Source organism: Urocitellus parryii, chromosome 4, assembly GCF_045843805.1.
Source record: "Urocitellus parryii isolate mUroPar1 chromosome 4, mUroPar1.hap1, whole genome shotgun sequence".
NCBI lineage: Eukaryota > Metazoa > Chordata > Mammalia > Rodentia > Sciuridae > Urocitellus > Urocitellus parryii.
The window spans coordinates 27504486-27576574 of NC_135534.1; positions in this window are offsets into that span (position 1 = coordinate 27504486).

Genomic DNA, 72089 nt, shown 5'->3' on the forward strand with positions numbered 1-72089 from the left:
AGGATCATTAGCACCACCATATTCCCAGACACCCAATATATATATTTTTTTGTATTGGGGAATTTCAGATTCTTCCTTTCTAGTTATTTTGCAATGTACAATAAATCACTGTTCATTACAGTCATGTTATTCTGTGATAAAAGACAAGAACTAATTTCTAGTTTTAGTTATACATGAGAGTAAAATGTATTGTGACATACCATACATACATGGAGTGTAAGTTCCCATTTTTGAAGTTGCACATGATGTGGAATACACTGGTCATGTATTCATACATGAACATAGGAAAGTCATGTCCAATTCATTCTACTGTCTTTCCTATTTCCATCCCCACTTCCTTGTCTTCATTCCTCTTTGTCTAACCCAATGAAATTATATTCTCCCCCATCCCTTTGTTGTGTTTTAAGCTTCTGCATATCAGAGAGAACATTCAGTTTTTTCAAGATTGGCTTATGTCACTTAGCATAATAGTCTCCAGATCCATTCATTACCAGTAAACACCATAATTTCTTTCTTCCTATGACTGAGTAATTTTCCACTGAGTTTATATACCACATTTCCTTTATCTAGTCATCTGTTGAAGGGAACCCAGTTTGGTTTCATAGCTTGGATATTGTGAATTGTGAAATGTACTGTCATAGACACTGATGTGACCAAGACACTATAGTAGACCGATATTAAGTCACTTTGGTATATGCTGAGGGGATAGATAACTGGGTCAAATGGGGATTCCATTCCAAGTTTTCTAAGGAATCTCCATGCTGCTTACCAGAGTGGATGCAACAATTTGTAGCCCCACCAGAAATATATGAGTGCACACTTTTCCCCATATCCTCAACAAAATTTATTGTTACTTATATTCTTTATAATTGCCATTCTGACTGGAGTGAGGTGGAATTTCTATAGCTTTGATTTACATTTCTCTAAGTGTTAGAGATCTTGAACATTTTTTTTTCATAGATTTGTTGACCAGTCATATTTCTTCTTCTCTGAAGTGTCTGATCATTTTGTTTGTCTATCTCTTGATTGGGTTATTTGTTTTTTTTTTTTTTTTTTGAGTGCTCAGCTTTTTGAGTTCTTCATATATCCTGGAGATTAATGCACTATCTGAGGTGCAGGAAGCAAAGAAGTTCTTTCGTTCTAGGCTCTGTCATCATGTTCTTGATTGTTTCCTTTGATGAGAAGAAGCTTTTTAGTTTTATACAATCTTTTTTATTGGTTATTGATTTTACTTCTTTCACTTTATGAGTCTTATTGAGGAAGTCAACTCTTTTGCTTTCCACAAATGATATAGCCTTACAAGTTTTTCTTAACATAGTATCCTCCAATTTCATCCATGTGGCCACAAATGACTGGATTTTATTAATCTTTATGACTGCATGACATTCCATTGTGTTTTATATCACCTATTTTAATCCCTTCATCTTTCACAGAACGACTTAATCAATTCTGTATCTTGACTATTGGAATAGAGCTGCAATAGTCATGGGAAATTAGGTAAGTCTTTGATTTTATCTCTTTTCATTTGTATATACTCCTAGTAGGGGGATTTCTGGATTATATTCTAGTTCTTTACTTATTTGTTTGCTTAGATAGAATCATACTATTTTCCACAAAGGTTCTATTGATTATTATTGCCACCAATATATAAGAGGTCTTCTTTCTTTTCATTCCCACCAGTACTTTTTGTTTTTTGGATAATATCCACTTTAACAGGAGTGAGATACTATCTCAATGTGGTCTCACTTTTCATTTTTCAGATTATTAAGGATATTGACTAATTTTACACATAATTGTTGTACATTTATATGCCTTCTTTTCATGAATATCTTGAAATTATTTGCCTATTTTTAATATAATTTTTGTTGTTGTTGGGTTGTTGGAATTCCTTTTATATTCTCAATATTAATCCCTGTTTCTTGGATACTTTGAAAAATTTTTCTTTAGTTCTGCAGTTTGTACCTCCACTGTGTGAACTGTTTCCTTCTGTGTACAGAACCTTTTCAGAATGATGTAATTGGTTTGTTGCTGGTGCTGTTGTGGTCTTATCCAAAAGTCCTTGCCCACTCTAATATCTTGAAGTGCGTCCAGTATGTTTTCTTCTAATAGTTTTATAGTTTCAGATCTTAGATTCAGATCTTTGATCCATTGTGAATAGATTTATGTGTAAGAGTAGAAATCTGCTTTAATTATTGTGAACATGGATATCCAGGGTGCCCAGTATTGCCCATTGCACAGATTTTTCTTTTTTTAAAGTATGACTTTGGTGCCTTTGTCACAAGTTCACTGCCTCAACCTTAGGTTGCAATCCAGTGGAAGAGCTTTTACCTAGCATGTTCAAGCCTTTGGTTCAATCTCAGCACAGGAAAATTTAAAAAATGTTGTTGAATATATTTATATTATTTTCTGGATTTTATCTACTCAGTACCATGTGTGGGTTTGTGTATGGATTTTTGTCCCAGTTCTTTATTGGTTTGCTTATTATGGCTTTGAAATGTATCTTAAACTCAGATATTATGATACCTTCATTTTTGTCCTTTCTTCTCAATATTTCTTTGACTCTTCCGGGTCTTCTTTGGTTTAAACTGAATAATGTAATTAATTTTCAGATTTCAGTGAAGAATGTCTTTGGTATTTTAAGAGGAATTACATTGAATCATACACCACTTTATGTAGTGTGAACATTTTTTTTTCATAGAAGCACTTTTTATTATGGCCAAATGGAGGAGTAACCCAAATGCTATCAACATATAAATGCATAAACTAATCTGGTACATCCATACAATGATATAGTATCCCATCATAAAAATGAATGGTGCATACTGACCCAAGTTAATGCACATATAAACTTTGAAAAGAGTATGCTAATTGAAAAAAATTCTTTTGTTCTGCATTTACAAAGCATTACATATTGTTTGAATTTCATGTTTAGAATAGGCAAATGCATAAAGATAGAAAACAGATTGACATTAAAATGGGGATGAAGGGAGTAGAAACTGTTAACAGATGTGTTGTTGTTTTTTGATGGAGTGACAGGGGGTTGTGGGCTTTTCGGTGATGGTTGCACGTTATAGGTGTACCAAATTCTTTCTAATTGTACACTAGAAAATATTAAATGTTGAATTTTATGTTTGTTCATTTTATCTCACAAAATTCAAAGATATAATTTATGGAACAATTGACTTTGGGGAAATTTTTTGTTGGTGTATTTTAATTGTTTAGAATGGTAAATTTCATTGGGACATTCACACATGCTTAAAACAATTTTATTAAATTCTTTATCTGTTATATTAGCTATTCACCTCTTTCCTTCCCCCTTCCTCTACCCCAATAATCTACCTTTTACATACAATGGTCTTCCAGTTTTTTTTTCTTTTGTCTATCTTCCACATATGAGAGAAATATAATATTTGTATTTCTGAATCCGGGTTATTTCATTTAATATGAAATAACCTCCAGTTTCATTTGTTTTCCTAAAAATGGCATAACTTTATTCTTACTTTTAGCTTTAAAAAAGTCCATCATGTGTATGTCCACATTATTCTATTTATTCATTCACCTGCTAATGGACCCCTAAGCTATTTTCATAACTTGGACACTGTAAATTGTGCTGCGATAAACATGTATTTGCATGTATTGGTAAAGAAAACTGACTCTGATTCTTCTGGGTTAATGCCAAGGTGTGGTATAGCAGGTCATGTGGTAGTTACATTTTTAGTTTAATTCTTCTGGGTTAATACCAAGGTGTGGTATAGCAGGTCATGTGGTAGTTGCATTTTTAGTTTTGTGAGAAACATTCATACTGACTCCCAAAGTAGCTTCATTCTTTTTCATTCAATAGTGTGCAAAAGTTCCTTTTCCCCCTGCATCCTTGGCAACATTTATTGTTATTAGTGTCCTTCATTATTGTTATTTTTATTGGGCTGAAATAGAATCTCACTGTAGTTTTTTGATTCACATTTTTTTCTGATATTTAAAGATGCTGAACACTATTTCATGAAATTTTTGGCAACTTGTGTTTCTTTTGAGAAGTTTCTATTCTTTTTTTGGTTCATAATTGAATTTTTTTGTTCTTTTCTTGTTGAGTTTTTGTAGTTATTTACATATTCTGGATAGTAATCCTCTCAGAAGAGTACAGATAAATATTTCTGCCATTTCAAAGGCTATATCCTTAGGCTATTGTTCCCTTTGCTGTGCAAAACTATTTTTTTATTTGATGCCTCCTCATTTATTGATTTTTGGCATTGTTTCATGAGCTGATGGAGTTCTGTTCAGAAATGTGTATATGTTGAAAGGTTTTCTTCTGGCTGTAGCAAATTTTCTAATCTTATACCTAGGTCTCTGATAAATTTTGACTTAGCTTTTGTACAGAATAAGAGCGAGGTATCTAGTTTCTTCCTTCCTAGAGAACCATATGTAGAAGTACCATTTATTAAAGAGGATCTCTTTTCTCCAATTTATATTTTTAGCAACTTATCAAGAATCAGGTGACTGTAGCTGTGTGATTTTGTCTCTGTTCTTTCCATTGATCTATGTGTTTTATGCCAAAACCTTGCTATATTTTTATCTGCAGGATAACTTGAAATTGGGTGTTATAATACTTTATTTCTTCAGAATTGCTTTGGATATTCTGATTCTTCAGTTCCTTAATATAAATGTTACAATTTTTTTTCCTAGTTCTGAGACGAGTATTATTGGTAGCTTCATGGGGAGTCCATTTAATCATTTTGGTAATATGACAATTTTAGCAACATTAATTAGGCCTATTCATGAATATGGGAAATCTTTACTTTGTTTAGTATCTTCTACAATGTATTTTTAGTGTTCTGTAATTTTCCATGTACAGGTCCTTTATTTTCTTGTCTAGATTTATTGCCAGGTAATTTTTAAAGATCACGTGAATGGAATTGCTTTTCTGATTACTTTCTCAGTAAGTTTATTATGGTGTATAGACATGCTTGATATTTGTATGATGATTTTATATCCTATTACTTTCCTGAATTTGATGTTTTGTTGCATTCAATATGAAAATATTTTAGAAATATTTAACATCTATATTCATCAAGGATATTGGGCTGTAGTTTTACTGTCATCGATGTGTTCCTATTATTTTCTTTTTGTTCATAAAGAATTTTATTTTTATTGCTTCTTTTTAGTTTTATATGATAATAGAATACACTTTGATAAATTTTACATGCATAGTTTAATTTATTCCAATTAGGAACCCATTCTTGTGTGTGTCGACCATAGTGGGATTCACTTAGGTTTTTTTCATTTGTGTGTAAAGAAAAATTATATCAGATTCATTCTTCTACTGTCTTTCCAATTTCTACACACCCTCAATTCTTTTCATTCCCCTTTGTCCGACCTAATGAACTTCTCTTCTCTCCTCCATTTAGTATGGTGTAGCTTTTGCATATCAATGATATCTTCTAATTTTTTATTTTTTTGAGATTGACTTATTTTACTTAACATGATAGTTTCCAGATCCATACATTGAGTAGTAAACGTTCTGATGCCATTCTTATTTATGGCTAAGTAATATGCCATTGTATATATATAACAAATTCTTTATCCATTTATCTTTTGAAAGACACCTAGTTGGTTCCACAGGTTATGTATTGTCAATTGTGCTGCTATAAACATTGATGTGGCTTTGTCACTATAGCTTGTTTATTTTAACTCTTTTGGATATATACCAAGGAGTAGGATAATTAGTTCAAAAAGTACTTCAATTCTTATTTTTTTTTTTGTATCTCCAAACTGCCTACCAGAATGGCTGCAACAATTTGCAGTCCCATCACCAATGTATGAGTGTACATTTTCCCCACAACCGCACTAAAATTTATTGCTATTTGTATTCTTGATAATTGCCATTCTGACCCTAGTGAGATATAATCTCAGTGTGATTTTAAGTTTAATTTCTGTAGTTGCTAGACAAGTTGAACATTTTTTCCTATATTTGTTAACCATCCATATTTCTACTTTTGAGAAGTGTCTGTTCAGTTCTTTTGCCCATTTATGGATCAGATTATTTGCTTTTATTTGGTGGGGTTTTTTTTTTAGTTCTTTATATATCCTCCACTATCTGAAGTGCAGATGCAAAGATTTTCTTCCATTCTGCAGACTCTTTCTTCATTTCTTGATTGTTTCCTTTGCCATGAAAAAAGCTTTTCAGTTTGAAGACATCCCATTTATTGATTATTGATTTTTCTTCCTGCACTTTAGGACTTTTGTTGAGAAAATCAATTCCTGAGCCAATATGTGAAGTGTGGGGTCTGCATTTTGTTTTACTTTATGTAAGGTTTCTCATTTAATTCCTAGGTCTTTGATCCACTTTTAGTTGATTTTTTTTGTACATGGTGAGATATAGTGGTTGATTTTTATTTTATTACATATGGATTTTCAGTTTTCCCAGCACAATTTTTTAAAGAGTCAATATTTTTTCCAGTATATGTTTTTTGGTGCCTTTGTCTAGGATGCAATAACTGTATTTATGTGGGTTTGTTTCTGTGGCATTTATTTTGCTCCATTGGTTCACATGTCATGTCTGTTTTGGTGCCAAATACCATGCTGTTTTTGTTACTAAAGCTCTGTAGTGTAATTTAAGGTCTGGCATTGTGATTTCTCCTGCTTTATTATTTATTTATCCATTGTTTGTTTATTACTTTTTTGCTAATAATTGCTTTGGCTATTCTGTTTCTCTTATTTTTTAATATAAATTTTATAAAATCTTTTCTTTTTCTGTAAAGAACGCTATTGGAAATTTGGTGGAAACTGCATTGAATCTTCAAGATTCTTTTAGTAGTGTGGTCATATTAACAATATTAATTCTGCCTATCCAAGAATATGGAATGTCTTTCCATCCTTTAATGCTGCTTCAATTTCTTTCTTTAGTGTTCTGTAGTTTTCAATATATAGATCTTTCACTTCTTTTGTTGCATTCAGACCTAAGTACTGTATTGTATTATATTGATTGTATTTTTGAGGCTATTGTGAATGGGATGCTTTTCCTAATTTCTCATTCAGTTGATTCATCATTGAAGTATGGGAATAAAATTGTTTTATGGGTATTAATTTTGTATCCTGCTACTTTGCTGAATTCTTTTATGTGTTCTAGAAGTTTATTGGTAGAGATTAATGGGTCTTCTAAATATAGAATCATGTCATTGACAAACAAATAGCTGGAGCTCTCCTTTTTCTATTTTTATCCCTTTAATTTATTTCTTTTGTCTCATTGCTTTGGTTAGGATTTTAAGGACTATGTTGAATAGAAATGGTGAAAGTAAACATTCTTGTCTTGTTTCTGTTTTTAGAGGAAATGGTTTCACTTTTACTCCATTTAGAATGATATTAGCCTTTAGTTTGTCATATGTAGCATTTCCAATTTTGAGGTATGTTCATTTTCCATACTTAGTTTTTCTAGTGTTCTAACATGAATAGATTCTATATTTGTCAAATGTTTTCTCTGCATTTATTGAGGTGATCATGTGGTTCTTGTCATTTTAGACCACAATGCAACTCTTAACAAATAAAAAAATAATAATAGAGATAATATCCTGCATTCTATCAGATCATAGGGGAATGAAATTAGAATTCAATAGGACAAAAAGCAGAAACTACTCTTAACACTTGGATACTAAATTATTTACTATTTAATGATGAATGGATAGCAGAAGAAATCGGAGGTAAAACTTTAAAGACCTACAAGAAAATAAGAATGGTGTTATAGCCTATCAAAATCTCTGATACACTATGAAGGCAGTTCTAAGAAGAAAGTTTATAGCATTGAGCTCATTCATTAAAAGAATAGGAAATCTCTCTCTCTCTCTCTCTCTCTCTCTCTCTCTCTCACACACACACACACACACACACACACACACACAAATCTAACATTACATCTTAAGGCCCTACAAAATGAAGAAAAAATCAACAACAAAATCAATAGAAGGCAGGAAAAAATAAAATCAAAGCTGAACTCAATGAAATTGAGACTAAAAAAGCATTTCAAAAAAATCAATGAAATGAAAAGTTGGTTCTTTAAAAAAATAAACAAAAAATTGAAAAACCTTAGCCAAGCTTACTAAAATAAAGAGAAAAATTTCCAATTGTTAAAACTATGGTGAAAATGGAAATATCACTAGAGACGCTACTGAAATATAGATGATAACCAGAATCTATTTTGAAAAAGTATACTCGAAAAAGCTAAACAAAATCTTAAGGATATCAACAGATTTATAGAGACATATTACCTACCCCATTTAAACTAGGAGGATATAGAAAATTTAAATGGATAAATTTCAATTAATAAAATTGAAGAAGCCATCAAAAGCCTACCAACAAATAAGGTCCAGGAGTGGATGAATTCACAGCTGAATTCTACCAGGCTTTTACAGAAAAACTAAAACCAATCCTCCTAAAATTATTTCATGAAATAGAAAGAAGGGAACTATCTGTAATACATTATACAAAGCTAGTTATCACTCTGATACCAAAACCAAACAAAGACACATCAAGGAACAAAAACTTCAGACCAAGATCTCTGTTGAATACTGATGCAAAGATTTTCAATAAAATACTAGCAAATTGCATACAAAAACACATTAAAAGTGCTACACCATGATCAAGTGGGTTTTATCCCATGCATGCAAGATTGGTTCAAAATACAGAAATTAGTAAATGTAACTCATCAGATAAATAGACTTAAAGACAAAAACCTGTGATTATCTTAATAAAAGAAGAGAAAGCATTTGACAAAATACAGCATGCATTAATGTTTAGAACCCTATTTGGTTTTGAAATCATATTCATACTTGCTTCTTATAATGAATTTGGAAACGATCCCTCTTTTTGTCTGGTTTCATAGAATAATTTGAGGGGCATTGGTCTTAATTCTTCTTTAAAGATAAACAGAATATATCAAATTAACATATTTAAATAAATAAAATTGGGTCAAAGTATGCAATATCAAATACCATAAGAAGCGTATTCCCTTCAACACAGAAGACAATGCCAGTGAAAAAAATTTAAAACACTAATATTGGAAATACTTAAATTCCTCTACACAGACCTTACCTGTCTACTTATGGCACAAATATAGGAAGCTCTGATAGTCCTGTGGCATGCCCAGGTAGCAGTGTATTCTTCTGTGTCTTAGAGGGAAAATCCTGGAGTTTGACAGTCTACTGCCTAAATTCCCAACAGAGGTGAGCTCTGGTATTACCAATGTCTCTGGGGCCTCTGGATGTGGCAGCTGTGATGCTAGGCCCACATTATGTTCAAGAGCCTGCACTCAGGTTCCATAGTGTTATGCACAGCGGTGCTAAGGTCTGTGATGGTAACAGCCTCATGTTGAGGCTATGTACTACAGTGGGATCTGTCCTCATGCTCTGCAGAGGCAAACACCAATGATACTACAGCTAGTGATTGCATCAGAGATTCCAGGTTTCCGTGCTGGCCACTAGGATAATATAGACTCTAATAGATTCTAATCATATAGATTCTCTCTTCTGAAGATGGCACCATAATATAGCACCTTGGGCTCTGGAGGTTGTTGAGGAGGTATGAACTTCTCTAGAGAAAAACATTTGAATGGAAACCAGGCAGATTCCCTAACTGGGTTCAAAGTCTTTTTCAACTCACTTTCAAACTACAGAACTCATTTTCATTTATGTTGCTTGGCGCAGCAGTAATAAAGGCCTCGGAGGCTTTCCCACTTAACTTTCCTCAGCAACACGAACTCTGCCATGTTAAGGCACTAGGGACACAAGTTGTAGTAAATTTTGATCTTCTCTCTAGGCTGCCATCTGGAGTCTCCACTTTACTTAGGGTTCATATCATTCCTTCCTAAGGTCTAGTATTTTCCCTGCCACTCTCCTAAAAAAAAAAAAAAAAAATGTTTTTCCCCTGGTTTTCCTCTTTGGAAAAGGGTATCTCTGTTAAGTCTATTTGGATCCTCTCACCATTCAGATTTTTATTTTGCTGGTCTGATATAGGCCTTGTCTTTTACATTTCTGAAAAGATTCTTAATAGAGGTTCTCTTGACCTTAGCGTCATTAACATTTTGAACCATGTACAGACAGTTCCTGATTTTGGGTGGTATTTTAAGATATTTTGACTTTGTGATGATTTAAAACTGGCATCATTCAGAAGACAGTGCAGATTGAATTTTTAGTTTTTGGTATTTCCTTTGGTTAGTTTTATGAGGTATGATACTCTTTTGGGATACTGAACAGTAGCAGTAAGCAACAGTTCTCAGGAGTTCTCTACCATGTGCTGCAATGCTAAACTATGATGTTTATTAGGTTAGGTGTATTAAATGAGTTAGTTAATTGAAATATTTCCAATTTATGAAGGGCTTATTGAAACATTGTCTCGTTATACATGAAGTAGAAGCTATCATTATTTGTTCTTGTTGTTTAGGATGACTGGCTTGTGCCTAGTAGGTTGTTTTAGAAGCATCCTTGGCTTCTACCCACTGAATATGAGTAGCATTCCCCTAATCAATCGTGGCAATCTAAAATGCCTCTAGAAATTTGAAAACATAATTTAGAGGATTGTGTCACCCCAGTTGGAACCACTTGTGTAGGGAATATTAATGCTTTTAGTCTTGAGAAGAGATTCTAGAAGGTTTGGCCTGGGCTTTCCATACTTAACTCATGTCTTCAACAGAGTGAGAATTCCATGGCATCAAGAGAAGGGATATATCTTGAGCCTAGGATCCTCTTCTTGACCAAATGCTAGGTAAGTAGGGCCTGAGTCTCATATAAGCCTCTGTCTGTCACCTCAAAAAAATTGCCACAAGTACTAGAGATTGAACAAGTTTTAGTGTTACTAGAGAATTCTACATATGGAATACTAAGAGAATGTTCTGATTCCTGGGAAAATACTTCCTTAGTAGAAGAGGAAGTTCCGTTGTTTAACATGGAAAATGTGGGAATTATCAAACTAGGCACGAAAACACATGGCACATTCTAGAGCATATAGCTCCTCGTGAACATGCCTGACCAAAGACTGTTAAAATTTGCTATGCTAGACATTGGCAACTTTTTCTCTAAAGGGTCAAATATTAACTATTTTATGCTCAGCACATTAAACAGCTCTAGTGCATCTACTCAACTTAAAAATGAGTGGCTTTGGGGGCTGGGGTAGAGCGCTTGCCTAGTACTTTATGAGGCACTGGGTCTGATCCCTGGCACCACATAAAAAAAATAAACAAAAAAAAAGTTATTATGTTCATCTACAATTAAAAAAATAATAATTTCAGCTTCAGCAATGGTGAGGCACTAAGCAATTCAGTGAGATACTGTCTCTAAATATCATACAAAATAGGGCTGGGGATGTTGCCTAGTAGTCAAGTGCCCCTTAATGCAATCCCCAGTATCAATAAAATAAAATAAAATAAAAATGGTGGAGGTGACTTCACCATTTAGACATATGTGAATATATGTCTAAATAAGACATTTATTCACGCACATCTTTACATACAAACAAATAATTAACTAAAGCAGACTTTAGGTTTATTTTGAAATTAAAATTATATAAAACTAATATTCGCATATTTCCAATATAGTAATCAATGATATATATTTAATTTTTCATCAGTTAGAATTGGCACAAATTTTGTTCTAAACATTCTTTTGTCTCTTTTTGTTCCTGAGTTATTTATTTGTGTTGGTTTTACAAGTTTTCCTGATATTGGTCTGTGCCTTGTACTCTACTTAACTTTTGTAAGTCTTTGGCAGGATGTCATTGTCTAATACTAGATTATTTTACTTCTTAAAAATAGTTTTAACCTTTGGTCAGATGACATTTTTAAGATACTGAGTACTGAGACTTTATCAGTAATGTTTTCAAAGATTTTAATTATCATAAAATTTTTCTAGTAAATTCTTATCAACTTAAGCACTTAAGGAATCTTACCTACCTATGTTTATATATTACACTTCCTCATACTGGAACTGATCTATACATTCTTTGTGGAGTTAATTTTCTGCTCTCAGTACTCATTGGATCTCTCAGTACTCAGTCATCTTTGGGTCTGTCAACAGGGCTGTTACAATAACATAAGTAAAATTATCCCTTTGTTCATTCCGTACTCAACTAGTTTCTTGATAATGCTTATTTGAGGTGCCTAAAATTTTTTCTCACAGTAAGACACCTGTCTTAAAGAAAATCCTTTTGTGTCAAAACATTCCTATTCAATCACACAACCATGACCTACCCCCAAAAGATTCCCCTCCCAAAGGAAATATAATTAAAAATTTAAAAATGAATGCTATATTCTCATTCTCCATTTCTCACTTGCAATCTGTATTGTATTCTGATGTGGAGAGGAAAGCAGGCTGATAAAACATTTCCAAGGCAGTGAAATGTTTTCAGGCTGATAAATTCAAAAATACATCTGCAAGGCCAAAAGGAAATATATTATACACAGTATACCAAGAAAAGTGTTCCCAAGATAGAAAACCAAGGTTCTCTGCTCATTTCAACCTAAAACAGGTTTAAGGTCTTCATTCTTCTTTTTTTTTGTATCTAATACATTTCCAAAACCCTGCAATTATCACACACGAGTAAAGCAGTGAAATGAACTGTGCTTTCTGCCGCACTTCTTGGGTTATCCTTGATAATAACAATGGTGATGGGCAGAAATTTTATTTCTGGAAGCATAGTCACCATGTAAAACCAAATTATCAGATTTCAGGGCCAAAAAGAACATTTTGCTGGATGTAAGAGTTATAAATCATCCCTCTCTAGAATACTGGAAGTTGTGGCTTTTAGCAAAGAAATATATCAAATGTAGTTTAATATTGATTTTTTTTTCCTTCAGAAATACATTTCAACCACAAAGACCCCAAAGATTAGTAAATCTACATGTAATTTTTATGCAGGCTACAGTTACACTTCTGTTCCTATTTTATTGAAAAAATATTTGTGATGGTTCATTCAACTTATTCTCCCAAACCTGACTTACAGTTGTGAGAAGTGCACCATGAGGGTACAGGGCCTCAGATTTATTGGGGACATCAGAGTGTGTGTGCTGAAAAGGAGCAAAGGATCCAGGAGTGAATGAGGCACTACAGGGTTGCCTTTTGGGGCAACCTTCCTTTGGAAGTGTCATATACTTTGGTTAGGACAACTTTGCAATGTGTGGCTTGTCACTCACGCCAGAATTGACTGGACAATATTTAAGTACTTAACACAAAAACACCACTGATAAGCAACGAAGCTATGTTGTTAGATTTTGTCTTTAGAGAGGAAGAGATCAATCAAGCGTAAAGGCATATAAATAAGGTGTTGTTAAGTTGCCCAGGCTGGCCTAAAACTGTGATCCTCCCACCTCAGCCTCCTGAATTACACAGTGCCTTGCCTGAATGGATCTTTCCCTAAATGATTATTAGGAATGATCAAAATAAAAATAAAAATTTTGAAACTCTATGGAGAGGATTTCTCAAAAATTTGACTGTAAATCTCAGGAGACTCCTTAAATGAGCCTCACGTTATAGAGCATGAGATTTGCATGAATGTATTTTAGAAAATACTGAAATATTAAGAAGAATGAGAAAGAGATAGAAAGAATGTTTTCTTTTAAAAATGCAGATTCACAAGTGAGGCATGGTGGTACACGCCTATAATCCTAGTATCTCAGGGGGCTGATGCAGGAGGATTCCAAGTTCAAAACCAACTTATGTAAGCCCTAAGCAACTTAGTGAGAACCTGCCTCAAAAAAAAAAAAAAAAAAAAAAAGAAAGAAAGAAAGAAAGAAAGAAAGAAAGAAAGAAAGAAAGAAAGAAAGAAAGAATTGAGAATGTGACTCAGTGCCCCTGGGTTCAATCCCTGGCAATAAGGAAAAAATAGAGAAGAAAATAAAAGAAAAGAAAAATCAGATTCACTGAATCACTTCCACGGGTGGAAAAGTAGCCTTGACTAAAAGTAGAAGCAGTGGACACAGGTTTGAGCAGAAGCACAGGATATTTTAGCACTATGCTATTCCCCTGCCTAAAAAGATTTTAAATGTTACTGAACTATGCTTCAGTTTTTATGAAGACTTTCTTTGAAATTTGGAATTCTCTTATTATTCTATTACCCTTGTAAAACATTCATCAGTTGCATGTTAGATCAACACAGAAAATTTTATTTAGTTCAAACTGAACTAAAATATGTTCAAGTAGACAGTTGAATGGAGACCTTCAAATGCAAGTGCAGGATAAAGCAAATAGAAACTTGATTGATGCCTCCTGTCTTGAAATCTTGGTGAAGACATAGGAGGTTTTTAGAAAATAATGCATTGGGGATTATAACTTTTCTTTTCTGATTAGAGGAAGAAAGTAGGAAAAAGACAGGCCTTGTTCCTATCCCACCTGTGGCCACTTTATCAGCGTCTTCCATTAGGCTTAGCTTCATGGTAGAGAAGCCTAATTTTCTAAAACATCATTTTCTCCCTTCAACTAGGAGATCTCCCATGACCACCACTGCCATTGTGGTACAAATGATTGGAGATGGTGACATGTCCAGTTAAAACATCCTATTTCCCTGGTCTCTTTGCAGAATGGTGTAGGTAATAAGATTAACACAAGTCGAAGGTTGGGGATGCTCAGGAAAACCTCTTGCCCATCCACTTTTTCTTCTGCCTGTTTTCTAGAATGTGGCCATAATAGGCTAAGTGGCATTATCCATTTTCATGACAGAAAGGCCAGGATTCTTGCACAGACCAGATCTGTCATGTTTATGAAGCTGTTGAAGCAAAGTCAGACTCCAGCCACTTATATATTTCTGATTTACAAAAAGAGTAAATGGTAAATGCTTACATGAAGATTATTCTTGACACATACTCAGTTTACACTTAACTGCCTCTTTTGAGAGTTCAGTTTACAGGTACATAACCCAGTTCCTAACTGTCCCAGAGTAAAATATTAGATGTCATTAATACAATAGAATGACAAAGATAGAGATATGATGTGATGTTCAGATAGCTTTAAAATTGACTTAAGGCACTCATGTTTCTGAGAAGAATTGAGTTTAATTTTGCCTCCTAATTAGGCATCCAGGCTTTTAGGAACTATGGGGCTATGTAGACACATGTGACGTTTTGAAATACACACGATGAAAGTCTATCATGCATTCAAGTCAGCACTGACTTTTACTTGGCCCCTAACTACTGCATTAACTTCCATCAGTTTGCTTCATGTATAAGTCTCACAGTATACCACTAATTGAAATAAAACTTTATAATGAAAAGAAATATGTTATATGAAGTATGATTATATTCAGTACTCAAAAACTAAACAAACAAACAAAAAAACCCACATTGTCCCAAAAGACCATGACAGTACTGGGAAGGTTCTGAATGGGTTGAGTTTCTTGCAACTTAAAGTGCATAACTGATACATGAACAGAAATTGTGAAATCTGATCATTCATCATGTTTTGTGAATTGCTGAAATTAACACAAACAATGTACTAATTTTATTTTTATTTTCTCTTATGAGATGACTGTATATATATTATGAATATTTTGGAGACAGTATTACCTTATTAAGACATATTATGCAATTGCAATTTTCTATCACCAGAGATGATGAGCCAGTAATGTCCTATTTAAAAATGAGTTCTTTATAATATATATGTTTGGCAAAGATGGAAAGAAAAATTACAGAGCATGCATTTATTTTTAAAGTTTATTTTATTCATAACATATTTGATTATACATTAACATATCATCATCAATTTATATATGCACATCCATTGATTCTTAGTTATAATGGTATATATATATATATATATGATTAATTATAAATATTCACATACAAAATAAATATATGTACTGTGTCATGTATGTAATATTCAGAGTGACTATATAGAAGAAAATCTGCATAAAGAATCAAGATATACATGCAGAAATATATAAACTAGATATATACACATATAAGCTATTTAAATTATATAAGGTAAAATAAGCTCAGTGATAAATCAGGAATAACTCTGAACGAATTACTTTCAGTATAAAGTATATGAGGAATATACATTATTCAATCACCTTTATTCAGAATGCTAATAGAATACAAGCCTCAATGAGAGACTATCCAGATGTATACAAAGTAGAAGGGTGGAATAGTAAGAGATTTCATCTGTGTTGTTCCAGGGTACACTCTGTAGGTGCGAAGGACCTGCACTGTCAAGCTCCTGAGTTGAACTGCTTCCCTCCATCTGTGCTTGACATTGTTCTGACCCATCCCCACTATGGAATAGTGAAAGGCCATCTGACACTGCTCATGAAACTCTTATCTCTGGTTTCTGAGGCAACCTGTTCTAACCAATTGAGGTTGCCATCAAGGACAATACATACCTTCAGGGAAGACATTTAATTTATAAGTAAACAGGAAACAAGAGTAGAAAGTCATAGCTGCATGAATATATCAGCTCTCTCATCTGTTGTTCCTGGCATAATACTGCTTTGAATTTTTTCTCTGTCAAGGTAGGTCCCTTTAAGTTGGTGCATATTTCTGAAAATCTATGCTGTCCATGGATTATGACTACATTCTGATAGTCCAAAAGTGTACCTACCTAAGAAACCCACCACCTCGTATTTTATTTATACATATTGTGAATAATGTAAGATTATTGGGAAATATGAGGACTCTCTTTTTCTTAATATCTTAATGAATGTCTCTTAAGTTTAGACATTCAAGTTAAGGGTTAATGGCAGCTCTGCATCTTCCAGACATGAAGATCTTTCTGTAGGAGATTTAAATAAATAGCTGGTGGTGGCTTCTTCTTTAAGCATCTGTATACATCATTTTCCTTGTTTTGAACCCTCTTTTGGACATGCTATTTGTACTTTCAAATGGTTTCAAATTGGTTTACTGACCAATGTCTGATGGTCTTCATAACTATCTGTCATATATACAGACTGATATAATCATCATGCAACATGTGTGGAAAGAAGAGCCATTTTAAGATGATTTTCTTCAGGGTCTAATGGAGTAAGAGTGATGATAAACTCGATATCCTTAACTCTAAGTCTCACTGTATAATAATAATGCTATTCCTCTTCATAAAAATAATTTATTTTACACAAAGTGATGCACAATAGAGCCTCATTCTCACTGTTAGGGTCTGTAAACAAGTCTGGATGGCGCCTGGCATTTTGCCAGAGGGAGTGGTTTGTGAAGTAACGCCAGCGAGCCATTAAGTGTAGAGATTCCTTATTGGTTGACTGCTGTATCTAGTTTATGTTAATTAAGATAAACTGTGTGGAATGTATAAATACCTCTGTTGTCCTACAAAAAACAGCTCACACTCCCGCTGTATCAATCTACACAAGTTGTTCGTCACCCCCGGTTATTTTGCTGCAGCTGGACTGCGGCACTCACCTTACTGGCAATTGTTAAATAATGAAATTTGTTAAAATTCAGGACTTTGTTGAAAACCATCTGGCACGTGTATCCCCCATATTGGCCAAATCATTTAGAATAAAGACATCTCTTTTCATGAAAGTACTGGAGAAAGGTTTAAAATTTAAAATATGATATAGTTAATTCCACAAACCTAAACCTTTTTAAGAGTTTGTTTGAAACTCATATCTAAATGCAGAAACACTCAGGGAACTTATTAAATAAATTATTCCTTAAAAATCACTCATTTTGAAAATATCTTCAACTTCACAAATTTTCATTCATTGAAACCTGGAACACTTTTTAATTTTTTTTTTTCATTATTTTTAACATCAGATTCCTCCAAGTTCCTTTCCTGAGTATGAGGTTTAATTGAGGTGCATAATAATAATGCTATACCTATTCATAAAAATAATTAATAGATCTGATCATGTCACACACTTTTACTTCATCCCTGATTCAAAGTATTCTCTCAGTTTCTAGTAGCAACACAGCTTATACAAACAGGAAAATTAATTCTCATTAATCTTAACATTTCAACAAAATGAATTCAAAAATAAAATGAAAATTGGTTTCCTTTGATAAACATTTTTTTTCAATTAAATCATTGCTGGCCTTTGTATGATACCTTTTTTTCTTTTTTACCTTTACTTAAAGTGTGTGTGTGTGTGTGTGTGTGTGTGTGTGTGTGTTTTCACTTATAGGTATTACAATACAGTTGGAGCAAGTATAGTGAGAGAGAACCCCAGTCCATGTGATCTTGGAGTGCCTGAGTTTTGTTGTCAATTGACTCAAACGAAAGTCTCATTTTAAAAGCACTAGTTGCTTTTTAATGAAACCCCACAGTGAATTACTTTGTGATATTAATCATTCCTTCCATAACGTAAAGGCTCATTCCATAACTTGCATATGCAATGTGTCGCCAGCTTTTATTAACTAAAACACAGTTACACAGATATGACCTGTTTTTTTGTCAACTTTATTGCTGCTGCAACCAACAGACCTGACAAGAACTATTTTAAAGGAGGAAACTTCTTTTGGATCTCACAGTTTCAGCAGTCTTAATGGATAGACAGCCAGCTCCATTTCTCTGGGCCCATTTTGTGGCAGCACATCTAGAGAAAAGAGTGTGTGTGTGTATGGGCGGGGGGAAGTGGCTCAGGACATTGTCAACCAGAAGCAGAACAAGAGGGCTCCATTCAACAGGGACAAAGTAAATACTCCAAAGATATGTCCCCAAGGACCCACCTCCTAGAGCCAGACCCTATCTGCCTACAGTTACCACCCCATTAATTCCTATCAGAGGATTAATTCACTTATTAATACTTTCATAACCCAGTTATTTCACTCAGAAATTTCCTGCATTTCCTCACATGTGAACTTTTGGAGACACCTAATATACAAACTATAACATGACCTTATTTTGTTAATAGTTGTCAAGTAAATAAATAAACAAATACTTATGTATATTAAGTGTAATTCTATTCATCCTCTTTCAATTGTAGAGGTACACGCCTGCCAGATGATAGCTTTATAACATTTGTCATACAGGCAGACTACAGAGAAATAACAGCTTTGGACAGAGGAGCCTGGCATGAAGCTAATAAGAAAGAAAGCCCTGTTTCAAAATTTAAAATTATGAAGCTACAAATACAAAAGTATTTAAATTATTGGCTGCATATTGAAGAAGAATTGTTCTGTTGTGAGTTTTTTCTCTTTCCATTTTTATATAGGAAGTGATCACTGTCAACGTCATCAACATGAAATATGACTAAAGGTGATTCGACAAGACAATCAGACATACCAAAGGAAGCATTATAGTAGGCATTATGAAGAAAGAGGAAAATTTTGGAGATAAGTTGAAGTGAAAAGTGACAGGTTTTGGAAAAAGATAGATGGAATTTTTTTAAGACCTTGAGTTTACAATTTAAGAGGTAACAATACCTTAAAGGAAGAATGAGTAGCTCAGTCTTCTTATTACAAAGCAATAAATTCAAATGTGGAATTTACCTGAGGTATTTATTAACCAAAACAAATACAATAATGATAGAAATAAAAACAAAAAACATATCTGGTATTAAAAAAAAAGCTTTAAAAACCAAAAGTGTATATTGTCTTCTGTGGTATTTTGAATGTTCTACAAAACTAGAACAGTTGATCCTTTAAAACAATTATTCTATGGAGCAAATAAGAAGCTGACAGGTCCTAGGAAAAGAATTGATTTTATTATTAAACTAAAATACTGGTTTCAAAAAGCATGAATATGGACAGGTAGAGACATGTAGAAAATCACGAGATGACTTCATTCTGGTTGAGAAAAGTTTATCATAGAGAAATTGAAGATCTTAATTTCTCTCTCTTGCCACACTTGCTTTTTTTCACTGGAGATGTGGCTGCATAGAGCAAATTGTTAGTCTTTTAGGACAAAAGGTAGACAAGAATTGGATGATTTGATGTATAGGACTAAGCACATTCCAGCGAAATGAAAAGATCATATTTTATAGCTGGAAGATGTATCAAAGATAATTTAATGCACTGCTGTAAATTAAAGATGAGGAAACATGTCCCAAGAAATGGAAGAGAGACACTTTTGTTTCATCAGTGGTAAATGATGAAAGCATATGTGTCTTAGACATTTGCCATTTAGGAAGGCTAAGCACATTTTGAAATTTATAGTCTTCAGATAAATACTTCTGACCTTGTTTGGTAGTCTACTTTTCTCTACTTTCTAGCCAAGCTGTCAAGCTGAACTACTGAAATGGGCCGGAATGCAAACTCTGAGCCAACAAACTCAAGTCTGGGTTCATTGACCTAAATTTTTCAAGGGGAAAATAATGCAATGATGTGTCCAGGCATTCAGGAAAACATTGGTGTCCAGCAATTCAAATAGTTACAGGCAACGAAAATGAAACTCATTCTCTGCTAAGCCAGCCAGCCAACCAACCAACCAACCAACCAACCAATCAAACAAAGAACAATAACAAAAGAGAAAAGGAAAAAGAAATAACTTGATTCTAAATAGCAATGCCAAATACCTAAGAAGTCACAAAGTTAAGTCTAAGTTAGTCAGAGTCTCATTATAACATTAGATTGCTTTTAAGATACCTGATGCTCATTTTTGTCTTTGAGTGAAAGAATCTCTGAATGTGCATTGGTAAACGTTAGTAACAGAATATTGTTCTTCAGGATATGATCACTCTTTGTAATTGGTAATGACCAGTAGAAGACAGATTAAAGAAGGTGTGTTAGTGCAAATATCAATACATTGTTAGACTCCATTTAGTCACTAATATGGAAATTAAACAAGTTTTGACAGAATAAAATTATTTTATATAAGGAAGTGATTAGGGACCAGACAGATTCTGGAAGAATAAGTAGGCTGTAGTAAAGGTGCATAGAGATGCAGCACAGAGGGTGACTGGGAAAAGGAGTGGAAGGTCCCTTGAAACATAAAAAAAAAAATAATATAAGGGGAGAGAAAGAAATGACAGGTTTATCTTTTGCAAAATTTTGATTGGCTCCTTTTCTGTGTGTTGCAATGTTACATTTGTCTGCCTAAGAGCCTAGCAGGGCTCTTAGGATTAGATTTACACTGTTTATTTGAATGTGAAGAGATCCAGTAGATTTTCAAGTGGGAAAAAAAGCATGCAGCCTTAATTACAAAGGTAGGGAGATAAAGATGGGCTATTATTATCAGTGGTGGAGACTCTAAGAGAAGGGAAATGGTGATTACAATTCCCAACAAAATATACCTTCAGGATTTACTCCAAATACTAATCAGGCAATTTCTTCGTTTTGGAATTCTAACTGACCTCACTTTCCTATGCACACATATGAATATACCACAGTGAATCTCACCATTATTTATATCCACAAGGCACTATTAAAACATATATAAGTAAATAGAATAAAGATCAGTAGACTAGAGGGAAAGGAACAGGGGGAGGGAGGAAGGAAGGGGAAGGGGAAGTACTGGGGACTGAACTGGAGCAAATTACATCCCATGCTTGCATAATAATATCAAAATGAATCCTAATGTTATGTATAACTACAAAAAGAAGAAAATAAATTTATGGAAATGTGCATTTGTATTTTGAAGATTTGAACATTTTTATATTTTATTGAGAGCCCAGCAGAGAAGAATATGATATACTATATCTCAGGAAAAATTAATTTAGAATACTTGTTGCTCTAGAAAGCAATCATAGAGCACAAATCAAATGCTCAACTAACAATATAGCAATGAGGACTTCCCACACATTTGAAATATGGAGTCCAAGTTTACTTATGAGACGTCGTGTAACCACAACATTGTAATGCCACATAAACTTCAGGAAGTAATCAAAATTAAATTAAATTAAATCATGCAATGTTTATATCAGGGGAAAAAAGAAAATTAAGAATGGATTTTTAAACTTAATTCCTAAAATACATGAAATAGTAACACAATAGAGACATTTAGGGGAAAAGTTAGGGGAAAAATACAGATGAATTATCTCATTATTGAAAATAAAACCCATAACATTTAAAGCCTCATATCAGTAGAAAAAACCCTGAAATATTTTGTTGCTAATGTTTCCAAATATCACTTTAAAAGAATTAAGCAGAAATTTTGAGTATTAAAAGTACCATTGGTAACTTGAATAAAGAAGTCAAAGTTTAAATTTAGTTTTCAAAATATAAAATTATTGCATTCTATATTTTAGATTTCAGTTTTGAATTTATAATGAATTTTTCATAAAATACTTTAGTCCATTCCCTTTTATGTAGATTTTATTACTAAATATTTCATTGAGGAATTGACATCATTTCATAATTGACAGAGATGACCATGAAAACTGATAATTGTTTGGAGAAAATAAGCCATAACTGGGGTGAAGAGGAGATGTATGATTTTGAATGTTAATGGTATTTCAGAAATATTAGATCGGTGATTCACATTTTACCAAAAAAAAAAAAAAAAGAAGTATGTGTCCTAAGGATGAAATATGCATTGAGTACCAAGAATTTACTTCCACGATTATATATCTTAAAAGGTTAAATAGAAAATTTGAGTTTTACAATTTTTACAATATAAAACAATTATATTGGAGGAAAAAAAAGGGGTTATTAAATAGTAAAATATTTGCTTTAAAAAAACTATAGTCATGAAAAAATAAAAACATCATTATTCCAAGCTGAAGTTGATTGATTTTAAAAATATATCAATATATAAAATCTTCCTATGATGGGAATACCAGGTAAGGAGAGAAACTTTGACTATTTCAATTACATAAATGCAGAATAATATTAACTAACAAAATATCTTAAACAAATGACAACTAAAAAGAGAAGTAGGCAAACTTGATAGCGTATTTGAAAATTTGAAAATACCTGCAAACTTGAAACTTGAAGTGCCAGATGAAAAAATTATGACATTAATAAATACCTTAAATATAGGCTAAATACCACAAAAACTAGTGATAAAATTCTCTTCGTTTTTTTAGTTGAAGAAATGCTAGGGACAAGGTTGTAGAACAAAATTTTGCAGAAAAAAAAATCAAATGTCAGTAGTCTTCCTGTAGGTACTTCACAAAAATTTTGCTTTATACTTTAACTGAGCATTCTCTTTTGAAGTTCATAAAGGACCACAATGAATTATTATAGTGGGTTTTTGTTAATATTATCATTACTTAATAATTTTTTGCTTTATTTCAAATAAATGGAAGTCAAAGGATGTTAGCAATGATGAATATAGCAATAATATATTTATTTTATGTGATAAATAGCAAAACTATTATCTATATTATTACTTCTATTCTCTTTCATTCCTATCCATATTCAAGTAGTTCTTAAAGGGATAGCAACAAAAATTGGTTTGATAACTTATATAATTAGTATCCCACATGAAATAATAAAGAAGAGTTGATAAATATTTCTCCTATCTAAAAAATCAGATCAATGAGGGTATTTATAATTAAGGAAACAGAGGTAAAATTTTGAGATATCTCACTGGTATAAGCCCTACACATTTCCTCTCAATACGTTCTTATGGTCAAGCGACTTTGTAACAGAAAAATTAGGATATTGTAATAATCTAACTTGCATTTGTCACACTGTTCTTTCTCTCAAGTGACTGAATTGACAAAATTAAAATGGTAAGAAGAGGTGATAAAGGAAAACACATCTAACAGTGTATGAAAAATGTATTGTATGGTAAATATTTATTATATGCTTCCTACTTTGTTTGACTCCTCAAGGACAAGTTTATTGATCCTACATTAAAGTTCTGTAATTATTCAGTTTCATAATCCTTTTAAAAATATTTTTTGGAGTCAGGGTAATCAATTATTAAAAACATTGACTAGACTATTTTAAGTAATCTGTGATATTCAAACTTTTGAATTCAATACAATATTGATTGCTCATTGACAGATTAATAAAAATTGAAATTAAATCCAAGGCATATATTATTTGCCCAAGCTTCTGTTTCAAACCCCAAATGAAATTGCAAAAATAAAACTAATAAAACAAAATCAGGAGTTATGGATGACAGAAAACAGATGGCATGGTATTGGTACACATGCATACAATATAGAAGTAAATTATAATAAAAGGCACCCAATGTAGTTCTTAGTCTTTCTAGGGAAACATGAAGGTAGACCATTTGGGGGTACAATGGACACGGTGGTCTTTCTTCTTCTGTTAAGAGCAGCCTTCCAACCCTATATGGTGATGTAATATTTTCCTTCTCCCTGTAGAAGATATCTGAGAAAGTGAATAATGTGGTATAAACTCTCAGGAAAGAAACAGGAAAGAACACCATAAGACATCAAAGCAAGATTAGGGCAGGGAAATTTAAAACAAATCCAAACAATAACTCTAAGGAGAAAGGAGTGAAGAAAAGAACGTCACACCTCAAAATTACTTTTTGTCTGGATTAATTCAAATACTTTAAAATAGAAATTGAATACTGTATAAAGTTGAGGAAACAAGGATAATGTATTAGTCTATGACTATTGTCACTATTGGGAGAAAACTTCAAAGAAAGCAAAACAGAACACTGTGTAGATCTCTGTGTACCTCAGTGGGAAAGGCTTGGGCAGTGGGGTGCAGTGCAGAAAGCTGATATTTTTTTCTTATTTTTTACTGATATTTCTATTTGTAAATATAACATTCTGTTTATTGCTTCTATTTTGATGACTTTCTCATAAATTCCTATTTTCCTCTTTATATGTATTTATGGTTGCCATCTAAAAAGCCACGTTAGCATCTGGCCACTAGGGGGTGCCCTCACTGCACATATTGCTGTACACTACCGCTACAGGGACGATCTTGACCAGGAATGCCACGCTCTGAATTTTCCTTTCAGCTCATTTAAATCTAAAACTGCTTTGCTCTTGTTATGTTTTTTTAACCTCTGGCCTAAGGACTTGGCATCACTATATTCTTCATTATGAGAAGCAAAGCCACTTTTTCTGTGTACTGTCAATTTCGACATCTTGAAAAGGATGAAAAAGTAGAAGCACTTGCTTAAACTCAAGATTTCTCAGGAGACATAAACCTTTGTACACTTGTAGCATCTTTTTGTTGTTGTTGTTCATTTACATAGTTGCTTATATTTATTTTTCATAAGTTCTGAAAACATACAAAATTATGACATCTCTTAGGATATTTAATATGTTCAAATTTCACTGTGAAAATAAAACTTGTTGACCCTCTAATTTAAAATTATTAAATAGTATCACCTGTGTAAAGAATTTATTCTTGTATTTGTTAATATGCTATGCCATCTTAAACATTCTTAATATTTTCCTTTTAATCATATTTTATATTGCATTTCCACTCCAAAGGAATAAGCAGCTTACTATAATGTTGTAGTATGGCATTTCTTTAAAAATTAATGACTTATTCAATTTTATAGGAAAAAACAGATTATTTTCCATGCGGACCAATGTAATTAAACCAACTGTTTCTTATATTTAAGCACTTATTGAAATAAACAAAAATTTAATACTTCACTAAATGATTAATATAAAACTCCAAGTAGAGTATTTAGTTTCAGATAATGTCAGAAAAAAATTTTGGAAGCCTTCAAAATGGAGAAAAACGTGATATCTTTCCTAGATTGCCCATTAGATTTATCTATGTATTTCATTGTCTTTGACATATTTTCAAACTATGTAAAATGTAGAAAAATGAAAATAATGCAAATGTTATCTAATTGTGTCTAGTGAAATACAATTACTTATTGGCTGCTTGATGGACCATTTTAGAAAAATGCATTTGTAAATTTCATTCAGAATTTCTTTTTTATTCAATTTTGTTACTTTTATTGATACATTATAGTTGTACATAATAGTTGGATTCACTTTGATATAACACATGCATGGAATTTAATTTACTTTTTTTCCCCAATGCCTCCCCCACTTTCCCTCTCCTCTTTCACCTCTCTGTTCCCCTTCTTCTACTCTATTGATCTCTATTGATATACTATATATATATATCTTTTTTTTTAATTGTTGCTATATAGATATACACAAATGTGGAACTCACTGTAGTATATGTATGCTCATAGTGTAACTTAGAATTTCTTATGTGCATGTGTACATCTTGGGATTGTTCTTTGATCTGGTTGTAATTGTTTCCTCATTAATTATTGACTTACATTTTTAATAGAGGTTCACTTTATATTTCTGAAAGAGTCATGATTCTGTCATTGTTTGACAATTAGCCATTAGTGCATTGATGATCTAGATTAATGCATAAAGATTCAGATTAGCAATCACAGGTCAGATTCCATTAAAAACTACATTCTAAAAAAATTAAATTCTAATTAGACCTACATCCTTTGACTATGTCAAAATACAACAATAGTTTCATCTAGATAAGCCTTTTAATGAACAGTATTCTTACTTAACCAAAGGTTTGAGAGTTCAACTTTGCAAAGGAGCACTAACAAATACCCACAATAATGTCAATGCCACATATATTATATTTTTAAATAATTAGAAATAATTATGGATTTCATATATATATGAAATACCATATAATAACAATGAAAATAATAATAATAATAATAATAAATCTCTTATAATTATTGCAAAGTCTTATTACCCTGTAGCTACAAGTCTAAATATGAAATCTTATATGACAGAGCAGGTTTAATGGACGTGTTTCCTGATATTTTAAAATAGTTTTTTTTTTTTAATGTCATAGTTATCATTACATGTATGACTGCATTAGAGGTAACTATATTTATAAAAATAAACCCACAATTTGAGGATGCTGCATGTAAGTGTGAAAGGGCTTTTCCTCCCTGTGGATGGCCCACATTTTAGAACCATTTAAAATTGCAACTTCAAAGAAATACTATTTTTTACAAACTAAAAAATACTTGGGTTTTAGTACATGACAGCTCCTGCTTCTGAAGTCAGATCTATGTGGCCAGTGGCTACTGGCTGAGCAGCAAGAAGGTGCAGGCCAAAGGGCAATTGCCCACAGCAACAGTCTTTAGAGCACAGAAATAAATATCATGGGGCAAATAAAACATCACTGTAAATAGAGCTTGATGAAGAAAACATAGTTATCATATATAGAAGGCTATAAGATGAAATTTTCACAGTTTTCCTCTATTGAAGCACAAAGTCAGAGAATAAAGCATTCATTGGTGCACAGTACAAATTCTAAATCAAGCACACAGCCTCCAACATGGAACTTGGAAAACAGGTGCTTCTCATATATTCTCTTGGCCTGGTGATTCTCAACCGACATCATTTTCCCCCCATTAGAGGGATATTGGGGATGACTGGGAATATATATGGTGGTCATGATTTGAATAGTGGAGAAAGGTTGCCCCTGGTATTTATTGGTCAGAGGCCAATGATATTTTACACATGCTATAATGCACAGGATGACCATCCATAACAAGAATTACTCAGCACAAAAGGTTGTATTGTTGTAAAACCCGGCTTAGTGTAACCATTATCTCATGATTACAGAAGGACTGCATTAGGAGAAGTCAGGAATGACAATTGGTTTGGAAAAAGATGTTGTATTTAAATGGAATTTTTATATCTACCATGAAGATAGGATTTCTTTCCCCAAACTTCAGGATTGGTTTACATTATTTTTAGATTTCTGTCCATGGAGATAAATAATATGTCTCTTAAATTTGAAGAGTCAAAGGGACCTGCAATTGGCTTATGCCTGAGAAGGACATACGTAAAAGAAATGCTTCAAACTAGCTGCTCAGACAGCCAAATGATACTGAGGACCCCAACAGGAAAACCCATGCTTTAAAGACTAAAGGAATGTGAGTTTCCCAGGAGTCATATTAGAATTCCTCCATATGATGTCTTTATTGGGTCTATTTGAAATGGAAATTTTGCAAATGAGTAATGTCAAGGAAGAAGAAATTATTTTCTCCCCACAAAACTCAAGAAAGCATGGATCAAAGAAAGAACACCTTCTCATCCAAACAGTAGTGATGTCAAATTGCAACCTTTCTATTCATGGGCTCCTTGGCCCTCTCATTTCCTCCTTTACTCCATGCCACCCTGTAGGAACAGAGGCAGCCTTTTGACAAAGGTGGAAAAGTACATGTCAGAAAAACAGAGGTCAGCTAGGACTTCCCACTCAATTGTAGTCCTCTCAGCCCAGGCAAAGGAAGCTGAGGGAGAAGAAAAGAGTCAGGTTTGGGTAATTAATTTTTAGCTGCTGGATTAAAACTGTTTTAAAGACTAAAGTTATTGTGGAAGCATTTTCATTATCCAAAAATATCCCCCAAATGAGAGATTTTACTCAAGACACAAGGAAGAAAGAGCCCATAATTTGGATTTGAGAAGACACTGGAGGAAAAGAATAAATTGCTTTTTGTTTGTATCCATGCTCCACTAACTTCGGATGATAATGGATGGTAGATAACTCAATGCCTAAAGAAGGAAGTGGCTAAGGAAGATGAGCCTAGTTGCAGAGGAATGTGGCTAAGTGAAGTTTGCAACTTCAAGACAGACTTGATGGATTTAAATAAGCTAAGTAGACATTCGGCACAGCTACCAATGTCTTTTTAAATATCTTGTTGTTGCATGCAATGAAGGAATTTAAGAATATCAGTAATAAGGGGAGTGGGACTTATTCACTGGCCACTTACTGATTTCATTCCTCCCTTTTTAGGGCACTTTACTTGTATTTCTTGTTATATAAGCTTATGGCAGATTTTTTTTTCTCTTTCTCTGAATCATCTTTGCTTATTACCTTCTGGCTCAATGCTGAAATTCTTCTTAAGCTTAAAAATTACTATACTCTGTGCAGCATACTTTTAAATGCATTAGTGGTAAAATTCATCCCTTAGCTTATTCATTTCTTCAATTTATTTACGAATCACACCTTTTATGAAAAGGCCATCCTTAAAGTTGTATCTGCAATGTTCGACTAAAAAGATCTAATCTTTTCCTAGGGGATGTATGCAAGTAAAATGGGTTCTAAAAGTGTACTCAGCACTGTACCAGGCATTAGGTATATCTACATATGTGAATGAACATCAGCCTATGCCACGTAGAATTTAATATCCAAAATTTCAGTGTAATAAGGAAGGATACTAGAAAATTAATGATCCCAACACCAGTTAAAATGTTTATATGTGTTGCAAGCATAACTTCTGGGTGTTTCTAGCTGATACTCTACATCATTCAAAAATAAAAACAAAGAAGAAAATATTCTGAAATTTTAAAATAAGACATAAGAGTGGCAGCATATTATTTTGGAAGGGTCAAATGCCACCCAATGTTTGTCTAGGAAAATGTAGTTAGTGTAGCTTCAGTTTACTATTTATTAAGGACTCAGATTTCGTGTTAATTTGCAGACTTTTGGGTCCAGTAAAGATGCAAATAATTTGCCTCTGGTAAAGCAGATAACCAAAAGAATTTATGGCTCTGTCATACATAAACCAGTTTTGTATCTATCAACACTTTTTCTAGCATTTCTTATATATGCTCAGTTCATAATTCTTCGTAACATAGCCATAATATCTCACTTGTTACCTACCTCATTATATAATGAAGTACATGAATCTTGATGGGTATTTGTTTTATGTTTCTGAGCATTGTTGCTTTTACTTTTTTGGAAAATTATATCTAATTTTATCAGATTAAAAAATACATATTATAGTACTTGGCTATGAGGTTTTTATTTTAATCAAGTTGTTATTAAAACTTTATCAATTTATCATCTATAGTACCTATCAAGATGATATAAATTATCTTATTTAACCTTTCAGTTTAGGGAAATTTTGCCAATTATTTTAATGTGCAGTTATCTATACATTTCTGATATAAAATATGTATTTTAAATTATGTGTTATTCTTTTAATAAACCTTTAGGATCAGGATGGAAATATTTTATTTAGATTTTTTAGTGTCTAAATTAGTATTTGAGTTTACTCTATTTTAATTTCAATTCTATGTGCAAAACCGTTTATTAATTCCATCCATTATTTGTGTTTTTGATTAGATTCTACTCTCATTTTACTTTATGGAGATATAATTGACAAAAAGCTGTACATATTTAATTTGTAGAATTTGATGAGTTTGGATATACATATATACCAATGAAAGCATCAGCACAAGCTATGCCATAAATAAATCACTTCCTAAAGTTTGTTATAGAAAGAGTTGGTTATTTTCTCTTTTTATTTAACTTCTATATTTTGTGATAGTTTAAGCAAAAAATCCAATCATTGTGTTTTTTTTTAAATGTTTGGTAGATTTTTCTCTGGAGAGATTTTAAATCTGCTTTTACATTTTCAAATTCTATGAATATTGGCCTACTGATTTTTCTACCTCATTTTAAGTCACTTTTTAAAATAGATTGTCTTAACAAGTTATCCATTTTATCCAGATGATCAAATTTATGGTTATAGAATCATATAGGTAATTTTTTATTAATTAAAACAACTTATAAAATAAATACTCTAAGAGTATAAATGATTTCATTCTGTTGAGAATTTTGTGTCTGTTATTTTCTTATTTCATAGGAAAAAATAAGAGTAAGCATCCTGGTCTATAACTTGCTACTTTACTATATACTACACTTAGCAATATGTCCCCCAAATCCTTCTGTCAGTTTATGTAGGTCACTTTCATTATAATACTATAATTTTTTTCAATACCCCATAATTTACATGGAACAGAAATTCAAGGGTTTCACCAAGAATAATGCTAATAAAAATGTTGGGTGATTCCAAAAGTTTGGGAACAAACAAAGCTGAAGTGAATTAATTTTTAAATATGTTTTACACATGAGATATTATTATTATTATTATTATTATTATATGGAACAAATGACCATCAATGTAACTTTTTGGTAAAAATGTTTTGTACCTTGAAAACTAAAAAAAAAAAAAAAAATTAAACTTCCCTCAAAAAAGCCTAGGTCCATTTGCCCTCTATTACCATGTTTTTGTCTTGACATTATCAAACTACTTATTTTTTATTTGCCAATGTGATGTGTACAGCATATGTATTTTGTTTAAAGTTACACTTTCTGATTACTGGTTTTAAACCTTTTATTAATTCCATCCATTGTCTGTGGTTTTTATTAGATTCGACTCTCATTTTACTTAATGGAGATAGAACTGACATACAAAAAGCTATACATATTTATGGAATTTGATGGGTTTGTATATAAGTATTTACCAATGAAACCATCACCACAAGCTATGCAATAAATAAATCACTTCCAAAAGTTATCTTTAACTCACTTCATTTTTTATTTTGATGATGATGATGATGATGATGATAAGAATACCAAGATCTATCTTGGTATTAAAAATTTTAAGTATGTAATATTGTTACCAATAAAAATTACATTGTGTAACAAATATCTAGGACTTCTTTATCTTGCTTAAGTGAGAATTTTTACTCTTTGGTGAATACCTCACTTTTTCCTGATCCCCCAGGCCCTGGCAATCTCCATTCTAATTCCTGCTTATAAGAGTTTGACTACTTTCGATTTTCACATACAAAGTGTTATGTAGTGCGTTCTCTGAGTGTCTGGCCTATTTCACTCGGCATAATGTCTCCTTGGTTCATCTACGTTGTCACAAATGAAAGAATTTCCTTTTTATAAGGTGAGATATTCTGTTATACATATATGCCACGTTTTTTATCCATTTAGTTTGCTTCCGTAACTTGGCTATTGTAGATAATACTGAAAAGAATGCAATGATATAGAAAACCTCTTTCACATTTTCACAGAAAAATCATTTCACAGTGAGATTCTACGTAAGTTCATACATCTCTTTTCATTTTTCTGAGGACTCGCCATACTGTTTTCAATAGTGATTCCAACAACTTACATTTCTACCAACAATGTTTATATAAGGTTTTCTCTTCTCCTATCCTCACCAACACTAGGGATCTTTGTCATCTGTCTTATTAAGAGCAATGCTAACAGACAAGAGATGATGTCTCATTGTTATCTGATTTTGAATTTTCTTGATAATTGGTGATTTTGAGCACATTTCATGTACCTTTTGGTCATTACTGTATGTTTTGGGAAGAATTTTATTAACTTTCTTTGCCCATTTATAAATGGATCTTTTTTTAAAAAAAAATTAATGTTGAGCTGTAGAGCCACACATAGCAATTTTGAGCCAAAAGAACTCAAAAGTTGCAGGCATTGTGCTACCTGATTTCAAAATATACTACAAAATTATAGTAATAAAATAGTAAGGTTCTGACATAAAACAGATATATAGGAAAATGGAACAGAATATAGGGGCTTGGAAAAAAATGCATGCATATAAGGTTAAGTGATTATCAACAAGGCTGCCAAGAATATACAGTGGAGAAATGATTGTCTATTTGATTAATGATATTGAAGAAGCTGCATATCCACATGCAAAAAAATGAAATAGTACCCTTATGTTATATCACATGAAAATAAAAAATTATAGTGGATTTCAGTCTTAAATACAAGTTTGAAAGCATCATACTCCTAGAAGAAAACAAAAATGTCTTTCAAGAGTTTGATCTTGGAAGCTTTCTCAGCTATGGCACCAAAGCATAGGCAACAAAAGCAACATATACCAATGGACTACAACCTAAACAGCTCTACATAACAGAAGAAACATTTTCCGTAGCAAAAAGAAAATACATAACACATCAAGGCAACACACAGAATAAGAGAAAATATCTGCAAGCCGTATATCTAATACATCTAATAACATATATTTAATAACAAGTTAATATTCAAAATGTCCACGGAAATTCTTTCATTTTCATCATTACTTTCACCAACTGCAATGTGCATTACTTTGACTTCATGAGAAGACGACTACGTGGTGGTCAAGTTTCAGCTTCTCTGACTTGTTTGAATATGTTTACTGGCTATTTTAATTTACCTTCCCCATCTCATTCTTAGTTCCAATCTCACCTTTTTCACAAGTCCTAATCCTTCCTGGAGAAAATATGTAAGGCTTGCAATTTTCAATGGGAAGATCAATGAATGAATGCACTGTTTTGCCACTGCTTTTAATTTTATATGGGCTTGTATTTTTTTTTTTTTACCCAATCCTTTAAAGAAAAAAAATCTTTGTTTTTAGTCAGTGTTGTTTGCTAGAAAAGCAAAGTGACACATACCCGCAGCACTGTGGACTCTGTAATCACATTATGCTTCTTATCACTTCCACATGATGGAAGTAGCAATTAGAGGTGATGACAAGATGTTCTTCAGAATTCACTTTTTCTCAAAATGAAAAAGGCATATTACAGAAAACCCTTGACAAAATGCCATCCATGTTCCCACAGTAACTCCATTCCTTGATTTTTTGCACATCAGCTGAAAAATGTTAACACGCAGTCAACACACCAAAGTGACATGTTTCCCTATTGAATAAACCACCTTTTAACTCAAGATTGTGTTAGTTATTAATAACAGAAAGCAATATGAAAATTATTTTTATAAACCCAGGAATACAGGAATGTTTTACCTATTCCAGCTGCAGGAACGTAACCTGAAGGTTGACAGGTATTAGGAAAGCTATCAGAGATTGAAGCAACTCTTCCTTCCTTCCTTCGTTTCTTTTTTATTTTTTTCTCTCTCTTTTTTTCTTTCTTTCTCTTCCTTTCATGCAATATATGCATTATCTTACATCTATTTTTTTTGTAAATGCTTCGTTTTCCTTACCTCCTCATCCCAAATCATCACCTTACATATGAAGGTGATCAGTCCACTTCCAAGCCTATGTTAAACAGACAAAGGATAATTTTTTAAGACCATTTTAATGAGAGAGAGAGAGAGAGAGAGAGAGAGAGAGAGAGAGAGAGAGAGAGAGAGATTGAAGTGAATTCTGTTGTAAGGTTTATAAGAGTTAGAATGCACTAGTAGAAAATCACTGGAAGATAGTAAAGAGAAGTAGATGAAAGCAGCATGTTGAACCCAATGCACTAATGCACTATTGCTGAGTTGATGCTTCCCCCCATTCTTCAGTAATTAGACGATATCTGCTAATTGGTGCTCACTGAAGTTAGGCTACTCTCTTCTGTGGAAATTGGAATATGGGATACTGTATTCCTTGATAATCACAACTCAAAGGAATGGCTCCCACATATATGATGGAAATGTTAGTGGATTGTAAAACTAGCAAAAGCCTGGGAAGGAATCTACACATATCTGAGAAAATGTACAATGACATGTTATTGCTTTAAGAAAAGTCCCATAGACTGTCTTATCAGGAGTCTATGGGAAGGAACCTACCTAAAATTTAGTCAAGCAGAGGGAATCTGAAGACCTCTTTAATAAAATCTAAACTTTCTAGCATCTTTCATCTGGATTCCAAACTCAAAGAAAATTAAATTGATTGGCTCAGGGGAGGTTAGATGTCTGATGCAGGTTCAAACACAATGACCTGTTTGTTCCTTCCTGGCTTCAGAGGATCGCATTTCACAGAGGCATGTGTTACAGCTGCCAAGGTCTGAAAAGGGAGCTGCTGAAAACACTTGCTGCACTACCTTCATGAAAAGAGTGTTTATTATGTTGCAAGCTTAAAGGATCAAAGTTATATCTCCCAGCCAACCCATTGAGTAAGAAAGTTTAAGAAGCAAAGATACTAATGGGCCTTAAAACTATGGAACCAATTAACAGAATATGCATCTTAACACCATGCAATAAAACTGGAAAAAGATGTAGTTTATGCACAATCTAATGAGCTACCTGGGGTTCTTTTTCATTACTTAATTTCTCTGAGATTTTTTTTTATATATCTCTGAAATTGAAAGTCTAATTCATTGGCTATAGAATGTTATATGGTGAACGTGTAAGCATATTGATCAGTCATTCCTTTTAAAAAATTTATATTTATTGAGTGCATTGAACCCTGTATACAGAGATCAGAAATAAGAAACAGACCCCAAAATAAAAATTGTCAAGCAATGTGGAATAACAAGAGCATTGAAATACCGAGTCCCTCAGATACAAAATAAAGTTTTACCTAATCCAGATGGGGAGAGAAAAGAAAAGGGCATTTTTATATATACGAAGGAAAAGACTCTTGATTGAATAAGTGCTAAGAGCCTGGAGATATATATTACAGGGTGAGTAGAGAGCACGTGGACATGGAGAAGTACAGAAGTCATAAGAAATTGAATTTTGCATCAGGAAATGGTGGGAAATGACACTGGAGAAGTAGCTAGGGCACAGAAAGCCTTAAAATATCATATTAAATATTTTAATTTATACATGCAATTCTTACCATGGATTTATGAAAACCTACATTGGGTCCTGCAGTTGTTCCAAAAATTGTTTCCAACATGACATCCTCCACATTGTTTGCTCACTTTCTGACAACCGCCCACAACCCAGGGCACTGTTCTTCAGTACCAAGGACTGAAGATATAATTTTCATAATAGTCAATTATTACAGTTGTACCTTGCAGGTTTTGGAATGCCACTGAGTAGAGGGAGGATTGAACAGCTAGTCTTAACAGAGAGAGAAAATTCAGGAGCAAGATAATCACTTTTAAGAGATCAACTTAGAAATTGGAAGCATGAAAAAGAGAAGTAGCTAACATCATAAAGATGTATGGATACTTTCGAGAAATATTTAGGAGATAAACTTGACAGGGCTTAATGACCGATGGAAATACAGAATGGAGGGCTGGAAGGAGACCCGGATAATTGTCTTATCATTTCATAGCAATGTTAGCATATTTTTAAACACTGCAGTTATAAACATAAGTTAATAGAATGGATAGTGGGAAAGGGGTATGTCAGCTGAAAAGGGGTAGTAAAAAATAAACTATGAGAGGAAAATTCACGTGTATTTAGTGGGCAACAGTTCAACCCAGAAAGTTCAAGGGGGTTGAAATGAAGCCCAACAAGGAGATTTAAGCCCTTAGTTGAAAGCTAGAAAGTTCTGACAAATCAATTGATCAAGGGTGTTGATGATGTTCTTTCATATACCTCAGGAAGAGGACATATGAATAACTTTGCCACTTTGCTGGGACGCTTAAATTCTTAGTCTCCAAGGCAATTTGAAAGAAGCAGGATATTGACTCCCTTTCTCCCTGCCTGCCACTCAGCCCCCACCTTCCTTCCCTGCCTTGTCTTCTTTCATCTGAGTGTCCAACTGTCTCTACGTAGCAGAGACATAAACCCTGTCTCCCAGCTCTGTCCTACCTGCCATTGTAGAAGGTATCTGCTGTCTCTAAAACCACCCAAACATGAACTTTCTGGATAATTAACAGACTTTCAATTTATCTATTTTTACTGTGCACGGACTGAAAACAAACAAGTCATAGATCACAGTGTGGTTCTGCAGACTTCGCTTTGTGTAACACCCTGTTCTAACAGCCGTCAAGCTGAAAATGAACTTCTCTGAATATAGTGGGCATAGGGTCTTAGTAGCTTTGCTTCTTATATATTTTGTCCAGCAGAGATGGAAGCAGGGCCTTGGTCTTACAGGATGGCTCTACAGGAAAGACTTAGATAATCGAGTTACATTACTGAAAGAGATAGGTGGTCAACAACATTAGCTTTTTTTTTTTTTTTTTTTTTTTTTTTTTTAATGAGCTTAGTGATACCAATGTACCACCCTAATGACTTTTCAAAAAGAAGGCTTTATTATGTAAAGTTCACACTATGTTATGATGGGATACTTATACATGGCAAAATGGTTATTATAATAAAGCATATTAACATACCTATCATATCACTTTGTTACTTATTTGGGTGACAATAGCAGCTAAAATAAACTTATTTAACAAATATGCTTAATATAAATAATTTTTGAGCTGCAGTTCTCAGGTTGTAAGGTGACTGTATCTTTAGACTCTTCCTACATACCTGCTACCATCTATCCTTTGACATATATCTCCCCATTCTCTCATCCCCCTACCACATTATGACCCAGAAATCCCTCTTCTGGATATTTAATTAAAGGAAATGACATTTCCACCTCATGAAGGTATCTACATTCTCATGTTCATTGAACCGTTCATTCATAACAACCAAGACGTGGTCACAAACTTAATGTCCATCCAGTGAACAGTAGTTAAAGAGCATACACATACACATACACAGAGAATATTATTCAGTCTTAAAAAGAAGGACATTTTGTCATTTGCCACAACATGGATGCTTGGAGACTATTTTGCTGAGTAAAGTAGGCCAGACAAAGAAAGAAAAGTATTGTGTTTTTAGTTATATGTGGGAAAAAAGAAAATCAAACATAATAAAATGGTGGTCACCCTAACAACTTTTAAAAGTTGTTCATCACTTAATACACTTTTTTGAATGTCTAAGTACCGGGTACCTAAAGATGAAGGAAATAACATATATGTTCTACCTGATGGAGTGAACTTTTCAGGATATGATCAGGAAACAGGTCGTATTTAGGTGTGAAAGTTCTTAGGCCAAGTTTGTGCTTTACATTCCTCACCACATTCTTTTCTTGTAGTTTCTAATGTCATATATAGACCACAGAAGGATGCTTACACCCAACGATGGATGGTAAGTTGAAGCCCAGATTTTATGTAACACCTTTGGGATTCTTTAATATTGAGCAAAAAAATGAATTAAGAAGTCTCACTTGCTGAGGTTAAACTCAGGTCTAGACAGTGTTACTCTAACACAGAGCAAGCACATGGATGACCCCTGGATAATTCAAATGTTTCCCTCTGCCTTACTAATCTTATGATAGAGGTGTCTTTCTCCTTTCCTAGAAGCAAGCCAGAGAAGTCTTTGAGGGGAGTACTGCTTTTCCTTTACACCATTGTGTCCCAAGAAGCTAGCACAGTACTTGGCACATATAACTTGCTCAGTAAATAGAGGCTGAAAAATATGAGAAACACTATAGTTTCCTCTCCATGTTGAATCAGTTAATATTTTTTTTTCCTTTTGAAAGGAACACAATACCAGAGAGAGTGATCCTCCTTCAGAAACAATGTTTGTTTACAAATATGTGTATATTTAATTTTCAAGTGGCCATACAACGGTTGAACTTTTTTTTTTTTTAAATTTGCTCGGATAAATGTGAACTTTATGAAGTCCAAGGGGGATAGGCAGTCACCAATCATAGTATAAATGCATAAAGCTTCTTTTATTGTTTTTCTGCTCCTGCCCTTTGCTGAAGGATATCTCCTGTGTTCCTCAGTGGCAGGAGCAGAGTAAAAACATTTCAGTTTATGGAAGCAATTAGACACACATCTGTTGTTCCAGAACTCCCATATTAAATGCTTGTCCACACTGACCCTACGAATTTAAAAATGTCTATATACAATAAGGAATATTTTAAGTCACACTGATGCACAAGGACACATTATGGAATTTGGCTATTTTTCACTTTGGATTATTAAAAATATAGTCTTTTTTTCTTTGAATAGTTAAAAAATCTGCATTTTTTAATGTTATGACCAAAGAGTAGTAATTATAATAATTTGTTTTGCTTTCTATATTTACTTAGCATCTATTTAAAGATATCTTAAACTTTAATATCCTGGTATTGGGGGTGGTGGCTATTCAATAAATAACAGTACACTGACTAAATGAATGTAAAAGTGGTAAGAAAAAACCTAAATCCCTGAGATTCTTAAACTAAGATGACCTTATACATTAATATAAAGACTTTGAGATTAAAGCCTGATTTTATTCCCTGTACTAAAAGCTAAAATCATAAAAATAAATAAAATATTTTAATTGAATATATATACACACACACACACACACACACACACACACACACACAAATAAGAAATCACACATATGAAAGTTGGTTAGTCATTACCCCCAAGTTGATTGGGTTTTTGGAAATAAGCCTACAGGAAAAATGGAAGGAGGTAAAGAAATAATCAATGAAATGAAATATTTTACATTAATTAATTTATATCTTTTATCTGGAAGCTTATTTCTAAGAAGAAAAACTTTAAAAACCTTAAAAATAGTATATGTACATATACCCAAATAATTTAAAACAAATTAGTAAATGCTATCATTGCATATTCCATTTTAAAAATGTTCAGTTCCTTTGCTACTGGATTCTTTTCCTCCTTGCTTTTTTATTCCCATATCACCCTAGTCAGGGAACTAATTTTTACAACTCGCTTATATTTTTTTTACTTCCATATTTAGAATATTTAAGTAAACTCTTTACTCTTCTTTCATTCCCTTCACACCTAGGTATGGCAGTTTCTCTCCGTTGACCGGCTGTCAGATGATGTATACCTGATGCTCTGTCTCGGTCTCTCTGTTTTTCTCTCTCTTCATTCTTATGACTCACATTTTATTCTCACCAGCCATCATTACTGCTGATGAGGTGACATGATGTTCTACTCATTCTCTCAGAGCCCCAATTCCACTTTGTTTGAAAATACCCATACTATGTTTTTTTTTTCCATTTTCGTTTTAGTTAAAACCTTTCATACATACTCTCTGAATAAAGACTCTTTTATTTGAATCTCTCCTAGTTTTATATTTTAATTTGTTCTTACTGAACAATTTTACTGTTGAACTGGAGACCTGTTGTATTGAGTTATTCATACATGAAAAGAACCTCAATAAACAATGGTCAAAAAGAATGAAACAATAAACAAATCAATGAAAAGTTCAGACTTACTATGGAACTTTAATATATATGGAGCTTATTTTAGACTTGACATAAGAATCTTTATGCACTCCCTCTTTTTATTTTTCTATATCTATAATTGTGCATAAAATGATTCAGATTGAAATAAATGTTAAGAAATTATAAATAATGAGCATGTGTAAAATGGAAAATCCAAAAATTCAATGACCATGGTCTCCTAGACACAATTCTATCCCTTCTTTAAGACAAGTTTTTTAAAATGGTGAAGTTCATGTAATTATAACATGTTTAATAATGATTTAAACTTTTTATAATATTATAAAAACTTGAAAAATAAGAAAACATATAAAATATAAAATGTTCTTTAAAAATGAAGTTATCTGTTGGATACTGAAGTCTTTTGACCTATAAAAAGTTAAACTTCTTGAATACTTGTGTATCTTGCCCACAACTCTCTCCTTTTATTCATTCATTATTAGTACCTTGTTTATCACTGAGACAAAATACATTACAAGAATGACTAAAAGGAGGAAAGGTTCATTGGGGGCTCATAGTTTTAGACATTGAGTCCATGACTATCCAGCTTCATGGATGGAAACTGAGATGAGGTAGAACATCGTGGAGGAAGGTTGTGGTGAAGGAAAGCATGGAACCCAGAAAGGAGAGAGAGGGAGAGAGAGAGAAAGGGCCCTAGACAAGATATAATTCCCAAGTACAAACCTTGCCTACTTCTTCCAGTCACATACCATGTGCATGCAGTTACCACCCAGTGGTACATTCTAATTATGAATCCATCCAGAGAATTAATCCACTGATGAGTTACAGATTTCATAAGCAAATCATTTTACCCTAACCACTCCTCCACTGCCCAATCCGTGAATCTAATACATGAGCCAAACAATAAAAACTCCATAGGCATCTCTTTTTATTTTTGCATCTTAGTTTTCCCTTATACATGTAGAGATTCAGTAAAATAATCGAAGAGTTCTTTCATCTTCCTTGTAAAGATATTGCATTCTTAGCCATTCACAAATTATATACTACAAAATTAATATATGCTGCATGCAGTCAAATAGTCATTTTTTAAGAATTGTAAGAAGTGAATTCATAAAACATTTTCTCTATTCTGAAATGAGTGTCAATAGTTTTGGTTTTACATTTAGTATTTAACAGTATGGAATGACCACTGGACTTTAAGGCTTTGCAACTTAGAATCATTTGAAGTCAGTAAATTCTCTTGTTCTGTGTGGTTATGGAATGCAGAATGCTCTTGTTTTTTTTTTCATATGTCCTTTAATTAATCTTGTTGTTAATTAATGACAGCTACATTAGAAATCATCGGAGGATGTGTTTGTTAACCTTAATAAAGTTTATAATAAATGAGAGTGAGCATTAGTAAAGATTTCAAGCCATAAAATTATAAGCATGGCACCAGAATCTCTTGACAGAAATGAGAACTAAAAATCTATTAGGTGATGAGATAGGAGAGGGTCTTCTAGTAATTGAAAGTGGCCCCTGGGTTCTTCAGATGTCAAGAAGCAGTCTGCTTGGGACTGCTTTCAAAGTCAGTTTTTTTCAGTCTCTGTAAAAATCTTGCTTGATTTGTTAACCTCTGAACATTACTGCCTGGAGTGGAGAACAATTAGATTCATTAATTTGTTTCCCTTCTCACTTGATTTAATACATCCTCAGTAATAGAGCTCACTAACAATTGTAGTCTTGACTTTAGTACTTATTAGTAAATTATACTTTAAACCGAATATTAAATTATCATTGAGGAATGTGAATAAAAAGAGCATTTCAAAGCTAAAAAAGACATAAAAATAAGTATATTTGGAACATCTTTTCAAAGGCATAGGGTTTTACAAACTCAGAATTTTTTAGAAGATAGAAAACCCTGTGGCATAACTATGTCTTGCATTATATTTTTGATCAGTTAAAAATAGGTTGCATAATGAAAAGAGATGTTCCTTGGGTATACATTATTAAATGATTCTGTTGTCCCCTAAGGGAGGCACACTTCATATGGTTGATGGGTATTGATGAGCATTGAGTCTTCTAACAAATTAACTTTGTTCCTAATGAGCCTTGGTTGAAAGAATTCCAGTTTACTTCAGTGGACAGATAGTTTTTAAACCAAACATCTCTGTTGAATATAATTAAAATGTTGGATTCACAAGTACGCAATGAAGATCCAAACAGAAGGGAAGAAACTTTCAGGTCATTTTTGGATCAAAGTCTAACTAGAAGTAGGTGAAATAGCAAAGAGTGAAATTACTTTCATTCTGAAAGCATCCATCAATAAATAAGCACTGGAGAGCTGGAAAACAAAGAAAAGAATCTTGTATCCAACCAACTAGGCGTTTTTCTGAGGGATTCTTACTTACTACCTTCAGGCATCAGATGTTGCACCATTTAATTTAAAGATAAAATCAGCTTTAGAGGGTTTTTTCCATATTCAAGCCACAACCAGAAGAAAATGAATGATTGGAATGGGAGATGGAAAAGGGAAGAACAATGGGGAAAAAAAAGGACAACATTTATGTGCATAGGTCACATGGTTATGCATGAAAGAGGCAGGCTGATTCCTCAAATCTGGAAATTAATTTGAGTTTATACCAATTGGTGATATACACATTATATATATATATTTGTAGTTAGACAGAAAACCTTCATTTTATTTATTTAATTTTATATGATGGTGAGGATGGAACAGCACCCCACACATGCTAGGCAAGCACTCTATTGCTGAGCCACAACCCCAGCCCCGACATATACATTTTTGAGCAAAGACTAACAATTATTTGAATACTAATAGATTTTAGTAAAAACTAGTTAAATACAAACTATAACCCATAGTAACAACGAATTCATATAAACTCAGAGCATTAGCTTTTTTTTTTTAATTGTTAAGCAAACTGTGGTTTCAACCTCTTTTAAATGTAGATAAGAAAACTGTATCAAACCAGAGGTGAACATGAAAATATATATTTAATATGATAGGACTGGCACATGCCCTAACAGAATTTCCAGTATTTCTGTTATAAATGCATGGGATTGTACACTACCAGGTGAGACCAGATAAATTCCCTACACAATCATTCCCTCCACTGATTTCAACAAAAATTTCAACATTATTTAAATTTTTTTATTAGTTGCTCAAAACATTACAATGATCTTGACATATCATACATTTGATTCGAATGGGGTATGAAAACAACAGCAACAACAACAAAAACAGTGGCATGAAGATGGTAAAAAGCAGACTGCTGATTGGGATTTAGAGGGAAAAGAAAACTTTGAAAAACAGATTGTACTATGAGAAGTTAATGATTTATTAGTTTTTTTTTTTCTTCTTTATATTTTATTTTCTGTTGTTGTCCAAAAGTTGGTTCAAGTAATGAAACTGTAAGTTAAATGCGTACACACACACACACACACACACACACACACACACACAACACACACACACACAATACTTGCTTCTGAAATAAGTCTCTGCTTGCTGATGAAAAGACTGGGAAAAGAGCTACAAAGTCTGAGGACATCCCTTTTTAAATTCATTTTTTTCCTCCAAGATGTTCAATACAAATGTGTACATGTATGTATACGGATGCATACATAAATATTATCAACAACAGAATTATATTAAATTTATCAATTCATCAACAATAGAAATATTTCTCTTGCACTTGGAGAATGTGGAGGAATGTTTTATTCACAAAAGCCTTTCTTTCTAGCATGGTGGATGATCTGACATAAGTGCCAAGTTCCCAAAATAATTGTGCATACATGCAAGTGACCCAAAGATGTTTCCAAAATTCTATGAGAAGAGGACTAGAAATTTTTGCCTTAGAGATACTGCAAATTGTGTTTTCTTTCTTTTTCCTGTTTTTTTTTTTTTGATAGAACTTTAAAAATTCTATTCATCTTTCCAAATAACCTGCTTCATGTGTTTTTCTTTGAGTACATTATCTTTGGGATTTGCTGAATCTATAATGCATGTTTTCACCAACTGGGAAGGCATCCAAACATTATTTCCTCCTTATGTTTTTGCACCAATCTCTCTTCTGATTCTGAGATGCAAGTGACAAAAATTTTAGAAGTTTTAGTATTTTTGCACAAACCTGTTAGGCTCTCTTTAATGATCTTCCTTTTTTTTTTTTTGTTCCCTTCCTAATTTCCTTAAATCGGATAATTTCTCATGATCCCTCTTTCTCTGCCAAGTTCATTGCACTGTTGAGAACTTCAGTTACATTTCATTTCTTATTTTGAATTTTTCAGTTCTTTTTCACTCTGTTCTCTAGTGTGAAACCTATTCAGTGCAGACTATCCACATCTCTTTTATTGTAGGTGTTTTCACCTTTTCCATTTATTTTAAGGTGTTCTCCACATGAAACATGGCTATGATGGGTATTTCAAAGTTTCTATGTGATCATTCAAGCAACTTGGTCATTGGCAGTTGAATTTTCTTTTAGAAAAGCTAGATTTAATTAATTGATTAAATTTTATTAATTAACTAGGTTTTCCTGTTTCTTTATGTCTATAGAATAGCGGAGTGCAAAAGTACAAAGAGATGATACTAAAAACAACAAAAAATGGGCACATTAATTTAAAAATTTTAATGAAATGAAACAATTTCATGGCAGTAAACGTAAGACCAAATCTCACTTAAGAAAACAAAATAAAGAATGTAAAAAAGGTAAAGAAACTAAATATAGTTTAAAAAAAACCTTCCAAGGAAGTTTAACAGCCCATGATTATTAGTGGCAATTTTTACAAAGTATTTAAGGAAAAAAAAACAACACAAATTTGGCAGAATCTTTTCTTGAGTATAGAAGAGATAATTCTTACTGCTTTTTTTTCTGAGCCCAGTATTATGCTAATGCCAAAATCGGATGCAGTCATTATAATAAAATTAAAGTACATATTCCTCATGAATACTGATTCAAACATCCTAATAAAATGTTAGGAAAAAGAACACACCAATATGAAAAATGCATAATAACACAATCAATTCAGTTTTATTCCTGGAATGAATGAGTGACTCAACATTGGAAAATCATTTAATGTAATTGCTGTATTATCAGACCAAAGAAGAAAAAGACATCACATTAATAGTTGCAGGAAAGCATTTGACAAACCTGCACACACTCATGATAAAACCCTCACCCAACCAGGAATTGAACAGAGCTTCAGAAACTTAATGCAAGGTTAAAATGCTAGCCAAAAAATAGTATAAATGAAAATATAAGGAAATAAGTTTTTGAAGTACAGTTCAGCAAAGAATTCCTCAATATGACACCAAGGACAAGGCTCACAGAAGAGAAACATGCTAGCAGTTGGAAATCCTGAAGATGAAAAACTTTTAGTTCTGTGAAAGACCATACTGAGAGATAAAAATAAAAGCCACAGGAAGCATTTGAAATCACCTGTCTGAAAAAAATAACTTGCATCCAGAATATAACAATAAATTGCACTCAACACTGAAAATAATCAAACAACCTGATTTTTAAAACATGGCAAAAGTTTTGATAGAACAGTTCATTAAATATGTACTTTAGCTCTGGATGTAGCTCAGTGGTAGAGCATTTGCTTGGTATGTGTGAGATCCTGAGTTCAATCCCTAGCACAAAAAGAAAAAAAAAATACTTTTAGAAAATAAACATGAATCGTGAATTAATTAGAAGTGAATTAATTAGAAGTAGGTGGCTTTCCACATTTCAAGTACTGATGAGGGGATGTTTACATCCTTTCTTTTTATTGGATTTCAGTTTAGTTATGTTTTGATTACTGAAATCTTCGATGTATGTTTTATCACTCCACCAATGATCTACTTTTACTCACTGTTTTTGGTGCCTATATAAAATACAAGTCTCCATTGTTGGGAGTAATGTTTTATATATTTGGCTAAGATGTGTGTGTCTGTTAATATTTGTTGATAGACAGTATAAGTTCCTTTCAAAGAGGTTCATATCCAAATACCCAGAACTTGCAAATACGTGATGTACTTGGGAAAGTGAGGTTAAAATTTTAGATGTAATTAAGGTTGCTGTTCACTTGAAAAAATTATCCTGATTGACCCAATGTAAGCCAAAGGATCTACAAAAGTGAAAGAGGTGGTCAGATAAGGAATCAAACTGTTCAATGTGATGTGAAAGAGACTCAGTCCACCATTGTTTCCCTGGAAGATGGGGCTATGAGACAAAGGGTGTGTAGAGCTTCTAGCAGTTGGAAAGAGTTAAGAGCATGAACTAAAAGTTAAAAGTAAGAGCATGACTTTCCCTTCAAATCTTTCAGGAAAGAATGCAGGACTGCTGAACAAATTTGAGTTTTTCACAGGAAGACCCATTTACATACATATTTATGATTTCATAGCATTTAATTTCTTAATCCTTTCATCAATATAAAATATTTAAACCATCTGTTTATCTGATTATTCATATAAACATATGATATTTCTTATGATTGAAATTAAGCACTTGTATTATTTTTCTTTTGGCTACTTTAAATCATTCTGTGACTTTATATTTAAAGTGATCCTGTGATCTTAAAAAGAGCATTGCATTAAGTCTTGCTTTTTTGTTTATGTCTCTGGCTTATAATAGAAGTGTTAAGTATCTTTGCATTTAATGTAATTATTAATATGGTTGGGATTAATTTCATCTCCCTGTTCTTTTTCAATTATGTTTTTTATCTTTTTTATTCTCTTTAATTTTTTTTAGATTCAGCTAGCATTATTGTTTTATCATTTTAATGGTTCTTGTATTTTAGTTGTTCAATCGTTCTTTACTATAGCTTTTTAATTGTCCTTTTCATGGCCAGTCTAGAAATTAAAATGAACTCCTTGATTCATCATAGGCCACTGTGAATTATTTGTAGATCATGTGCAAGGAAGTTAAAATAGCATGGTTCCTTTTTATCTGTGGTTTCTCTTTGCAAGGTTTCAGTGACTCAGTTTTGAGCCACAGTTCAAAAATACTGATATTTCTCTTGGCTCTTTCAATAAAGAGAGACCATCTTCACATAACTTGTATTGTTATGTGTTTGATTTTATTATAAGTGCTACTATTAATCCCTTACTCTGCCTAATTTACAAATTAAACTTTATTGTAGTTATGTATATACAAAAAAACAACACATAGTATAGAGGCAGTTTGGAACTATCAGCAGTGTAGGGTATCTACTTGATGGATTTCCAACTCACCTTTTGCTCCTGTAATTGTTTATTTTACTTCCACATATGTTTAATGACCCACTCTTTTGGTTTGTCTGAGAAGATCTTCCTTCGTCTTTAATACTGTTGATTATATTACTTCATAATTAACTCTAGGATGAATTTTTCTTTCATATTTTAAAACAACATCTTGTGCCCAGTGTGCATACGGAGTCCATTTTAATTTTTATTGACATTCCCTCATATGTAATTTTCTTTATGTTTTTTTTTAAATTCATCCCTTTACTTTCTTTTTCAGCAGATTAGCTATTAGATGTGATTTACTTTGTAATTATTTTACTTGTGATTTATTAAGCTTCTTGAAACTGTTGATATCTTTCATCAAATTGGGGAAATTTTTGACTGTCAAGTTTTTAATATTTTCTCTTTCACTTTTGTATTTATTAGACTCCATTTGTGTGTGTGTTCCACACAATATTATTACCACAATGAATATAGGAACGTTATGTCCAATTCATTCTGCTGTCTTTCCAAATCTCTGCCCCCCTTATTGTGTGCCAGCATCCACATTTTAGAGAAAATATTTGACCTCTTGTTTTTGAGGATTGGCTTATTCCATTTAGTATAATAATCTCTAGTTCCACCCATTTATCAGCAAATGCTATAATTTCATTTTTCTTTATGGCTGAGTAATATTCCATTGTGTGTCTATACCACATATTCTTTATCTATTCATCTGTTGAAGGGCACCTAGGTTGGTTCCATATATCATATCACCCAGTTAGAAGTGTCATCAAAAAAAGAACAAAAACAGAAAGATAAACACCAAATAGTAGCAAGGGTATGGTAGAAAGGAGCTCATATTCTGTTGGCAGCAATGCAAGTTAATGTAAACATACTATAGGAAGAACAGTATGGAGATTCCTCAAAAAACTACAGACTGATCTACCATATGATCATGGTACCCTACTTCTGGCTATATACCTGAAAGAAAGGAAATCAGCCTATCTGTGTTTATTGTGACACTATTCACAATAGCTGAGACATGGAATCTAGTTACCCATTAAGAGATAAATGGAAAAAAACAAAAGAATGTGCTATATATACAAGATGGAATACTATTCAGCCATAAAGAAAATTCAAATCCTGTCATTTGCAGTAAAATAGTTGGACATAGAAAACATTATGTTAAGTAAAATAAACTAGACATAGAAATACAAGTACTGCATATTCTGTCCCATATGTGGTGGAAGCTTAAAAACATCAATCTGAAGGTAGACTAGTAATTACCAGTGGTTGGACAGGGGGAGGGTGGGTAGATAAAAGGGGACTGGTTGGATCACTGCATGCTGTATGCATGTGTTGAAGTATCGCACTTAACCTCATGCTATGTACAATTAATACCTGTGAATCAAAATTAAAGGAAAAACTTGTCCCAAAGGACTCTGTCTCTGATATTTTTTGATTGGCAGATAATAATTGCACACTTTTCAGACATCCAGTAATGTTATCAGTGCTAAGAAAATTCAGAGCAATAAATGCCTGTATCAAAAATATCTGTGATATTTAATGTACTCTTAAGTCTTTTTTTTTTTTTAACCATCTCTGGAGTCTGGGGAATCTTCACTGATCTGTTGTCACTCAGAATTTACCTCGGCTTTGTCATTCTTATTATTTCTGCTATTAATTGCAGTCAACAAATTCTTCATTGTAGGCAGATGTTCAGTTGATTTATGTTTTGTGCTTTATTATGTCATCTTCCCTGGCACTTTCCTCATACATTCCTTTAAGTTATTTTCCCTCTTTCATAGCTATTTCACACGAACTCTTTATTTACAGTTCTAATTTGCTGACTACTGGTGGATTCCCTTAAATGTGGTTTATTTTTCCTCCTTCCTTTCATTTCTCATAATTTTTAGCCTTTTTTATAATGTACATTTTGTATAAAAATGAATGATAAAATCTATAGTACAAAACAGTCTTCCTCCAGGGGAATAAAAAAAGAACTATTTTTTTATCTATTGTCAGCTAACTAGGATGAGGGTTTGTCTATCTCCTCTTAGTCTGGAATTGTAGTGGATCTGACTGAAATTAAAACATTTTGATAATTGCAAGTTCTGATGTCTTTTGAATGATTTTAATGTCTTTCTTTCAGTGCTTTGGGATCTAGGGATCATGAACCTCCTTCTCTTTTTCCATTCTCCATCTTGAAAAAAATTCCCTTTTCTTATTCAGTAAAAGTCTGTAGGGGCCAGGCACAGGGACACACTTCTGCAATCCCAGAGGCTAAGGAGGCTGAGCAGGAGGATCCAGAATTCAAAGCCAGACTCAGAAATGGTGATGCCCTCAGTAATTCATTGAGACCCTGTCTCTAAATAAAATACAAAAATGGTCTGGGGATGTGGCTCAGTGGTCAAGTGGCCCTGAGTTCAAAACTGATACCTCTGCTCAAAGAAAATGTCTGTAGGGAAGAATTGAGAAGTGCAGGAAAGATGAATTCTGTGGATCAGACACCTCTGAGTTCCAGCCTCCACACCGGTTCAAGTGTGGCCATTAGACACTGTTCTCGTGCTATCTCCTTTTCTCAGCTGCATTTTCCTAACCAGCACAGACTAAACCTTCCAAAATTCTGTGCCCCAGACACAGCCAAGCCCTTAAAGTTTAAAGTGGCCTCCTGACTGGCCTAGTAAAGTTTCATTCTTTGGAATTGGATTCTGTTATCTACTCTCACATCTGTTGTATAATTTATCAATTTTTTGAATAATTGATATGTCAGCTTATCTGATGTTTCCTTAATCATATGTTAGAAATACTAGAATTTTGCAACATTCTACAAGGTATGCAGAAGAGGCCAACTGCAAATCACTTTGATATGAAGTTTATTGTTTCTAATCTGAAAATGTTATGCATTCTTAAGTGCTAATAAGCACCTGTTTGTTGCCTAACCAGTAATGTAGGGGTAATTTGTTTATTTATTCACTGGTACTATGTTATTTACTCTAGAAAATATCTATTTACAATAAAATATTCCAACTCCTCTTCTAGGTACTTAGAAGATAACAATAACCAAATCAGATACTTTTGCTTTTACAAAGCAAAAATAGTCTGGGGATGTGGCTCAAGTGGTAGCACAGGGCGCTGGGTTCCATCCTCAGCAGCACATAAAAAAATAAAATAAAGATGTTGTGTCCACCAAAAACTAAAAAATAAATATTAAAGATTCTTTGTCTCTGTCTCTCTCTCTTTCTTTAAAAAAGAAATAAAGCAAAATAATATCCACAAACAAAATTAAAAGGTAAAGGAAAAAAATGTTCCATAGAACAGCAACAAAGGTCTGTTATTATTGTGGATAAAGGGCAAAAGGAAGTTGGTTTGGGGAACTGAGCTGGCAATTATATGACAAAAAATGAAAAAGTAGTCCATAGAATTAATGTTCTTATGTGTTGCTTCTTTCCTTTATTAGATTTCCAATTTAAGCAAGAGTATCTGTGTTTGTTTTGTTTAACATTTTATCCTTGATGCTTTGAAGGTTGTTTTGTTTTTCATATATTAGCAACTGAATCACTGAGCAAATATTTGCTGAATGAATGAATTCAGTTAGGGTAGCAACCAAACATCTGTGAGTTTACTACTTTAATTAAAGGAACCGGATGCAAATTATCTTAGATAAATGTAAGGTATGTGAGTCCAATATTATTGTTAAAATATGTTCATATAATGTGTCACTTAGAGCACAGCATCTGTCATCAGATCACTTGTGTTTCATGGCCAGCTCCACCACTTATGACCTTTGTGACTTTGGTGAATCACTTGATATATACCTCAATTTCTTCATCTATATTTGGAAAGATGATAGTACCTTTGCATGGGTTTTATGACGATTGATTATTGTTTGTGCAATGTGTGAAAGAGTTCTGGTATTTAGTAAACATCAATATAAATGTTTGCTAGTCATAGGAGTACTAGGGTTAAATACTGTATTATATTAATTTTTCCTGTTGCAGAACAAACTACCACTAGTTTTAGTGACTTAAAACAATGTCTACTTATTACCTCACAGTTCTGTAGGTAAGATGTCTGGGTAAATTTGTGTGGTGCTCTGCTTAAGGGCTAAGGAAAGCAAGATTTTGAATGGGCTTAGTTCTTATTGGAAGCTCTCAGCCCTGTGGAATAACTTACCTTGAATCTCTTTCAGATTATTGGCACAACTCAGTTATTTAGTTGTAGGGTAGAAGTGTTTCATTATTGCCAGGGATTCTATCAGATGCTACGGGCTTTGCTTAAATCTTGCCGTATGGTCTTCTCAGCCAGGCGAAACTCCCTTGCCTCAAATCCCTCCTGCTTCAAATCTCTTGGATTGCTGCTGCCATTCAGAGAATACTCTGTTTTAAAAATGCTCACGTGGTAGGCGAAGTCCACCTGCTTAAGATATAACCACTACATTTTGAGGTCAACTAAGGGAATGTAATTCCATCTGAAAATCTGCAAAATCCCTTTTGCTACAAAATGTAACTTAATCAAGGTTGTAATATCATCCAGCTATATTAAAATTATATCTGCTACATTCTTACAGCTAGAATTCCATATAGAGCCATATATAGTCATATTCCATATATATTCATAGATTTTGGCTAGAAGAATTACTGTACTAACAGCAATATAACTAGCTTTCTCCTACCTCTCCTCTTATTCCATTCCTAGAAGTGGAAGACTGGCAGAGTTGAGATCAGATTTCAGGTGAGTTTGTAAAGAAATCCTACAGATAACTTCACTAATGCCTCCTTTATTCAGAGAGTATAGGAAACTTCAGGAAGTATTCCCTCAGTGAGGTCTGACCTGGTGCTTTCTCCATAAGCAAAGACTGGTGGGCTCTTTTCATTTTACTTTTGCTTAAAAGCTACCAGAAGAGCAGTGCAGTGATGATGTTGGATTATAGGGAAATGGTTAAGAGAGAAATGGCAAGATCACAGAGGCATTGTCTGTCAAATCAGTTACCAATAGTATTTATGCCCCCCCCCAAAAATACTATAGGAACATTTTCCATATCTAAGTATTATCATGAATTATGAATTATGATTAAATGCCAAAGAAATTTGTTGGCTGAGTAAAATTTCAATACATTCATGGTAAATCAAACTCAACATTGTAAATAGTAGAACAAATTTATTGACCAAAGGAAGTAAATTGTTGTAAGATGCCAGGTGGAGAGACACAGAGATACAGACATTCAAATATAAATGTTCTCTTGCAACACCTTGATGTTTTCAATTAGATTTTTGAAAATAAGAATTAAAGATTCAAGTATTTATATAATGTATGGAATAGCATACAAAAATTATAAAATGATGGGCACTTATTCTATATACCATTAAATTTTACAGAATGGGCCAGAGCAGGAATAACTTAAATGAGAATGCTAATTCTTAGAATTTCATTATTTTCTTAAGTGTTGATTGGAAAAGGATGCTATCCATATTCTAGTGCCTTGTATAGGATTGGCATTTGATAATGTTTAATGACATAATTGATAGACTTTTTAGTATGCACGATCACAGAATTGCATTTAAAAAGATAAGTCAGGCTGATGCACTGAAAGACACTAGCAATTAACTTGGAATCAATGAGTTGGGTAGAAGCACAAAAATAGAAAAGGCAGAAACATCAAATAAGAAATTGGTTGCAGAAGACCATAAATGCCAGGTGACTGTGTTGGATATATTCAATTTATAGAGACACTGAGAGAGGTAGAGATATAGTAAGAGTGATGATTTTTGATCCAGAAATTGAGGGCATTATCAGAGTCTTGGGATAATGACATCATTTTCTGAACCCATATGATTTTATTATGAAGGGAAGAAATCTAAGCACATTTGGAGAGAATATTTTAATGTATTTGCAATAAGTATAAAAAAGACTAAAAATGACCCCTGTTTATTTGAAAAGGATGCCTGGTGCTCACTGTAGGAGAGCATCCTCATTCTAATATCTCTATGAGAAAGTTTTAAACATATTTGATATAGAGATTGAAATGCATAACGTGCAGCACAGCCCCACAGAACATTCCCTTGAAGTGATCTGTTAGTGGACTGTCCAAAAGAGTATCCAGGAGCCATGTGTGGCTATTTAGCTCTTGAAATATGGTTAGCAGAGCTGAAGAATTAAATTTTTAGTTTTAAGTAATTTAAACGTAAAATATAAGTACTGTGTGTGGCTTTTGGCTACACTCTGGGGCAGTTCACCTAGAAGATAACAAATCTAACCTTAGATTATAGCTTTTACTTCTGAAAGTCTTTTTTTTTTTTGAAAAAAAAGATATATAAGGTTAGTGAGTGGAATAAAAATAGTTGAAAGAGGATCTTCAGATTCAAATACTCTAATGAAGTAGAAAATGAAATACTTCCTGATTTATCTGGGTCTCATAAATTTTGCTGTCAACATTACCTGGTGCTGTAGGGTGCAATCATCACTTGGTTTCTCGGCTCACGGCTCCACTTTGTCCAGTGCCTCCACCCCAGGCCTTTATTCACCTGAGGACCATGTTCTCCATCACATTGCTCTGAAAGAAATAGAAGAATCATTCTCTTATAACTGGACAAAGTCCAATTACAACTTTACAGAGGCTAGTACTTTCCTAGTTGTTGTTTTGTTTCTACAGTTGCAAATCTTCCCAGAGAAAGGAAACTCAGAGTCATGCTCTTCTACTTTTCAAGTATTCAAGTAGATAAACAGGGTCCTGAATTTCTTCAACTTTCTGGTGGTTCTCACTCACTGCAGCCTTTGCTATAGCATATATCCCAGGAGAGATGCCAACCCACTGATGATTATTAATTATTTTTATTTTAATACATTCTTAAGGATTTTTTAAAATTACCTATAAATTAGCTATAGTAGAAACAGTGATGGTTCCAACAGCAGCAAGAAAATGATCGCTACCACAACACTAACAATTTTTGCTTTGGGTTTTCAATTCCCAACATGCAAAATGAACTTTGATGTGATTTTTACATTTCCATTATACATCCGAAAATCCAGGAGAAATGTCTCTAGTTCCCTAATGAATGAGCAGGCCTAGAACGTAGTAGATTGATTTTGATATTGTACACCCTCGCCTTTTTCTCTAAATTGATGTCTGGGGTCTTTTACTACTTTTCAAAATGTAAAACTCTAGGCTTAGTGTAACACTATCCCAAAGGATGCATCAAGTTTTCTCATGTGTTTACAAATATGGCACTGCTGATATAAATAATATATGAAAAGAATGTCTGAGCAGGACTATACGGGGAGAGGAACAAAAAGAAGCAAAATGTGTATTAGAGATGTCATCACTTTCACTATCTTCATTGATACTCCCACATCTCAGTCTACACATCAGGACAAGCTAAATGCTTTCATGAGTCTAGGTGGGATGTCTCAACTGTTTCTGTAGCAGTTTTTCAAAGATGAAAGCATAAGAATTTGGGGAGCAAAATATATACAAATACTCCATATTTGGTTATAAAAATTCATGGAGCATGCATTTTTTTCAAATATTTAAGCCCTGTTTTTTTTTTACTTTCCTTTTCGTATGAAAAATATACCATGGATATGACAAATATCTATGTCGTCATCATCATAATTAACAAATAATTTTGAACATCTACTATAACCCAGAAGCAGTTCTAGGGAACGAGTGCATAAGAGAAAGAAATTGACAAAAATCTCTAACTTAACACTCACCTTGTAGTGGATTTAAAATATGTGCTTAAGGAAATTTTGTAAAACATTAAATTTTCAGATTATGGAGTTTTAAACAGTATAATTTGGAATAGAGGAAAAGATAGCCACTTAACTCTTTTCTCTTTGTGATTGGATTGCATAAATGGTGCTAATATGATTTGCCCTGAGATTTTGAAGTAGTTAAAATCATCCCTGTTAGATAAATAATCCTGTGCTACAGAGGCGTTGCTGGCAGTCCACCCAACAAGTAACATACTGACTTTATTCATTGATAGGCCCTCATGTCTGGTGGCCATACAGTCTGTCCCAGAGAATGAATCAGGATTGAGAGAAAAATTGCAAAGTGATCCAATTATTCTTTCAATAATTTATTTAGGAATGGACATACTGTTCAATGCCCCATAAAGGAAATCTTCAGTTGTTTCTTTGAAAATTTATCTTTTCATAAAAAAAAAGAGAGGCAAGGAAGTAATATTTCCCATTACAATACCTTTCTTCCTACTTGGGATAATCTTACAAGGCAATATAATGCTTGGAGTTCTAGAAATTTTTAAAAAGATACAAAGATATTAGAGTAGAAAAACTGAGAGAGCTGTGTATGTGTGTGTGTGTGTGTGTGTGTGTGTGTGTGTGTGTGTGTTTGTGGTTCTGGAGATTGAACCCTGGGAGGGTCTCATGCATGCTAATGATGCACCCTACCACTGAGCCATATCCCCAGTTTTGGAGTAGAAAAAAATATTAACTCAATTTCTGATGATGTGAAAAGATGCTGGGTGAGAATATGGAAACATGTACTTCCGGACAGGTTCAGTGAGAAAATGTGTGTTAGTTATTATTAGATCAGCTGGCTCCATTGCTTTGGGCCTGATGTTAAGGTAGAACATCATGGCAGAGGGCAAGGCAAAGCAAAGCTGTTCTCTTTTTGGCAGTTGGGGAAAAAGAGAGAGAGAGAGAGAAAGAGAGAGAGAAGATGAAAGGCCAGGGAAAAACTATAGCCTTCCAGAGAATGTCCCCAGTGATTCACTTCCTCCAAATAGGCCCTGCCTACTATAGCTGCCACCACCTCTCAGTGATGCTCTGAAGTTATCAATCTATCAATGGATTTATCCACTGATGGAGTCAGCTTCCTCATGATCCAATCACTTTCCAAAATCCCCATCTCTGAACATTGCTGCACTGGGAACCAAGCTGTAACTACATAAGGCTTAAAGGATCTTTATTATTCTGCATGCTTTTTTTTTCCATTCAGTCACTAAATGTTAAAACCATCACTGATGCAACTCTGCCTTAATTATACAAATGTATGTTCCAACACTGAATTTGGATAGTACCCCCAATGATTTCTCTGCTCATTATTTTATGCTCATGTCAATTCTATCAATTTTCCATGAGAATTTTCCTCTGGAGAAAAGTTTTTACATTATAATAATCATATTAAATTTATATACCAATATAAGTGGAACTGATTTTTTTTTTTTGCTGAGCCTTTAAATCCCCCAAAAATGTGAGACATTTTTTTCCATTGTTCAATTCTGTTTTATGTCGTTTAGTATTATTTTGATTTTTTCGTGCACTATTTGGGCTGTTTATATGAAGTTTGTGCTTAAATATGTTATTTATATCATAAATGTCTTTTTCATTTTTCGCTGTAACAATTTTAGAATGTGAAAAGCTTACTTTTAGCTTACAATATGAGCATTCAATCAAACTACTACTTTATTAAATTCTGTTATTATTTTCAGTATTTCTTCATTAGATCATGTTAGCCATTTCACATAGAAACCATTATAATATCTGAAATTAAAGATGGTTTTGTCTGTTCCTTTCTAACTTCTGTGTTTTCCTTTATCTAGTTACATTGATTATACTTTCAACTATAGAAACAACTATGTGCTTCCCTTTCTTTCATCTAACTTTAGGAAAAATTCTTTCAGTATGTATCCAAGAAGTAAAACACTGATTTTTGCAGTAATATTTTTCTTTTAAGCCCATTATAGAAATTTCTATTTATTCTTATTGAATTAGCAGGGATTGTTTTTATTTTTGTGAAATGCTTTTCCATTATCTGTCAAAGCCTTTCCTTCTTTGATATATTGATGTAATGTATTATATTAAAAGGCACCCTCATCAAATCATACTTGCAGTCTTGAAAAAAATTCCACTCACTCACTCTGTATATATTGATTCCCTGTTTATGTTCTACTCAGTAAGTTATAGTTACAATTTTTAATTGCTATTTATATTGGGATTGATTTGTAGCACTCTAATCTTTAGTCCAGTTTTTACCAGGTTTCAGAAAGAAGATTGTGCTAATTTCACCAAAGAAATTTTAAAGATTTTCCTTTTTTAGGCTCTGTAATAGCTTTTGGATAACTATGACTGTGTGATCCCATAAGGTCTAGGAAAATATTTCTGTGAAAAAGTCTGTAAAGGAACACTCTTATTTGAATTTTTTTTGGTATGGTTATGAAGCCTATTTATACATTTCTTTAATATTTTGCTAAAATAGGTCTACTTAGAGTTTCCTTTCTTATTTTGGGATTTGAAGTTTTTTGATAATAATTTACGCAACTATAACCCTTCATAACTACCTGAGTCTCTGTCACCCTTGACTCACGTATTTTTACCATAATAAATTTGGCTTCTATTTTTAATATTATTTCCTCATGCATAGATACTTGACATTTAAAAAATATCTAATGGATACTGTGAGAATCATAAGAACTTAGCCAAATCAATTGTATAAAATCTCCTATATATTCTTTTATGTTCACAAATATGAGTTTTTGCACTCACCAGCAGCATAAAATCTGTAGGATTTTCTTATTTTCACTGATTAGATTTTGAACCACTCACCAGCTTCACAAAGGACCTGAGCTTGCACTCATGATGGAGCTCTTTCTTTCCGAAGGGTCTATCTTTTGGCACTATATTAGTTTATAGGATCTATTGAGAGCTTCCTTCCGTGTCCCTTTTATCTCCACGTACTCCTGATCTCAAGGTAACCAAGCCGCCAGTGTTCTGAAGTTCATCATGATTTCTTGTCATCAAGTTTTATTGAGACTAACACTTTTATGTTGTTCTTTCTTATTCAGTCCTGATTGGACTATTTCAGCTTCTGAAAATTGTGGTAATTCAAAACTATGCTTTAGCCCTTATTACAATTACGGAAGGCTTGTGCGTTTTTTAAAGGTATGGAAAAATCAGGAGATTGCCATTATGATTGCTTTTGGGTAGAATAAGAAAACGGAAAAGTGAATGGAAATACATGAGTCATTTCAGTGTACCTGAGAGAGAATAATCAAAAGTGGGCACAAGGACACTCTGGCCACTGAATAACTTAGGAGTTACGTAACTGAAGAAGGAAGAGCAACTGAGGTGATACTTTTGAGTTCCAGAAATTTCTCCGTAAGTGTAACTAAGCATTGTTCATTCCTCAACAATCAAGAACATTGACATTAGCATTGGTCTAGTGTTTTTGTACCATAATCCGAATCCAATAATAGCACAAATTCATTCTTTTGTGCCTAATTTCATTAAGGCATCTGAGCCTGCATAATAACATTAGTTTGAGAACAGTTACTTTTCAATCTCAGTAGGGTTTTGCATTTAATGACTTTGTTTGGAGATTTCTGAGAGCTCCTATCAAATAGCCCATTTAATGACAGAGACAAAAAATGATTTTTCATAGGTTTGGGTTAGATGTTGATTTTATTTATCAGCCCTTGCTACCTTGTTAAATTTATCACTGTTTTGGGTCTTAATTCCCTTTGTTTCACATGTCTTAGAGTTGCCAAGAAATTTCCTAAAATGTCATCTATTACTCATTTGATGAAACTTTGTAGCCACAAGAATAATAGGAGATAATGCATGCAAATTTTGATGCACCTTCTAAGAGCACACAGAAAATTTCTATGTAATGGATTCTTTCTCTTCTTCTCTGTGTAAATTCTTTGCCAGGAAATTTGTGCAGTAGAGTGAAAAAAAATGGCAGAAGCAGTAAGTTCTTCCACTGCAGCATATGCCTTCGTCATCCTCTTGCCATAGGGCCTGGAACCAAGTCTGCTATTCTTACTGTACTTCAGAGACTTTAAAATCTCCAAGCATGATGTTGATTCCTTATATATGCTGATCTCTTCTTTCTTAGAAAGGTTTTGGTCAAAAACAGAGCAACATAAATAACAAAGAAATGAGAAATAAAAACTGTTGTTTGGGGAATGAATGTAAACTGAACTCATACATAACTTCCAAATGAGCTCAGTGCATGAATTGGATGGTTAAACTTTGAGTTTGGTGGCTATGTTCCAAATGATTTCTTAAATTCAAAGACAGCCAGACCTCTTGAATCCTCTTAAGCATTCTAATTTCAATCATGAGCTTGTTTAGCTGGAAGGCAGAATCTTCCCAAATTCACTAGTTGATTTCTTGGCTTCTCTATTAAGCATTCTGTGCAAAACAAAAACTATGCATACCAAGGTTAAAATTTTTAGTTCGTAATAGTCTAGTTTCTGCCACTTATTTCTTGAAAACTGTGATGGAAATCATATGGCTAATGTCAAAAAATGAATTTGAGGTATTTTTTCTATTTGCTTTATTATTTAATACTTTCATAAAATGTTTTTAGTGATGACAGCAAACAAAAAAATAGAGTTCATCATACAATATTAGGTATTTCAATTAATCTTAGTTTAGGTACATTATCCCATTATTCATATCTTCAATTTCTGAGGTTTGGGATATTCTTGGTCAACTATGGTCTGAAAATATTAACTGGAAAATTCTAGTATTGAACAATGTTTTAAATTTTAAATTTCATATCTTTTCTGAAGAGCATGGTGATCTTCTCCCATTGCACCCCACTATGTGAATCATCCCTTTGTCCAGAGTATCCACATTGTATATACTACCCACTCATCAGGCACTTAGTAGTTCCTCAATTACCAGACTGATAGAGAATTGCAATGTTTATGTTCAATTGATCCTCATCTTACTTAAATTTAGACCCAAAGATGCTAGTTTTGTTATTTTACCTCAAACTTAAAAAGTTATGGCAACAATGTCTGACAAATGCTCAGTTAAGATGAAAATTACATTGAATTATAAGGTTGGTTACCATCCTTAGTTTCAACTATAAAATTGGGATCTTGAATTATATACATATTCTATAAGAGTAGACTATTACGTTTGCTAATTTTATTTCAGTAAGAGCTTTTGTAAAATATTTACAATGACGCTTGAATGAAAATATCACATCCACATAAAATTAATTTGCATGTGCATATCATAACTTTACCTTCACATATCCCTCCAAATATGTTTTCGGTACAACAGAAACATATCTGTTTTAGAGAAAAAATTTAAGAAGTAACTATTAAATTGTAATTACTAGAAATTTCAAACATATTTGAAATTGTACCAGACATTTTCTTATATATTTCATCACAGAAAAAAAAAGCCTGGACTTCACATTTTAGGCATTTTAAAATTAACACCATGCATGCATTTCAACTATTTTTAAATCATTTTTTCGAAGCTTTTGAGTATTAAGTTAAAAAGGCTTACCTACTTAATATGCACAGTATTAAATATTCTGTGCTGTTAAATGGAGTGAGTAGCTAAATGAATTTTTTGTGAAAGAGGGATGAGAACTTGGTGCTCAGCTGCTTGGGTTATGATAGTGCTGGATCAAAGTGATCCCACAGCCTGGGTGAATGTCAGGACACTTAAGACAGATCAACTGTTGCATGTTGACCACTAACAGGACTAAGATAGAGGTTTAACCCTAATACTTAAAATAATAAAGAATACAAAATTTACAAATGATAATATTCATGCCTGTTATTTAGTATTTCTTATGAATTTTGAAAACCAGCTGTATTTATTCTTCATACTTTTCCTTTGCCTCAATTATGTTTAAGTTGTCCTCTATGTGAAAGAGAAAATATTGAGTAAATTACTTCACTTTTAATCAGTTAGAATATTTCAATTTAATTCCAGGTTCTATAGAATTGAATGGTTGATTTAAGATCCTTCTGTATTTTTATTTCATATAGAAAGTTCTTCAAAATCTTACTCCATTAATAAAATTTTTACTGAAAAATCCTTGTGAATGTTTTTATTTCCTATAGAAATTCCTACAAAATTTCATTTCACCTAGTAACAAAATTTTATAGTGCATACCCCAAAATATTCATACATTAGACATTACATCTATGTGCTAATTGTTCCTATGAACAAAACCTTAGTATTTATTGATACCAAGACTGTTAGTAAAGCATGGAGTTGTGTGTTAGCCAGCTTTTCATTGCTATGACTAAAATATAATACCTGGTAAGAACAACTCATGGCAGGAAAGATTTATTTTGGCTCATGATTTCTGAAGATTCAGACCAGGGTGGCCTGGATCCAAGACAGAAAAAAAGTGGTAGAAGGGAAGGCAAAGCTGCAGAGGAAAGGTGCTCAGCTCATGGCAGCCAGGAAGGAGAAAGAGAGAGAGGAGAGAGAGGGAAGATGAGAGAGAGAGAGAGAATACATAGATAAGGGAGGCAAATAGTAAACAGTGTCCCCGTGTACATGCCCCCAGTGACCCACTTTCACTAGCCATGATCCACCTGCCTATAGTATTCCACTTTCCATTAGGTGCATTCAAACTATTAATCCATCAAATAAATTGTTAATCCACTGAGGAGGTCAGAGCCCTCATGATTCACTCATTGCTTAAAAGCCCCACCTCTGAACCTTGTTGCATTGGGGACCATGTTTCATCACATGAGTTTTGAGGCAACATTCCAGATGTGAACCGAAATAAGTTGTGTCTTTAGATATCTGGAATTTTGTGTCATATTTTTTTTTCTGAAAATAATAATAATATTATTAACTGTGACAGAATTTTAGACCAGAATATCTCCCAATGTATAGTACACAATAAGAGATGTTTTCTTTCTTGGCTATGATGGAACTGTTATGGGCCAGGCTATATGGTCAATGGCCAAATCAAATCCATTTTGCCCTGAGACTCCATGTCATATAAAAATTGCATCTCCCAGGCAAAAGCCCCGCCTCTGTACCCATCAATAGTTGCTTAGCATAGCATTTTTGGCAACACAAAATGGTAACTCTTATAGAATGTGAAATTGTTCTCTCATTGGTTCCCATTTTTCTTGAACAATGTACCCTATCAAAGATTGATTGTCTAGAGCTTAGTAACCATTATTTAATTTGTACTCAACCAGGATGTTTTGACCCACTCTGCCTTCTGCTCATCATTTTAGATCTCATGATATTTGTTTCTGGTTTCAATTAATAGCAATAGCCACTTGTGATTAATATGGTTGTGGGCTATAAAAGGTGTACTCAAACCCCAGGAGGGAGTCAAAGAGTGTAGACTTGCAGTCTGCCCCTTGACCTAACAGGTGTTGAATTTGGACTGCCAGCTGGTGAATAAAGGATCCATCTCCTGCTTTAAGATCAACTTGGTGATTTATTTTCATCTTCCCATAACAGAACAAAGAGCAAACTAATCAGAAATTATACCAATTATTATTAAGCTAGGAACTAGACAAGTATTAATTTTAAAAGAGCATTGCTTTATACTCCAGTATCTCATATACAATGGAAATTATACTTACTACACAGTAAGAAAAATAAATTTTATGACTGGTTACTGCTATGTTTTTAGAAAAGTTACCTAAATTTTTTGGATCCTTTATTTTCTGTTTTTGAAATTTATTATATTGTAGCAGTATGTTAGAAGATTTATATGAAGTAATATTTTTAGATATGTTTTGAAAATGGTAACTGACAAAATAATTCATAGTATTTTTATTATACTTTATTTATATTGACCTTAATGTTTAATGACTTGTGTTTTTAACCATGTAGGTAGTTTTAGAAAAATATTTTAAATATGTAGTCAACAAGTGTTTATACAAGGAATGGATTTTGGTGGTTCACATAATCTTGTTTATTTTATTTAAATGGATTAGAAGAAATACATCATAAATGGGGAAAAGAGAAAGAAACAAAGGAATCAGCAAACCTCAGGGAAACATTCTTAGCTAAACCATTTTCAGGATCATGTGATGAGAATTCATATGAAGAAGTGTCAAAGAAAATGCAATAAAACTTAATGGAAAATTATTCAATAATTTTATTGTGATCCCACAAGTACTATATGTTGTGAAGAAGTCTTATGAGAAATAAGAACAATTTCAAGAAAAAATGGAACAAATAAAGGCTTATAAAGAGAACTAAAACAATGTGAAAGAGATTTGAGATGGACAGGAAATCAGTTAAGGAAATGAAGAACAGATCTAAAAACAAGTTTTCTTCAGAAAGAGAATATTCTGACTGCTACCTTTGGGAAGTTGAAGAAATATAAAATCGAAATATAAAAGCCTTTCAGAACTCTTCAAAAAAAAAAAATACAAAGTTGTCTCTTGGTAACACCACCCATGGGTATAGGATTCTGTAGTGTTACAGGCTATGAGTTATCTCTTATTTTACAATGGTGAGGCCAAATGTTTGCACAAAGCCTGGCACAAACAAGAACTTTCTTAGATGACTGATGAGTGAAGGGATCCTGCTCATTCATAATGAAGTTAGCATTGTAACAGATTTCTGCCTGGTAGAGTTTGGCTACACTGTGCTCTAACAACTATTAATGTACTCTGAGGACATTGGCTTCTCAGTGTTAAAGCTGAAGGAAGGCCAAGGTAGAGGCCTCTAAAGTTCCTCAGGAAAAAAAAAAAAAAAAAAAAAACAGGAACTCCACTGTGACTCCTACCTCAGGCTGTGCAGAATCATCCCTCTGCTTCCTTTCACCTCCCTGAGCCCCTGTTTTCCCTAGAAAGAAAAACAATGCTTTTAGAGTGCAGATGGGGCAAAAAAATGACTGCTCTGTGTCCTGGGGTGTTCTGCTTGCAAAATCTAGAGGTTTAACAATGTTCTTGCAAAATGAAATGGGGAAAAAAAAATGTTCACAAAGCAGGGAGTCCTAAAGGGTATAATTGGGGACTATCTGATAAACAAAGAAAGTGAGCCCTTAGGAAATACTCATTTTTAGATAGATGGCAGTGAGTAGGATGTGTGCAAACGTTCATCATGTCAAAAATGTGGCATTTTATTCCACAGATGACCAATTTCTTTTTAAATTAAATGTGGCCTAAGGCTGCATCTCTACCTTGGGTCCCTAGGTAGTAACTGCGAACTAACTTATTATATAACAAACTGAAAGCCTAATGCAAGTCTATCTTTGTAACATACAGCTGCATTTCTGCCAAACAGAGGCAAACAACTTCCCACACCATGCACAAATAAGAGAGATACCTATTTCTGCCAGTCCAAGGGTTTCTCCAGCTTACTGCTATGTGTAGGCAGTAAAAAATCACACTGCTCAGTGAAGCTCATCAGTCTCCACTCGTTAGATTCATGAATAGTTCCTCGCTCCATTAATTCCTGCTAAATTTGTCCAAAATTTTTCTATTGACATTATCTTTTAAAAAATGTATAAACAAGTAGTTGGATAAACCATCATAGAAATTACATGGGATTTTTGTTTGGTGAAGATTAATTGTTTAATTTAATCAGCGAGTGCAAGTGGATATCAATGAATATTTCTAAGGATGATAGGGTGACACATCATAACTAAAATATAATGCTATGCCTAAAACACCATCTTTCACACTTTATATATTGATACTAATGAATGCTAAAAGTCTTTCAGAAATGTTCAAAATATTAGTCATTCTGTTTCCGAAGCAGCTGTCTGTTTTGCCCTGTGGAAGTACCATCTCATTTAATCATCAAAATGCTGTAATGAAGAAATATTAATATCATTCCAATTTATAAATTAGTAAACCAAGTTCCAAGGAGAACATAGAACGGTAGTAACATTGTTTGTAATTATGAGGAATATTTTTTTTCCTTTTCCATCAGTTATCTCTAGCACATAGTATGGTCTTTAGCACCTAAAAAACAGAGATATTTATTGAATGAGTGGCAAGAGAACAGACTTTCCCAGATGATTTGTCATACTTTTAGATTAAAATATGTCACTTCAACTTCAGAGTATATTTTTCTAGCAGAAGGAAAGAGTATTATTTTCTATATTTTGAAAACAATTTTATTAAAAAAAAAAAAACCTGGATAAAACCAGTAAACACCTTCTCAAGGAGGGATACATATTTTTTTTTTCCTTGAAGAATAGGGGCAGACAACTGAAGGTCAAGTTAACAACTTAATAGTTTGTAAAATATTTTCATATAATCCTGTTTAGGCTAGTTTTTCATTTATTCATGCAATTTTTCATCAATTACCAGAACTCTACCAAGTCCTGGGAATGCAGTGTGAACCAGAAAAGACCCTGTCTTCAACTGGCTTATGTTTTATACTTCATGTATTCTTACCTAGAGATTTTATTTGATATGGACATGAATGTTCCTTATCTTTACTAAACATCATTACTCTCATTTGTTCGATGGATATTAATAAACCCCTCTCCACAAGGTTGCTATGTAGATAATATGTAAAATATGTAGGAAACTATAACAATTGAAGCAACAATGACTAGCCAGTTTTAAGGTTTACAGGTGGCTGTCACAGACTTTATCTTGCTAATTTATCTACTAATAGAATTATGATAATATTGAGATTATGAAACATTATGATCAGGAAGAACTCATTTGGAGTCTTTGCACTAATATCTGCCATTTGACCTTGAGTAATTTATTAACTTTATTGACAAAAATTTCATCATCAGCCAAGTAAAAATTGTATTCTACTTTGCAAGGTTATTATGAGAATTATTGATAATCTATGCAAATTGTCTATTCACTGAATAGTAACTATCATAACTATTTTAAATGATAGGTATAAAATGTTACAATTACATGGAGCAACCAGAATTATCATAGATTTCTAGTAAGAATATAGAAAAACTAATCTAAAATGTGTTTGGCAGCTTTTTCTAAAACTGAATACATAAGATACCACATCATATAAATTCAATTGTGCACATGTTCACCAGAAGAAATATATTCCACGATGCTTTTATCAGCAACATTTATAATGGTCCAAGGTTAGAAACTATTTTAATGCCTAGCATTGCTTGGATAGATATTCACAGAATGGGAAACTATGCGACAACATGAATGAATGATTTACAACACACAATAATATCAATGTCAGTGAATCTCAGAAATACAATATTGAGTAAAAGAAACCATCTTGAAAGGGTATAAATGCTATGATGCAGAAGAGTGTCAGAATGTGCTTCCTGAAAGAAGCTGCCTTGGCATAAAGATTATTTCAAGTAAAGGCACTTAAAAAACAGAAGAGAGTACTCTGAACCTCTGCTTTTTTTCAAGAGAAGAAATTACCCAAAGGAAGATATTCTCCCTAAACCAGAAGGAAAATAGCACTCTTATCATGAAGGCCATAATACCAAAGCCTAGATTTATCTGAACAAACAGACCTTGTTGAACTAATCCAATTCTTCTATATCACTTCCCCCAATTAACTGGTCCAAAACCTTTTGCATTGAGAAGTGCTGATATCTTTTGTCTAATTCAGAATTCAGAAAGAGTGTAAGGTTTTTGAAACTCTAAAATCCATTTATAAATTTATTCTAACTAGAATGTGGTTCTAAGGGGCATATGCCTCATATACTTGAGGTATTTTTCAATTTGGTTTTCTAGGCAAATTTCCAATAAGTGTGTACTATACCTCAAAAGATTAGGTCACAAATTCTTTAGACAGCAGAATACTATGATTCAGCATGGACATGAACCACAGTGACCTTAATATAATCGAGCTTTTAAAAACATATATGGGAAAAAAAAACATCACAAGCAAAGCAATGGCTTTTCAAAAACAAATGTCTTGCTAATTTTGCAGATGGGAATTTTTGATAATAGACAAAGAAATCCAAACAAAATGAATGAATGCACAAATACAAAAAAATTTCTATAAGATAAATAACACTGCAAAATAATAGAAGAAATATACTTGTATGTCAATTTGTGTTCTACATACCTGCTAATTTTGTTAGATCTAATAGAATTTTGCTGGAGTTTGGGCTATTTTATATATATGACCATGCTATCTATAAAAAGTAGCAATGTGACTTTAACTTCTCCAATTTGGATTATTTTATTTCTCTTTCTTGCCTAAGTATTCCAATAGGGACTTCCCATACATAGTGAATAAAATGGTGGAAGTAAGCATTTCTGTCTTAAGTTTGAGACCTTAGAGAAGAAACTCAAATTTTTCCCACTCCATGATATGTTATATCTTGGCTTTTTATATTATGCATATCTTATGTCTAGATATTTTCTTTCTTTACCTAATTTGTTCAGAGTTCTTATGAAAAGATATTGGATTTTCTGAATAATTAAAATTATATTTCTCAGAATATAATAAGAAGAAAGAGAAACATGGGAAAAAATAAACAGAAATAGAGGTGGTTTTGTTATAGGAGATCTTAGCACAGATTTTAACATATTTAGAATTTTTATATTAAGAAGAAAGAAATATGAAGAAGTTTTTAAGCAATATGAATCTACAAAACCTAAAAACAATCTAACAAAACACAGAACAGCATAATTTGTGTAAATAAAGTATTAATTATTGCAATTATTGAATTGCATTACATTAAACACAATAAAATGTAATCATTCTGTATTTATTGACAAATATTTTTAAACTTTATATGATTAGGGCTTATAGAATTTTTTGGATTTATGACAATGATGAACAAAATAATATAAATAAAGAAATAGTGCTAATATTACTGAATAATGCCACAGTTTCTGTGGGGCTTAGCAAGTAAATTTGTAACATTGATGAGAAAAGAGGAAAAAAATGCCCACGTAGGATGTTTTCCATATGATAAAAATGTTGAACAATATGCACAAATGTTCTTGAAAATTGATAGTCAGATGAGTATTTGAAAACAACACTTATAGATCAAGATTTCAAAGTTGAAATCAATTAAGAACAAGTGAGTATATCCATTAAATTAGATAAGGGAAAGGCTTTCTAAAAATACCATTTAAGTTCCTAAGTAATAGGTAACAATTAAATTTGATTTCATCTAAGTTTGAGTCAGATTTAGAGCACAGAATCATGTATTTAAAAAAAAAAAGAAAACTAGTGTACAGAGAAAAATGAATGGTCTTGCTAAAACTTTAAGTTCAATAAGAATAAAGAAAATAGTCTTGTGGAAAACAGGACAAAATTAAGTTGAAAATATTCACGAAGGAATTTGCACATCAACCCATGAAAAGATATTTGTGGTCTCCAAATTTAAGGTATAAAAATAACAATGTTAACAATAGGGTGGAAAACAATATATTTCCAAATGCTCTTTATTAAAGACTAAAATTGACAATATCCAGTATTGAATAAGAAAACCTATTTTTGAAAACTTACCTGACTTTATTACCATCAAATTTAGGTGTGAACCATGTATGAGGATTTCACTTCTTAGAATTTACCATGAAGACATCATTACATAAGCAAAATGTATATCTCTGAATAAAATATTTCTATCAAGGTGTTACCAAAGAGAGGAAGAGAAGGAAACCTGATAATTATCTATCATAGAATATATTTAAGGCAATTCTTATATTCACACATGAACTAGGCAAGGTAAGAGATTGTTTCAATGATTATGACAATATTATCCAAAGCATATTTTTTCCTTTGTTTCTTTATAACTTGGAAAAAATTAAGGCACTAAAAGTACACAAAATTAAATTAACATTTTAGTAATGTGGCTCATTGATGTTTCTCAATTTCCTCAAGCAGACATGCTCTTGTGCCCAAACTACAACCCATTTCTGTCTCTATTCAGTGGCTAAGGGATTGAGATGATCAGCTTCCATCTGTAGCTAATGATCAATGTTCTCTCTCCTGATGAGAAATCTGCAGCAACTTCTACAATTCTTTTAAATACATAATCTATATCACACAACAAAATATATATTTTTTTTTAGAATTTGTATTTCTTTTATTATAAATATTGACAATATTTATGTTAGTTTTCTGTGTTAGATTTCTGTCACTATAACAAATACCAGAGATGATAAACTTATAAAGAAAAAGATTTATATATTGTTTTTTTTTATGAGGCAAACAATTTTATTTTTTTTTTATTTTTTTTTTATTATTGGTCGTTCAAAACATTACATAGTTCTTAATACATCATATTTCACAGTTTGATTCAGGTGGGTTATGAACTCCCAATTTTACCCCGTATACAGATTGCTATATCACATCAGTTACCCTTCCATTGATTGACATATTGCCTTTCTCTTGTCTGATGTATTCTGCTGTCTGTCCTATTCTCTACTATCCCCCCTCCCCTCCCCTCCCCTCCCCTTTTCTCTCTCTACCCCTTCTACTGTAAATCATTTCTTCCCTTTGTATTATCTTGTCTTACCCCTCCTTTCCTCTTATATGTCATTTTGTATAACCCTGAGGATTGCCTTCTATTTCCATGCGATTTCCCTTCTCACTCCCTTTCCCACCCACCTCTCATCCCTGTTTAATGTACATCTTCTACTCAAGCTCTTTGTCCCTACCCTGTCCTTGTTTACTCCCCTTATATCAAAGGAGTCATTTGGTATTTGTTTTTTAAAGATTGACTGGCTTCACTTAGCATAATCTGCTCTAATGCCATCCATTTCCCTCCAAATTCTATGATTTTGTCCTTTTTTACTGCAGAATAATACTCCATTGTGTATAAATGCCACATTTTTTTTATCCACTCATCTATTGAAGGGCATCTAGGCTGATTCCACAATCTTGCTATGGTGAATTGTGTTGCTATGAACATCGATGTAGCAGTGTCCCTGTAGCATGCTCTTTTTAGGTCTTTTGGGAATAGACCGAGAAGGGGAATAGCTGGGTCAAATGGTGGATCCATTCCCAGCTTTCCAAGAAATCTCCATACTGCTTTCCAAATTGGCTGCACAAATTTGCAGTCCCACCAGCAATGAACAAGAGTGCCCTTTTCCCCTCATCCTCTCCAGCACTTATTGTTGTCTGACTTCCTAATGGCTGCCAATCTTACTGGAGTGAGATGGTATCTTAGGGTAGTTTTGATTTGCATTTCTCTGACTACTAGTGATGGTGAGCATTTTTTCATGTACTTATTGATTGATTGTATGTCCTCCTCTGAGAAGTGTCTGTTCAGGTCCTTGGCCCATTTATTGATTGGGTTATTTGTTATCTTATTGTCTAATTTTTTGAGTTCTTTGTATATTCTGGTTATTAGGGCTCTATCTGAAGTGTGTGGAGTAAAGATTTGTTCCCAGGATGTAGCCTCCCTGTTTATCTCTCTTATTGTTTCTTTTGCTGAGAAAAAACTTTTTAGTTTGAGTAAGTCCCATTTGTTGATTCTAGTTGTTAACTCTTGCGCTATGGGTGTCCTATTGAGGAATTTGGAGCCTGATGCCACAGTATGTAGATCATAACCAACTTTTTCTTCTATCAGATGCCGTGTCTCTGATTTAATATCAAGCTCCTTGATCCATTTTGAGTTAACTTTTGTGGATGGTGAGAGATAGGGATTCAGATTCATTTTGATGCAAATGGATTTCCAGTTTTCCCAGCACCATTTGTTGAAGATGCTATCCTTCCGCCATTGCATGCTTTTAGCCCCTTTATCAAATATAAGATAGTTGTAGTTTTGTGGATTGGTTACTGTATCCTCTATTCTGTACCATTGGTCCACCCACCTGTTTTGGTACCAGTACCATGCTGTTTTTGTTACTATTGCTCTGTAGTATAGTTTGAAGTCTGGTATAGCTATACCGCCTGATTCACACTTCCTGCTTAGCATTGTTTTTGCTATTCTGGGTCTTTTATTATTCCATATGAATTTCATGATTCTCTTTTCTATTTCTACAAGATATGCTGTTGGGATTTTGATTGGCATTGCATTGAACTTATAGAGAACTTTTGGTAATATTGCCATTTTGATGATGTTAGTTCTGCCTATCCATGAGCAGGGTATATTTTTCCATCTTCTAAGGTCTTCTTCTATATCTTCCTTTAGGGTTCTGTAATTTTCATTGTATAAATCTTTCACCTCTTTTGTTAGGTTGATTCCCAAGTATTTTATTTTTTGGGGGGATGTTGTGACTGGAGTAGTTGTCCTCATTTCCCTTTCAGAGGATTTGTCGCTGATATACAGGAATGCCTTTGATTTATGCGTGTTGATCTTATATCCTGCCACTTTGCTGAATTCATTTATTAGCTCTAATAGCTTCTTTGTAGACCCTTTTGGGTCTGCTAGGTATAGAATCATATCATCTGCAAACAGTGATAATTTAAGTTCTTCTTTTCCTATTTTTATGCCTTTAATTTCTTTCATCTGCCTAATTGCTCTGGCCAGTGTTTCAAGGACTATGTTGAACAGAAGTGGTGAGAGAGGGCATCCCTGTCTTGTACCCGATCTTAGGGGAATGCCTTCAATTTTTCTCCATTCAGAGTGATGCTGGCCTGTGGCTTATCATAAATGGCTTTTACAATGTTGAGGTATGATCCAGTTATCCCTAATTTTTCTAGAGTTTTGAACATAAAGGGATGCTGTACTTTGTCGAATGCTTTTTCTGCATCTATCGAGATGATCATATGGTTCTTATTTTTAAGTCTATTGATGTGGTGAATAACATTTATTGATTTCCGTATATTGAACCAGCCTTGCCTCCCAGGGATGAATCCTACTTGATCATGGTGTATAATTTTTTTGATATGTAGTTGAATCCGATTCGCCAGAATTTTGTTGAGGATTTTTGCGTCAAGGTTCATTAGAGATATTGGTCTGTAGTTTTCTTTCTTTGAAGTGTCTTTGTCTGGTTTCGGAATCAGGGTGATGTTGGCCTCGTAGAACGAATTTGGAAGTTCTCCCTCTTTTTCTATTTCCTGAAATAGCTTGAAAAGTATTGGTGTTAGTTCCTCTTTAAAGGTTTTGTAAAACTCTGCTGTATACCCATCCGGTCCTGGGCTTTTCTTAGTTGGTAATCTTTTGATGGTTTCTTCTATTTCCTCTATTGTTATTGGTCTGTTTAGGTTGTCTATGTCCTCCTGACTCAATCTGGGCAGATCATAAGACTTAAGGAATTTATCTATGCCTTCACTATCTTCTATTTTATTGGAGTATAAGGATTCAAAATAATTTCTGATTATCATCTGTATTTCTGAAGTGTCTGTTTTGATATTGCCTTTTTCATCCCGTATGCTAGTAATTTGGGTTCTCTCTCTTCTTCTCTTCGTTAGCATGGCTAAGGGTCTGTCAATTTTATTTATTTTTTCAAAAAACCAACTTTTAGTTTTGTCAATTTTTTCAATTGTTTCTTTTGTTTCAATTTCATTAATTTCAGCTCTGATTTTAATTATTTCTTGCCTTCTACTTCTTTTGCTGTTGTTTTGCTCTTCTTTTTCTAGGATTTTGAGATGAAGTATGAGATCATTTATTTGTTGGTTTTTTCTTTTTTTGAGGAATGAACTCCAAGCAATGAATTTTCCTCTTAGAACTGCTTTCAATGTGTCCCATAGATTCGATATGTTGTGTCTGTGTTTCCATTTGACTCTAGGAAGTTTTTAATTTCCTCCTTAATGTCTTCTAGAACCCATTGATCATTAAGCAACCTATTGTTCATTCTCCAGGTGATGCTTGATTTTTCCTTCCTTCTTTTATCATTGATTTTCAGTTTCATTCCATTATGATCAGATAA